Here is a 71,817-nt window from a genome sequence, read left to right as displayed (position 1 = left end):
GCAGAAAAGGTCCAGTTACCCTCTTTTTTAAATATAGTTACAATAGTTGCAAAACTGTAAACTCACCAAGACATTCAAACCTCTACATGTACAGAGAACAGCAGATGTGACTGCACTTCTAAAAATGTTTCCCAATCAGGTTGGAATACAAAGGGATTTTCCTTTCTGTTAAACAAATTGGATGTTATTATTTACCTTTCCCTAAAATTTTAATTAAACCTATACATTTTTGTGGTTTAACATGAAAATAATGTGGAAAAAGTTGAACACATGAATATTTTTGTAGGGTTTCTGCATCCACTGAAGGTTGGAATAGCCTTGTACTGTAGATACAACATTTGTGAATTACTTCCTTACTTTCTCTCTGACTTGTTCAACAGCTCAACCTTCTTGTCGATACAACTGTGGATACGACATGGGAAGCTGCTCCTGCTCCAGTTCCTGTCAGTGGAATGGAAACTGCTGCCATGACTACTACTGTGAGTTCAACCTCAACAGGTTGTTAGTTGATAGTGCTCATAAAAGCTCGTGTAAACATTGCTGCAAAAAGTTTGTGCATTTTTTTTCTTTTTCTTGCAGCATACTGTGGATACGACGACTCCACCGCTAATCCCGACACACGTAAGACAAAACGTCAGAGCTTTTAATAGAATTTAACAGATTTATTAAAAATTACGATGAATAGACATGACAAAAACAAGCAAAGCATAGTTCCTTTGAAAATAATTTATTCCTCTTAAACTTTCTTTACATTTTGTCACATTACTGCTGCAAACTTGGATACATTTCACTGCAATTGCATAGCATTGAAAAAAACAGAGTTGAGAATATCAAATTATTTTTCACAAAATAAAAATTAAATGCATCCTTTCTCTTTCCTGACCAACATGCAGAAAAGGTCCAGTTACCCTCTTTTTTAAATATAGTTACAATAGTTGCAAAACTGTAAACTCACCAAGACATTCAAACCTCTACATGTACAGAGAACTGCAGATGTGACTGCACTTCTAAAAGATGTTTCCCAATCAGGTTGGAATACAAATGGATTTTCCTTTCTGTTAAACAAATTGGATGTTATTATTTACCTTTCCCTAAAATTTTAATTAGACCTATACATTTTTGTGGGTTAAACATGAAAATAATGTGGAAAAAGTTGAACACATGAATATTTTTGTAGGGCTTCTGCATGCTGTGAACTTTTGAAGAGCCTTGCAGAAACAACATTTGTGAATTAGTTGCTTACTTTCTCTCTGACTTGTTCAACAGCTCAACCTTCTTGTCGATACAACTGTGGATACGACATGGGAAGCTGCTCCTGCTCCACTTCCTGTCAGTGGAATGGAAACTGCTGCCATGACTACTACTGTGAGTTCAACCTCAACAGGTTGTTAGTTGATAGTGCTCATAAAAGCTCGTCTACACATTGCTGCAAAAAGTTTGTGCATTTTTTTTTCTTTTTCTTGCAGCATACTGTGGATACGCCGACACCACCGTTTATCCCGCCACATGTAAGACAAAACGTCAGAGATTTTAATAGAATTTAACAGATTTATTAAAAATTACGATGAATAGACATGACAAAAACAAGCAAAGCATAGTTCCTTTGAAAAGTATTTATACTCCTTAAACTTTCTTTACATTTTGTCACATTAGAACCACGAACTTGAATGTATTTCATTTCGATTGCATAGCATAGAAAAAGACATTACTGTGGATCCTCCACCCCAACCACCTATCCTGATCCCACCACATGTAAGACATCATCATCAGAGCCTTTAACACACAGGTGTCAAACTCCAGTCCTCGAGGGCCGCTGTCCTGCAGTTTTGCCACAAGTACAAAACACTGGAATGAAATTGCTTAATTACCTCCTCCTTGTGTAGATCAGTTCTCCAGAGCCTTAATGACCTAATTATTCTATTCAGGTGTGGTGCAGCAGAGGCACATCTAAAAGTTGCAGGACACCGGCCCTTGAGGACTGGAGTTCGACACTCCTGCTTTAACAGAAGAAAATAAATACATTTGTTTCAATTTTTAAAGATTACAATAAATGAACATGGCAATGATTAGCAAAGCAGACACTTCTACTGTTTCTTTTAAAAGTATTTATACCGATTGAACGTTTTCACTATTTGTCACATAAAAACTGAAAACACGGATGCATTTTTTTCACATGGTTTACCAAAGATAAAGACAAAGTTGAGGATTACTCTCTACTTTTCCATTGATTATTGGAATATTTTAATCCTCCTGTGTATGGCAGCTCAACAGTCATGTGAAAACAACTGTGGCAGCTACCTGGGAAGCTGCTCCTGCCAATACTCATGTCAGTGGAATGGAAACTGCTGCCATGACTACTACTGTAAGCACAAATTTGCCAATATCAGCTGGATCTGCATTCATATTTAGACATGCTTTGATTACTGTAAGTCTGTTGTGAAATATATGAGAAAAAAATATATATATTCTTTTTCTGACTCATGCAGCTTACTGTGAATGGACCACTGAAGTTCCCACCACAGGTAAACTCTAGATCTATTTTAAAGGGACACGTTGAGCACAATAATAGAACTTTATCCATCCGTCCATCTGGAGGGGATGGATAAAGATAATAGAAAATTTTAAAGAAATGTGATTAAATATTAATTTAATACAGTCTATTTAAATCATGCTGATTCACAGCAAATGCAAAATTATCATAATAAATAAATAATTAAAAAAGAAACATCAATGAGATCTTATTCTCCTTTATCAGGGCCATGCGGAGGCTCCCTGTTTGGCTCTGGCACCATTTCAAGCCCCAACCACCCCGACTACTACAACGACAACTCCTACTGCGTGTGGCAGCTCAGAGCTGCATACGACCAAAGGATCTTCTTGGCATTTTCTTACCTGCAGTGAGTAGAAACAGTCAAATCCAGTCACATTACAAAAATGGAAAATATTGTAGGATTTGGTTTTACATTTCTACAAATCTTTTGCAAAAAGTGTTTACATTTTCTTGCCGCTTCCACAAACAGATTGGAGAACTGTTGCAGCTGCGACTACATTTCAATCTACGACGGACCGTACACTTCTTCACCATACTTGGGGAAAGTGTGCAACAACAGTCTGAGCACTTTCTACTCCACCTCCAACTACATGACAGTGATCTTCAGGTCGGACAGGTCTGTGGTCGGCCGGGGATTCAGAGCCGAGTTCATGAGCTCTCTGAAACCCGGCTCAGGTACGCCTGGGTTTTCCTGTTTATATCTTTCAGTTGTCAATTCTACGTGAGGCAATTGTTGAATTGGTTGAGTCAAGATTTACATCTTTACTCCGTGGGCCTTTCTTTTCAACATCAGTCACACCAAAAAAAGTTGCTTCACGAGGGGTTATGAATAAATGTACTAATATCCATTGCAAACTATCTGGTTGGTGGACTCAGAGTCAGCAGGCGTCTCTGAATGTTAGTTTCTGGTAATTCAAATGATCGCTACCAAACCACTGGTATCCATCCCCAGCAGATGTTGGAGTACATTAAAATACTTTAAATTTAACTTATTGCTAAGCAAGTTAGAGTGAATAAATTTTACACTAAAATAGTTTACATTTTCTTAATAAAAATTCTGTTTTTTTTTTTTACCCCTCCAGGGGGTCTTTTGTGGGCTCTAGTGTCCCTTATATGATAGTAGGCTGACAGGAAACAGGGAAGGAGAGGGGGGAAGACATGTGGCAAATGTCGTCGGGTCCGGGAGTCGAACCCGCGACGGCCGCATCGAGGACTCAAGGCCTCCAAATATGGGTCGCGCTAACCACTACGCCACCACGGCACAAAAATTCAGTTTTTGTGTTCTATGACTAAATTCAACTTGGTAGTTTTGGCTCCTGTCGCAAATGTTTGGACACCTTTGGTCTGCCACATAAGATTCCAAAAATATACATTTATGTTTTTGACAAACTGTGCAAAAAGAAGCATGGTTACTTTTCTATGGCATTTTAGGGCACAATTATCTATTTGTTTATTAAATATTGAACAAAATTCTCCTTCAGGTCGTGTTGACTGTTCTTCAGACAACATGAACATCGTTATCAACCTACCCTACCTGAACTCTCTGGGCTACAACGGCCACAGTTTGTACCTGGATGATCCGTACTGCAAACCAAACATATCCAGCTACGAGGTGGTCTTCAGTTTCCCCCTCAACTCTTGTGGAACCGTCAAACACGTAAGCAACTCACCACATTCTCAAAAAATATGAACACTATTTAAAAAATTTCCAGCATCATTCTGTGAAGTTCGCCAACTCTCGAGAACCGCATGCAGATTCTCATGTCCCAAAACCTTCCTCGATGAACAGTTCAACAACGGCAGAGTTGTGTACACCAACAATATCCGCGGGTTTCCCTCGTCGCAAGGAGAGATTGTGCGTCAGTCGTACCTGAAGATGAACGTCAACTGCACCATGGAGCCGGATTCTGTCTCCCAGATCATGTTTGTTGTGAGTAACGGGGGTAACAGCAGCATCGCTGGTTCGGGGCGATACAACACCAGCATGGCTTTCTACACGTCCAGCAGCTTCTCCTATAAGGTAATGTTTGGTCATGAAGATGGAACCGTGGAAGGTTTCTGTTGGAAATGGTACGATGCTGATATTTCGCTCTCTTCCGTTCAGGTAACTAATGTCCCGTATCAGGTTGCTCTCAACCAGGACTTGTATGTTCAAGTGGACATGAGTACGCATGACAGTGACCTTGTCCTCTTCCTGGACACCTGCGTGGCCGCCCCATCGCCCTTCGATTTCGAAACCAGACCTTATTACTTAGTGCGAAATGGGTAAAACGAGAAAATGCAGCTCACTATAGTTGCCTTTTTCTGCTTGTTTTTTCCTTTTTCTTTTGCTATAAAGAGATTTTTTTTTTCTGCTTTTACTTCCAGATGCAGTGTTGACAGCACGTATCGCCCCATCTCTTCTGGCAGCTGGTACAGAGCCCGTTTTACATTCAAGACCTTCATGTTCCTGCGAGGCACAGACTCTGTGTACCTCCAGTGCAAGGCCCTGATCTGTCCCGCCTCCGAGAGCAACTCCCGCTGCCGCCGCGGATGCAGCAGACGTAAGGCCAGGGAGCTGGAGCCCAAACATGAGAGCCAAACTCTGGTCATGGGTCCCATTCAGCTCAAAAGTAAGAATCTATCTCAATTTGTTCCATGCAGTGCCTTGAATACGAAAAACAGAAGCCCAAAGAAATGTTGTGACTTCATGAGAAAAATTAAGGTTGAGCATTTTTCTGTTTGGCAGAATCTGAAGAAGAGAAGAAAGAGCCAGAAGAGCAGAACGAGGCTTAAGTTGTTTCTGCGGAAACCTCATCCAATCAACTCTGAGTTCCTTTAAATGAAATGCTAGATTCTACTCAACCTTTCTTTCCTTTCTCTCTCATTATCTGATTAAATGCATTATTGAAAGACAAGCTGTGTGCCTTGCTGAGTCAAGCTCTTAACTAAAGTGAATTTTCTTCCAGTAAAAAAAAAAAAGCGACATCCATCATCTTTTCTTTATCCAAGTTTGATTTGCTGCGATAAAAGCTACAACAGGAACCCAGATATTCCCCTTCCTGCTCGTTCTGGCCAAATCCAAGATGTTTCTAGGTAAGAAATTATGGAGACTACTTGTGAGTTGTGGGCCTGCTGGAAGGTCTCCTCTCAGTGGAAAGTTCTCAAACTCCAAAAGAAGACACTCAGGAGGGATCCTGATAAGATGCTGGAACTTTGTTGACTTGTTTTGATGCGCAAATCTTAATTATGGGGTCATGATCCTTTTCTCAAGCCCATAGCTGACAGCAGAAATGTATAGTATATCTAGATCTTCACTTTTTAGCTTTGGGTCTTCTTCATCATGACATAAATACTTCAGATAAACATGAATAATTATTGTATTCATCTCCTATAGCTTAACATATAAGCAGAACACCACAACACACCAACTTCCTGTTAGATCAGGAGAATCAGTGGCTTCCTTTAAAGGCCAGCTAAAAACTAAGCTTTTTTAATTCAGTTTTTGCTCAAATTTGTATTGTGCATTTGCTATTTTGTTTCCTGAAGGACTTTGTGATTTTTATCTTGAAAAGTGCGATATGAATAAATTGGATCTGACGCACCGCTCCTCCTGAACCCAAGATTTCACCACCGGTCAGACCTTCACTTCCAACACCCTACAGTAAACATCCCTCATTTGTCCAAACAGATTTTCAGCCCCCCATTCTGGAAAAAGACAAAATAAAAAAAGGAAAACCCCCACCCACCAAAAAACGAGGCAAAGTTCAAGTCAGTTAGAAAACACTTTACTTATAAATTAGTAATCCATATCACAAGAAACTCTTCTGCCATCTCAGCTCAGGGAGATGGTCAGAAGTTTAACATTCATGAATCTACGACAGACAGAGAACATAAGGCAGCCTTTTACTGAATGTCTCCATTAAATTTAGGAACAATAACAAGGTGGTGCTTCTAAAAACAGCAGCTACACCCTCTACATGTGTTGGTAAGCAACAGACAACAGTACCCAAGACAAAGGACAACCTTGCTGAAGTCTTACAGCCAACACAGTTAAGCTTTTTTTTTTTTTGACATGGAACATCTATCCAACCATTCAGAATATAATACTCAATAAATATTCAAAGTAAAAAGCACTGGGATACTTATATTTAATGAACAATTTCATTGAGAACTACCAAAGGCTAGATCGTGCTACGTGGCAATCCTGAAACAGTGTTCATATGAGACACGAGTTTGATTTTGTATTTAAATACGGAGACACTTGTTACAAAATGACTTCATACACTGTCGAAAAAGTCAGACAATGACATGATGCTGTAAAAAAAAAAAAAAATTAAATTCTGACAAAACGACTTAAAAGAACCAAGTTAACCACGCCATCATGATGGAGGAACCTTAAAACACTTCCTGACCAAAAGCCTTCTTATACAAGCTTTGGCCAGGTTTCACTGCTGATGCCACTTTCTTGTTCCAGACAGAGCTGGCATAAACTCTTAGGTTAGTTAGCAGCATTCATGGAGATGAAATTTTGGCCAGTAAAATGTTGAGAAATACAATCACGGCAACCACAATCAAACCGCAACAACCGACTCTTCTGTTATCCATAAGGTTCTGGGTCTAGCTGCTATAATAAGAACAGGAAATAGTTATTTTAAAATGACAGTCGTCTCAAACTTTTGACACAAAAAAGGTGACAATGCCAGGCACTGCAAAGAAATCGTAGTAATGCACCAAGCACAGAAATAATTTCAACACGGCTTCAATAAGGCCAACTGCAAATATCTGAGAAATAAGTAGAAGTAACTTTGGGTGAGTGGAGAATTTATTTTTGCGGTGTTGTCAAAGACGTAAAAATATAAAACCGGATCGCCTGATTTGTTCGGTGCCAAGTCAGATGTTTACAAGCACTAAACACAGGCACACACCTCAAATAAGGCAGTTAATGGTTTAGCTGAACAGTTTTTTTTTCCCCAAGGTGGAATGATTACAAAACGACAGTGAATTTAAAAAAAAAAAAAACGTTTCAGTGTAGTGTTTTCTAATACAAATAATGTCAAAATTAGATGTATATGCTGCAGCAAGTTGATGCACTTTTTGCAGTCATGGCCATGCTTTCTTTAGGTCCAGTCCTGGCTGAAAAATGGACAGTTTTCTTTCTAAATTGCAAAAGTTCATTTATCTTTGAGCAAATTTCAAACTGGCGGAGCCATCGGTGATGCTGACTTAGCTCAGACGCTTAAAATTTTGCCAAAACTGTTTTTTGTTTTTTCAACATTATGATGATATTAAATATTCTATTAAAAAATGGTTTCAGAATCTTTAAAACTTATTTCTTCTGGATAGATGTTCAAAAGCAAGACCTCAACTCTAAATTTGTGGACAATCTTTTAAAGCAGCATTTAAACCAGAAAAGCAAAAAATTAAAACAAACAATCAATGCTGACTCGAACAGTAGCAAGAATTTCAGCCAGAACTGGGCCTGCAACGTCCTTTACTGCAAGCAGTATTGGACATTAAAATACATATTATTTGGAGTGTGTTTATATATGAGACTGTATATATAATTTGACCACAGTAAACATAACAGTGTAGACCCGATTTGTGTTTCTGAAGTTGACTAAAGTTTCGTGTTTTATAATAAATCCGTTTTGGAGAAGAGTTCAAATGAATCATTAAATCGTTGAAATGAAACACCCAAAATCAAAGACATGCATACAAAGCTGAGTGCATGTAAACCTCTGATGGGCACTGAGTTGTTCAAAAAAGGAAAAGGTGTTGAGTGCAAATTTAAAACTATAAGCTGGAAAACTCATGTTGCTCCATTAAGCACAGGTGACTTTCAACTTGATGTAATTTTCTGTTCACAAATTAATTAAAACGTTGTATGATTAAAATTCAACATAGAAAACTGACCGAATATTTAGAAAAATGTATCCATATATGTAAATTTGAGTCAAATCCAGTGCATTCCAAATAATTAAACCATAAAGGGAAATGGATCCAGAATAAATGTGACTTCTACCACCACCGCAAATAAATTCTTGAGATGTCAAAAACACTGATTATTCCGTTGTAATACAGTAGAACGGGCCACCTTTAGCTATACCTAAAAAATAATGTTCTGAATGCCAACGTTGCCCTGTGCAAGTGTAACTTTAAAAGCCTATGCTACATACAGGTCAAGTGAAAAGACCAATAAATAAAATTCCTAGTAAGTAAAAACAAGCGGTGTGCTAAAAGAGTTCTCAAGAGTTTTTTTCCCCGTTCTTCGATCACTTGTGCTGCCCCCGAGCGAAGTGGCAGGCAAAGTCATACTTGCTTTTGCACTTGTGGCCGCAGATGTTGCACTGGAATGGGTTCTCGTAGCCGTGGCACCCCATGTGGATGGTGTAGAGGATGTTGTCGGGGAAATAGATGTCACAGTGTTGGCAGTGATGCAGCACGTGGGGGTCCTGAACGGGGGCGGACTGGCCCGGGGCCGGGGTGCTGGGCTGGCTGTTGGATATGCTCGGGGTGCTGGTGCGCCCGCTGTGCTCGCTGCACGGTCCGCCCGTGGGACTGCAGTTACTGTGTGGAGGGGCGCGGGGCTCCGGCGTGATCGGGGAAGAGGAAGCGGCGCGAGTCATGCTGGCCGTGATGACAACAGGAGCGGTGGCGGGGTGCGGCTGCTGGATGAGGAAGGGCTTTTCGTCCACTACGGACTCTGCTCCTGGAGACATCGGAGCCTGGGTCTGAGCCTGGGCTTCTGAGGGAAGGCTGGCCAGCTGGCCTGCCAGGGTAGACAACTGGTTCAGGGGGTTATCCATCACCATCTCATGGTGGTGGTGGTTGTTTGGGTCAGAGGAGAGCCCATCCTCCGCTGCCCGGCTCTGGTTATCAAAGGTTTCTTGGCGCAAGTGGGGCAGCTCGTGGGAGAAGTCATTCGTCCCGTCAGCTTTGTGCACCACCATCGACGGGGGGCTGAAGTTGATGAGGAGACGTCGACCGTAGGCCAGAGAGCTGGCCTTCTTCTGCAGGACACTCAGCATCTTCTTATGGGACAGGGAGCGAGCACCTTTCATTGGCAGGAGTTTGTGCCGTCTGCGGCGGTGGTGCGACAGGTTGCTGCGGTCGCTGCAGCGGAATGAGCAGAGCTCACATTTGTAAGGCTTCTCGCCCGTGTGAGAGCGCATGTGAGCTTCCAGGTGGCGCTCATAGGCGGAGGCAAATGGGCACAGGTGGCAGCGGTGAGGCTTCTCTCCTGTTTGTCAGAAAGAAAATTTGACCAAACGAGATCTTGTTAGTGTGAAATACAATTGTACACAGAGCAGCAACAAAGGACCAACATTTATTTGCAAATATTTTCATGTCACATAAACCACTGTGATTTGTGGAATGAACTCTAAACACATACCTGTGTGAATGCGGATGTGTTCAATGAGTCGGGCTGTTCCTCTTGTGGCATAGTTGCAGTAGCGGCACTTGAGTTTGCCATCGTAGGTCCTCTCGAAACCATCAACCAGGATCCCTGAGCTGTCCTCCAGGGATATGTCCACTGAAGGATGTTCCAGGCCATTCTGGCTACATTCTGTGACCAAAATGTGTTGCACAAAAACCAAATGAAGCAACATACAAATCTTTTTGTTTGTTATGTATTCGTTGATACCATTGCAGCTTTTTTTTTACATTTAAAACATGGGTTTACCAATTGATTAAAACATGCAAATCTTAAAGGTAGTTGGGTGCACTGTATTTTGTTTAGTGGTTTCAAAGTAAAGGGGGCTGAATAAAAGCAGACACTCACATTTTATTTAACTTAAAAAGAAAAACTCCTTAACATCACAGCGATATTTAATTTCCCTGTGGGATTTAAAAAGTATCTCTGACATTAATTGAACTGAATTGCTCTTCACACTGTGTGAGAGTGCTTAGCATTAAATCACAGTAAAATGCATTGACGTTTCTGCCTGTAACATAGCGAGATTTGAAAATGTTAAAAGGATACAAATACTTTATTTGAGCCACTGTACTTACACGCAGAACTGCATTATAAAATCAAATTCAAAAATATTTTATTAATCCCAAAGGGAAATTAAATAACCACTTAAACTGAACCAAGACATACTCTCATGTTCAAAATAAATAAATAAAAATAAAAATAAAAAATACTCAGTATGTCTTGGGAGTAATATGTAAAAAAAAATACAGTTGTTTGTTAATACACTATGTTGACTAAATTGTATGGTGGCCTAGAAGGTTTCACAAAATGTAAAAGCCACAACGGGATTTATGTTAAGTTATGCTAGCATGTTTTTCGTATCTTCTGTTTTAGCATAAATTCCTTTGTAGCTTTTTGCTGTTGCTATGTTGCTTTGGCATTTTGTTGAACCTTCTGAGCCACCGTAAAACGGTGATCAACATTTAGACACATTAATACTGAAACTACCAAGCATATTCCTGCTGCTTGCTGGGGACATTCATAAAGCTACAAGATGGAACAACAGTAAACACATGAGAAATACGTCACCTGCTGGCAGCTCGTCCACCTCCTTGACCCCGCTCACAGAGCCTGATATCATGTTGACATGTTGAGTCTGCTGGCTGAGATACTCCTGGAAATCCTTCACAAAGTCCAGCGTGTCCGGCTTTTCCTCCCCCATTGGAAGAAAGTGACGGAGGTTCAACTCACTGTTTAACAACATCACATATTTGGACACTTATCAGTGAGGACAACGGGAACATTGAAGCGATTTAAAAAAAAAAAGCATCTGGGCAGGTACATGTAAAACGCTATGTTTTGTAATCTCCACATTTGTCAGTGTATTTAATGTTATCTAGTTGAACTGTACAGTATACCAACCTCCAAAGATAAAAACAGCCGGATGATTTCTTATAAATAAAAAAAAACTGGTGTTAAGTCCTGTTTACTGGCTAGCCAGACACAAAGACAGAAAAACCCTGGAGAACAATGATTGACAAGCAGGAAATCGGCGCGATCCAATGTCTGGTCGGTGTTTTCTACACGCAGCTCCTCCTCATCATCTTCAGCATCACCATCATCGTCATGTTTATTACCAAAACCGTGTTAGCCGGCCAGCTAACGTTAGCTCCGTTAGTGAAAAGCATCTTTTTTAAAAAAACCTCCACCGGAAATCAGACAAAGACTGAAGAGTTTAGATTAGGGAGAATGTTCCAGTACGCTAAAATCCCTTACATCGCTCACAATTATGTGAACAACAGCAAGTATTTCCCAGGGAAGCTAGCGGGCTAAATCAAAAACAATTAACCAGTTAAAGTCCATGTTGCGCCGTTAAAAACCGTCCCCTAAAACCACAACACCTAAACAAAGGTTCCCACCGGGAATGTAACGGCAGCAAATTTTATTTATTTTTATTTTGTCAGCAACTGTTTTCGTCTCTTATGCTTTTCTTGCACTCAGTAAAAAGGCCCAAAGGACAACATTAAGAAGCAAGAGGCGAAAAAGATCTTCAAACTACTGTATTAATACTATAACAACATTTTTTTAATTTGGTCAGAATTGTTTAAACTTAATTGCCAAACTAATTGACATTCTCATTTATTTATTAAGGAACTTTAAAGTCGTAGTCTTTAACACTTCATTAATAGTTTTAAATTAATGTTAGAATTAAAATAAATATCTTTAATTTTATTTCAAATTTTTAAAAATCTGCAAATTCAATCTACTCTAGTTCTTTTCGCAGACTGCTTTCATGTTTTTCTGAAATCGATGCAAGTTCTCTCACAAATGGTAGAAAATTTCGTATATAGAGAAAAAAATCTTTTCAAATAAAGTTGAAATAAAATACCGGTGCATTTCTCCTGTGAACTTTGATTCTTCTTTTTTATTTATCATTATCTACATATATATTTACATTTTATCATGTAACAATTAATAACTTTCTCTGGTAAGTAACCACAGATGTTTTTACATGTAAAATGTGTGGCATGCATGCACTCATTACCCTTAGTCTGAGACTCCTAAAATAAAATCCAGCACAACCAAATTACAGCAAAAGTTCCCTAATTAGGTAATCCGAGTTCATATGTATGTAATTTGTTCCCAGTATTAAAATAAGAGAAATTACAAAAGCTTTGTAATTTGTCTTACAAAGATAAAAATATAAATTGAACATGTCTTTGCTTCTTAGTTAGTCATGACTTCCTCCCTTAGAGTAAAAAGAGCACACTTACTTGTGTGTGATTTTAAGAGTCAATTTTTCAGTACATTTTTATTGAAGGAGACTGGGCTTAATGCTTGTGCTTAAAACATTCATGGTCTGATCGAATTTTCATTGAGGAAGATTTACACTTCCATTGACTAAATTTATTAAGAAATTTTAGGAAAATATATACAGAAACCATAACTGATTTGAAAACAGTGAACGGTTAAACTTGCTCATGGGAAATGGAAACCCTGTAAAGAGTTTGTCAGAGAGGAAACTGGCGAAGGATGTGTGAGTCACCCTTTTTGATTTAGTTGCTCTAGAGATGTTGAAAAAAAATGCAACATAAAATTTACTTGGGAATGTCAGACCCTTTCCCTGATAAAGTTATACTCTTCAAACCCATTGTGTCAAGAGTCATGTCACATATTTTTTTTTGTAGCATAGATCATTTTCGTCTTTGAAGGTAAGGTAGCATTGTTGCAGTTGCTCGGCACCAATCATTGTCTTCTGCTTGTCTAGAGGGACATACAGCCCTCTACTCAACAACACTCTCCAGCTCACTGTGAGATCAACGTGTTCCCTGGCCAGAAGAAATAGATCATCCCAAGAAAGTTGTGGTTCTACATTCACCTAGTTGACTCTTTTTGATGGGGTGGAGGGGCTCTACTCTTAACTCTCCTTGGATCACAGTGTTCCTCTGCTCAAGTCTAAGGCCAAGTCCACTTACCCTAAGACAAATGAAAATCATTTCTGCTGCTTCTGCCAGAGGCCTTGTAAATCAAGAGTGTTTTGGCTCAGATCTTTATTCACGGCAACAAATCAAAGCAGCATCCACATTACTGAGGGTCCAACCCATCTGTTTATTTCCTGCTCTGCCCCACCTTCACTTGTGAGCAGGACACCAAGAAACTTGAAACCTCCACTTGAGGCAGAGATTGACCTCGATTTAAGAAGCAAGGCCTTAGACTTAGAGGAGACAATTCTTATCCCTGCCTGCCAACTGCTCCAGATGCACCCTAAAGTCATGGTCAAAAGACACCAACAGAACCCATGAACCGCAAAAGGCAAAGATACGACCCCTTCATTGCTCTGAAGGAGGAGAGGAGTTGAAAATGGAACAAGCTATTTCTTCTTACCGTGGTGTCACAAAAGAGGCATGAAACAATCTGTTAACAGGTGCAGTGCTGCTGGGTCAACAGCAGCACTGCTGCTGTTGACCCAGCTTAGAAAAAAATTAAAATATCAATTACAATAGTAGATAAAATGGCAGCATCTACAATTTTGGTTATTTTTAACTTGTTTAAGGCACCAGTATTACCGTCCAGTGCAGTGTTTGACATCTTTTCTAGCTATCACTGCTCAGTAAAGCCTATTCTTAAATACTGTTGCTAAAACACTCCCCTTTAGTGTTATTCCGCCAGTTATCATTGGGCCTGTGTCTTACTCACTATGCTGTCCCCCTTTGGCAACCTTAGGTCCATGTTTACACATCTCTTTCCCTTTTAACCTGTGATTTTGCTTTTATTGAGAGAGGAATGTGCTTGGTTACACATTTTAAATTGTTTTTACATCATCCAAACATTGGGCTGTTCAAACTGATGAGAAAATAGCGTTATAGTGTTCTATAAGGTGAAAGACAACCAAGAAAGAGTTTTGCATTCAGTGATGGTTTGCACTTGACATTCACTAATATTCTGTAAAAGGCATCAGAGAACTTCGCAGAACAACCAAGATTAAATTACTCCCAGGTGAAGTAGTTACAGATTAGGGTTATGTCTAAAAGCATTTGTTTCCACTGGACAGTACTAATAGGTGTTTAATTAAATAGGGCATGGCACACGTTTTCAGATTTTGACTTGGATAAAAAGAGTAAAACATTTAGCTTTTAAAATCTTTAATCTAGTTTTTTTGTGCTCTGTCACCCAAAGTCTCACCATGTCTCACTAAAATACATCAAAGATTGTAGTTGTGATAGGACAAACTGTGTAAAAGATCAACTAATATGCAAAATTATGCACGGTCCTGCTTAATTCTGTCAGTTAAGTGCTCTCTTTATATTGAAATATATACACAGGTAATTATTTCCTGATCCGTATCCTCTGTTCATTACCTTCGGTGTCATTTTTCACAGATAAGTGGAAGCACCCATCTCTTGTCACTAGCTGATGAAATGAACCGATAGCCTGTCATCCACATACTATAAGACATGACACACTTTCAGATGTGCAGTTTGTAATTATACTCAAGTGTCAAATGAGGCACGGCAATAGCAATACGTCCAGAGGCCTCTGACAGATTCATTCAAATTTGATCACAATCAATAATTAACAAGTTAAGTGCACAGTGAAGATCATGTTGCCCCATTTGTGTCAAACTTGTAGGAAAACCACAGAGGAGAAGATGATAAACGGCCAATTAGATGGAGACTACTGTATCCTTTTACTCCTTAACAACTGCTACCGACAGAGCATGCATGTCACAGCAGTAATGTAAACCTGCCGGCATCTTTTCTTTGCAATATGAGCTGTTCATTTAGAGTTCATTTTTAGGTTCATCTACCTGTCTACCACCTGATCTTTACAGTAGGTCATTCTTATGTAAAATGAGAAGGATTTTTTTTTACCATTTGAGCAATTCTTTGGTAAGTTCAAGTAGTTCTCCACACTTTCTGGTACAATAAAGAATTTGGACACCAGATGGCGCACACGCACCAGTAGTGAAAATGGCTTCGCCCACTCTGCTTGAATGAACACTTTGAGAAGCCAAAACATGAGGGATGTTATGGCGCATAAGGTGAGACTACACTAATTTAAGCTATGTCTTGAACGTCTCATCACTGCCAAGATTCTGGAAGGTTCTTGCACCTGCGGAACCAAAGGACAGTCGACCTTTTCCGTTGAGCCTCGGCCACGAGAAGAGCCAGTTACATCACCCTCTAACAGCCTGTCCTCGCTAATGTTATTTTATTGCATTTTAATTATGCTCAGGTTTCTACCGAGGCCTGAACCTCCTGAATAATTTACAGGCAGCCATGGTGATTTGTGGGCACGAGAAGACAAAAGAGCACACTTCCCACTGCAGTGGTCTAATTTGTTTCAATAGTTTTGTTTTTTAAAAAATCCTGCCGCAGAAATTATTGAGCCACTAATCTTCGGTCGCATTTAAAACTGCGAATCTCCAGAGATTTCAAATCATTGTGGCCTCTTGACTAAAGGAATGATTTATTGCGCCTAAAAATACTAAAGGGGAGCACTGGGTCAAACTTAATTTTGCATTCATGACTTGTTCAATTCCAGATACATTAAGCTGTTCCGCTAAAGGGCAGCTGCTCTGCTAATGAGACTGGTAGCAGGTTATGCTCTTATTGCGTCCAGTATGTGACTCTTTGCAGTACACGTATGTTTCTTTTCCCCCACATAAAATATGCCTTTGGAGTTACTGAAAAGTTTTCAAAAGGTTTTAAATTGAAAACAGTTTCATAAATCACATCTCATTACACAGTAATGTGGAATTCTTTAAAGGAATATGCTTGATTTGGGTCCTTGGTGTCATGCCCTTACAAAGTTGAACTGTGCAAAAAGTGGAGGTTTTTGAACGCTATGGCTCCAATCCCAGGGCGTCTTCCACTTGGGGGTGCTAGATGCTCTTTCACAAAAAAGAGAGGTCAAAAAATCATATCTCATTTGTGCCCTGAAAGAGTTTTGTATGTTGTGTAAATACATGTAAATTCACCCCCCCACACACACCCTCTATTTGGTTAAAACATATCACAGCAACATGGGCTTGTAGATTTTGTTGGAAAACCCATAGACAGCATAAAACACATATGGATATATGTGGACTTAGGCATGTCACCTATGCCTAAGGGTGACATGTCACCTATGTCACCCTTAGGCTCATGCCTAAGGGTGACATAACTTTCACTTAACCTGAAAGTTATGTTTATAGTTTGTAGGAGGATGGATCCTCAGGAGAACCATGGCCGGGATTCAAACCCAGGACCTTCTTGCCTGCAAGGTAATAGTGCTACAACGGCTTCACTGTACACTCCTGCTTGCAAAACATTAATTAATTTATTTTTTTAAAATCTATTTTGGGTCCCCAAAATGTGTTGTCGCAGATTACTTCACAGGGAACTCCTCCTAAAACCTGCTCCCAGCTGTAAAACTTTGGTACACCGACATGATTTAAGCAAATTAATATATGTATTATTATTCTAACAATATACGATGTAGAACCATCCCAGGGACAACACCTGTCTTTGAGAGGCTGGCAGTGTTATCCACTTGCTCCGATTCACATTTAAAAGTCCTTTCTGGCAAGATTCCCTTCTCCCCTTAATCACTTGATTTAAAGGCCTCTTGTTGTTTAACACTACACTGGACAATTAATTTACTCCTCCTTTCCCTGAAAGAAATTAGAATTTAATTTAAAGAAGGTCTTTAGCAGTTTTGTGAGACTCCGTGCCATTTGTTATGCTTGCGTAGAAAGCTGTCTCGGAGATCACCCTTCTGGAAAAGCTTTTTAATCCCAGATAAGTGCAGCCATAGTAACAGCAGACAGGAGCCTCTTGGAAGGAGACGGGTGAAGGGGAGGCTTGGAGATTTATTCTCCTTTGACTGAGACTGTTTCTTTTCTTGAGGTCTCCTGCTCCACGTGGAGAATTTGTAAAAGAACTGAGAGGTGGGGTGGGTAGGATAAAGGAGGTATATATTAAGCTTTTCTTTCCTCTCACCACTTAATTTCCTTGCAGGCGCGCCTTGCTCCGGTGTAATGAATGTAATTGCCGCCTTTGATGAGAATGCTATTATCTGGATCACACTTTACATGGGCCAACAAGACTTGGCCCTCCCTCCTCCTCCGCCTCCCATTTAACTCAGCAGTCAGACCCCCCAATTATGCAGAGAACAAGTGGCTTTTCATAAAACCAGCGTGTCGCTCTCGATTGGTGAGGCTTGGAGGCGGCTACATGTGGACAAAGGATAGATTAGATGTGATATAGGTGCACCAAAACCCCATTTCCTTGATTAATTTCCTGCATGGCTCATATAAAGGTTCTACTATTTGCCAGCTGAACTTAATCTTTCCTGTAAAGATGAAGGTTTTATCATTTGATAGATGTGTCAACTCGGTGGATGGAAAGACATCTTATTGGCCTACGGTGGATTGTATTTATAGACTTTATATGCTTCATTTTCTCGTTTCAGTGTATTTTATTGGGATTCTATCGCCCTGCTGGGAGTTGAACTACAGTCTGAAGTCTTTTGTATCCTCGTACAGGTTTTGTCCCAGGATCAGCGTTTAGGGGTTAGTGTGGTCAAAGCCAAAAAGGCCAAAACGTTAAGTTTTGATCCACATGTCTGCATGTTCCTTTCAAGGTTTCTTAGAATCACCAAACAGGACTACCTGTGGCTTTCTTTCAACAATGGCTCTTTCCAGGTCACTCTTTCATACAGGCCAGATTTATTAAATCTTCCACTAATAGCTGATGGTTTCTCTGCAGCTCCTCCAGAGATACCATAGGCCTTTTGGCTGCTTCTCTGATCCCCATGTATTGTTAGGTTTACAGGTGTACCATACCTTTTGCAATCTGAGATGATAAATGGGATATTATTTTATGACCTAAGCCTGTCTTAAACTTAACCAACTTTTACTTTACCAATTTTTAAAGTAATTTCCTATGTCATCACCATGTTAGTCTTCTGAAAGGAGTTGGTTGCACTGGATTTTATTTGGGGGTTATTTGAGTAAAGGGGATTGAATCTAAATACACACTACACTAAGTTCTATAGGTTTAAGTTGTTTGATTGCGATCCTTCACAACATTTTTTTTCTGACCTCAACCTAGTTTCCCTTGCTAATCTTGTTCTGCCCTACTGTCATTGCTTCACTCGCGCACAAAACAAATGAGGTTATTCACACATCATCTTTGTCTCTGTGTCACACATTCACAGACAGCGGTGCGCTAAATGCTCATTTAATAACAGGGGTGAACAGATATGGTGGGATTTTATGAAGCGACGCGCAGTAAAGCTGCTGTCACATTAGGAAGTCTAAGCAGGGTATCACTGCCCCACATTCATATTGAAGTACCACTCGGCTACACACACACATACACACACACACACCAGGCTGGCTGCAACAAACCAGCGAGATTCTTTCCAATATTCCCAACAGGCAGAAATATCAGGAACAATCAAAGCGACTGTCACAAGTGACAAATTATACTATTACTCCTCAAAGATTGTCATTCTTGAAATCTATTCGCAGCCATTTCATCTTCATCAATGAGTGATTATTCCTCTAAGCAAGCAATTCCCCCGTGATTTATTGGTAATCGATTCATTTGACTATTAAGCTCTTAGCATCGCTCCAAGCAACCAGCGGCAGCCGCATTCACTTGCATATGTATCCAAACGGTGGCTCATGGCAGTTTCATGGCGTGATGAATGCCGGCTGCTCGACCACCTGACTCTCGGAGGTTTATGCCATCAGAAACAGGTCGCTATCCAGGCCCAGTCACGGCCAAGAAAGAATTGGCCAATATTTTTGAGTGAAGTGGCATTTTAGCAGTATTTATTTGATGGCTCCCACTACCAAAACCACGGCCCACAAATAAAGAAGATGGTATAATAGCTTGTGACTGGCCGGCTGGCTCCCAACTTGAAATGAAGTGTCCGGTCGTGAGTTATCGTGGCCAAACGTCATTTGTACAGCCGGAAAAGTGGGGACATTTTTCTGCCTTGTCACTTTCTGGCCATAGCTCATTGTCCCGAATGATACCTCTGAACGCACAGTTGCCCTAATACGAGCATTACACTTGTGCCGTGAGAAGGCTGGTAATGGATCAGCCTGTCTATTGGAAGATAATATATAGCACATCCACTAGCACATCCTTAAACACCATGGAGTAATATGTGATAATATGTGTGTCAAACTGCATTGCAGTCAGAATAGCATTTCAAAATAGTTGAATTTAAACGTAAATAGATTTAGTTTAGGAGGTGAGCAAAAAAAATTTGTTCTTTACATTATTTTGAAAATTATCAAGTATTTTGTTGTCACGTATATTTATCTGTTGTGTAATGCAGTTAAATTTTTAACAACTTAGTGTGGTTCTTCTAAGAGGACAGAAAAACACTTAACACACTTTTCGTTATGTTTATGTTAATTTTTTTTTTGGGAAAGCAGGGATAGAACATTGGTTTTCTTAAAATAATGTAATATATTTTCTTAAGGACTAGCACAGCGAAGGTGCTTTAACTTGACAAGGAAGAGAATTTCTGGTAAAGTACGTCAAACATCAGATCTATTGAGCAATGGGGTTTTGTCTGTCACAAAGTTCCACAATATCTCTAAGTAAGCAAATAAAATAAAACTTTTATTTGCTTTCTATTTTTCTATCCAGGACTAAAAAAGGGTGTCGACTATTCACTTTTTGTCTTTATTGTCTAACAAACTAAATGTGCTATAATTTAACACTGAAGTGAATTAGAAATTTTGTGAAGCTAAATAGGTGACACAAATAGGCTTAGAAAAGGTGAGCATCCAATCGGATGTTCAATTATGAAATGATTACTTATTTTAAAGATGTACATTTACCCTTATATAAGGATTAGCCTCTAGATATTCACCTACACCATTTAATTGTAACAGCATGTTCATTTTAGGTTTTCTTCCCATACAATTTTTTTATGTAGCATGTAAAATTCGTATCAATAATTGATGTGCTTTCTATCTTTATTTTGAGTCATTATTATTTTACAGAATGTTTTGGATATTACGTTGTCATTTAAAGCAATCTACAATTCTTTTGAAACAATTACAATGTTTAACATTTTTTGGTATAATATGAAAAGTTCATAGTTGTGAGGGAAACAAGGATCCTAGAAAAAAAACTGAGGTTTGATTTGTTGTGGTGGCAGTTAGGTCTGACTGAAGAGTTAGTGGTCTGCGTTGCTAAATGTAGCTAATGTGAAGGAAGTTTTAGATTAATGGGCTCTTTGCTCTTTGAGAATATTGATCTAATGCAATCTGGCCAGGAACGATTTTCCATGTTCCTCTGCTGTAATTTTAATAATGAACAAAACTGTATCCAGTGGAAGACCTGCAAATAAAAAATAAATAAATTAAAAAAAGTCAGGGTTCTTAGGAATTTGAGGGTTTTTTAAGTTAAATTAAATTAAATTAAGAAGTTAATTAAGATAAATTATTTTCAAGTGAACTGGTAAAAAGCTTTGACACATAATCCACATGAACTTCCTACAAAGACTTGTCTCTGTTTGGGAATGATTGCTGGCAATGATGATGATTGCTGTTTTTTTTCTTTTTACAAAATAAATCACCTTAACTGAAAAAAACAAACAAAAAAACAAGAAACTATGTAGAACAAGCCCATGGACGTTTCGTTTGTTAAAAAGAGACACAAAAAGTGTTATGCAGTTTAACAATGTGGCATATTTGATCATTTTCATTCAAAATTGTTTTTCAGAATAAAGATAGAAAACATCCCTTCAGAAGTTAAACATCTTCAGAGTCAATGCAGATTTTGTGCCTAAGCCTCTAAATCTGAGTCCTCTCCCTGCAGTTCCTTCTTTTTTCCGGCTCTCCTGCGGGCATCGTTAGCCAGATGATGATGGGAGCTACCTCGGCCATAATAGGAGGGTTGACTGACCCCTGACCCCGCATCGATCTGCTGGCTCTGTCCAGCTGGGCCTCCCCAAACCCAGTCAGCTGGAGAGGTGTTTAAAAGCAAAACACTCCAGCTCCCATCCTCTCCGCTATACCCTCATTAATTACATCATTTACCTGTGACAGTGACAAACCTGTGCGGCCACGCCACACTTTATTAAGGTCACTGTATAAAACCTGAGCCAAGCCTCAACCAGAAGCATGTGTGTGCGTGCTTCACGTTGAATCCGTCTTGCATATTATGAGATTATGAGATTATTAGTGCAGGTGGGTCATTCCAGAATCAGAGGACAAGATAAGCATGAAATAAACCACCCGATAATTTGATTAGCTTTGCTCAAGAATCAAAAATACTGTGTGTTCTGTGCTATGTGAAATTCCTAGTACTGTGAAAACGGAAAAAAAAAATATTCTCAAAAAATGATTAATAGATATTATGTCCTTAAACAGGAAAGTCGCGCTCACATTGAAAAAAAAAATTTACTTTCACATAAGACTTCACTTTAGGGATCTAGCTCACTCAACCACTGAATAGTCGCATGCTGTTTGTTTTTATAAATGTCTTTATTGATAATTTCAAATATTTACTTAAATCCCGTTTGCATCAAGTCATTCAAACTATCAAACGGTCAAATACTTAATATTTAGAAACTCATTTAATTTAATTTAATTTTTTTAAATGATTTGGTAGCTGAGTTGAATAGATAAATCACTTCTAATTGCAGATCATAATGTGTTGAAAACTTATGCTAATTTTATCTTTAATTAGGAATAGATGCAAAATATAATGTTTTTGATTATTTCAATGACAGACTGATTTTACATATCAATAATTATCAAAAGTTTGAATAAATGTGTCCTATTGTGCTGATCTGGGAAGCATGGTTGCATTTGTTTGAGTGACTCATTAGGCCAAAGAGGTCTGATTTGCAGCCTGTATATGATGTTAGCATATGACTTAATGATATTTTCTAATGTTATGTGAATAGCTGCATTTCCTCTTCATATAATGCTAAATTAGAGGCACAAATGTTACTATTATTCAAGTATTATAGTATATTTCTAACTAAGATAATTGTACATGAGTTCAAGAAACACGTGCCATCAAAGTCAAATCATACAAGAAAGTTTTTTAAAATATAATTCTGAATTACTTAAAAAGGGGGTTAGGAAAAAACAAATATTAACTATTATTTATTCACCATACATGTGTCAGTTTTTTGTGCTTGGATTACTTGAGATTTTCTAACTGGGACAGAAAATGTCTTTCACATTTGGAATGTTTCAAGGAGATTTTGACTTTATTTTGATGAACATCATATCTTAAAATAATAATAATAAAAAAAGGATTTCCATCAGTTTTGAACAGACATGAATGTAAGTCCAAGTGCTTTTAACACTGAGGGGAAAACCTAGCAGCTAATTTTATCATTGTTGTCCTTGTGAAACACCGAGCATGAGAAGGGTTTTGACATGTTTTTGGATGAAATATAAAAGCTTGCAGATTTAAGACCACTTTTGGTTTATGTTCTCTCTGTTTTCACTTTCAAAGCCAACTCGCTGACTCAGTTTTTTTATTTTATTATTTTTTTCTCTAATCCTTGTTACCGTTGCCGCTCAGGAGCAGCCGGATGTTTGTGTGCCATTCATTCTTCCACTTTTGCCGCTACATTTGCATTGCCTCGTATTTCTGCAGCTGCCTCGTCTCCCATTCCATACCCACCTGAAATCACCTTCTTTCACCCCTCTGTTGTTTCACCTCTTTCACTATTCCCCCTTTCCCTTTCTTCCTTTTTCTACAGCCCCCTCTACACACTAAAAGACTATTGGTTTCCTCTTGCCATACTTTTCCCACTACACACTAGTATTTCAATCTTGACTCAATTGAGAAGGCTGACCTGCAGACATAAAGAATTGGCTTTAAGGCTTTCAAAATGGAACTAAATCTCCTGCAGGTCACACTGGGGGAAAATAAGCAGCAAATGTAAGTAAGCATGAAATAGTTTTTCATAAATAATCCAAATGACAGGTGGCTTTCTAATGGTACCAGGGGGCTGTAAAAGAATATGTTGGCAATTTCTCCCCTATTAAAGTGAAATAGAAAGCCGAATACATAACGCCGCTGACGGAACAGTTGCATACTAGGGCCCATTGGAGTGGAGATTGAGGACACAGTTGGGCATTAGAGGCAGTTGTAGTTGGAGGTAAGATGGTGGAGTGATTGCCAGACTTACAGTCAAGGTCTTTTCCGCTGTGGGGAAAACGAATGCCCCCTCCTTCAGATCGAATCAATTGGTCAGTAACTGTCCCCTATCCATGAGCGCGTACAGGCAGCTCTATCCTGTTGCAGGGTACCGGGTATTGATGTGATTTGTGCTTGGGATTTTCAAGTAATCAATGCTACATCTGGACTAATATAAAATCCAGCGCCGAATGTACAATGTCAAACAGAAATACAAGTAAAGACCTTTTATTGCAACTGGTGTTTTACTGGCAGAAAATATATTAATCTGGATATCTGATGAGTGAAAAAAAGCTGTATTATAAAACACAAAATCCTGGTTCAGCTCTAGTTTCAGTGATCGTAGATTAGTAGAAGTTTTAATCCTGAAATGTGGAAGTTTGAACCCCATATCCCATGAAGAAACCTTCACTATTTTCTTGTGATGTTCCCATCAGTGTGAAATGGACTTCGACATTACAGCTACAAACATCAAATTGTTTTACAGTCTTTACCAGCACAAAGTAGTGGATAAAAAGTACTTTGGAAAGTGAAGGACATACATGTGTAAGAATGCGTAGTTTGTAACATTTTTACATACATTAGTGAAAATAGATATGATCCTTGAAGGCCTCAGAGTTTTGTTAAAAGTAGAAGATCGAAGAAGGCTAGAAAATGAAGTTCACCTCTGAAAAAAAGACAATTTGATCTGAACATTCATTCTCAATTCCTTTCAGAATTTCCCTGACCTTACATTTAATCTTTGTGTCAATTTGTCTTGTATCTTTACTTAACCAATAAATCAAGACTATGACATGGTTAGAGGAGGAGTTAATCACTGATAGTTTTTGTGATTACATACAAATGTATTCACTCAATTTACAGAAGTGTGACAATCATGAGATTTAGGATATATTTTCATAATATATTCCTGTCATTACTTTCATAAAGTGTGTCACTTAGGCCCTCCGCTAAACAGAAATTACCCTTCAGAAACGTGATTTTTTTTTTTAACACAAATACAAGTAATTTATAGATAATTTTTTAATTAGAAACAAGGTTCTTGGTTGAATACAAATATTCTATGATCTAAATTTTGGACTTAAGTGTAATTAAATATGCCTTTTTTTTAAAAGCAACTACTACTACTCTTGCAGTGAATTTGTTCCTGATTCTCAAGTGACATGTAAGTCAGCTCATTCATAAAGATTGCAGCATCTCGGATTATATGAAACAAAACAATGTCTTTTACGTTTAACTGGAACATGACTAAGAAAGCAACCTCAGTCACAGATGGCGTGCCTTCTCTATCACACTGATTTGACTGGACTGTTTGCTGGTAAGCCGACATATGTGGCTGCTCCTTATTTTGTGTGCAAGTGTCTGAGGGAAAGAGTGATTTGAGGTCCCCTTGAGTCAGACTCTGTTATTTATTGCTATTAAATGGTTAATTTTCCTGGGTGCCCTGAGGACTGTAGGGCTGCGTTAAGATGTGAGGAAGATAGAGTTGTCGAGGGGTTACTGTGGATACTTGATGTATTAAGAGTCCAATTTTAAGAGGCCCATTAGGGATTGATGCTGGCCAGCGATCTATCACATTTTTGTTCAGTGTGAGAGAAAAAGATGGAATGTCTACAACGAGTTTTGTTTGACTTTATGATTTGGATGTATTTGATACACTGAAGCTCTGCGTATGTGAAGTATGGCATTGTATATTCATAGACGTCTTTGCATAAGCAGATCTGTGTGGACACTTATTTGTTATTAGGTGTGTAAGAGAGTGCATCCAAATCATGACATGAGGTGATGTGCAATATTCGGTTCACAAGAATGAGACGAGACAAGATTTTAGCTCTGTGGGAAAATGAGGATTTCCTACTTTTGTGCTCAAAAACAAATGAAATCTTTCATACATTACAAATTGTGCTTTAAAAAACCTCGATCAGTACAGAACTACGTAACGCTGCTCTGACAAATCTCAGTAAATCTTTGAACATGAGATTATCAAATGCAGTGACTTGTTTAAGAAACGATAAGAAGCTCTGATGTGGCTTTAGCATTGTTAGCTGCTAACAATCAGCCAATTGCCACAGTATTTTAGGGCTACAAATTGTCAACAGATTGTCTTCAAATCTGTCTCCTATAATTCTCTATATAAAGAACGCAAGATGGTGCCAAATAAATGATTTAAAAGTGGTGGAAGCTTTGGTGCTTCTGTAACCCAATGGTGTAAAACAGTTTAACAAGCCATGTGTATTAGTTTAAAAAAAAACATTGTTTTGTCAACATAACAGGGTAAGTCAAGAACTGCTTCCTTTGTCAAAAAACATAGACACAATAGCAGATAAATACAAAAACTCTACAGCATTTTATAAAACAGACAAAAAATGTTCTTGTGTTGTAATAAAATGTGAGATCACAAACTCTCATAACTGCTCCCGTCATTCTTCTAGAATCAAATCGAGGACTCATGTATGTGACGTTTTGAAAACAAATTTCAAAGTCACTGTTTGCAGATGTTGCTGCAGAACAAATTTTGCGCTACACAGAATTGAGGTGATGAATCCATCCATAATCACATAAAAACCCAATAAAAAAAAAGCACTGAAGTTTGTTTTCGTGACAAACGATATAAAACTTCAGCAAGTTTAAATACTCTCCCAAGGCACTGTGTGAATCTAAATCTCAGACTCACTTTCTTACTTCTGTTTGGCAGCTTTCACAACTTCTACAAGAGGGAGATGAGCTATGCTAAGCAGCTCCCAATGATGGCGCTCTTTTACCGCCCCATGGCACAAAGAGGGAGCGGAGAGACAAAATAAACACTCATTACTGTCCATCACGACGACTGAGAGAGGAAGGGGCAATTATGTCTGAACGTACTTTGCTGTCATGTGCCCCTTTCTCTCGTCACAAAACAAACACAAGGGTCAGGAAAATTGTGTCAACAGGCAGGATATTAGTGTCAAGTAGGAAATTGCACTTGTTGGTCTTAAACCCGCGAAGAACGTAATTGTGGAGTTTGACAGCCGTGTTCCTGTTTTGTGTTTGCATGTTCTCACAGTTGATCTTTTCCGTTTTGGAGGGTTGATCCCGCTGTGTGTCAGATGGCAGACGCTTTTCTGAGTGAAAAGCAGGAAGAAAGAGGCAATCAAAGTGCTATTAGTTTTAAATGGTTAGTAATGGGCTCCCATTCACTGTCCAATTTATTGATCTATTGGTAATCAATTGTGGCTCATTTCCAACCTGTGAGCTGAATCTCAATACATTTTCTGTGTCGTGTGAGTGGGAATGGGTCACAGCAGGGGAAGAACGGGTTCTAGGGTTTTACATATCAGGATATAAAATAAGGATCAGGTCTTAACAAGTTTCTAAAACATTCAAATTTAGCCTCAGGTCAATTTGATCAAGTCATTATTTACAAAACAAAAGGCAAAGCCAAAATGGAAACCCTGTTCAAGTGCAATGTTGATGATTATTTGATTTAAAAAAGAACAGACTAATTTATTTTCAGCTTAGTGGGACTATTTCTATAAAAGTCCTTTGAACATAATGCTAGGTATGGAAGACATCAACAATGAGAGTAAATTATTGCTGCTCATCAATCTGAGACTTTGGGTCAAAAGTAAATTTTCAAACCATCTGACATCTGTCATTCTGCAGAGAAAAAGATTGTTCATAAGTTGAAAACCACTGAGACATGGGCATCCTGGCAAATTCAAACCAGAGTCCTGTCATCCAGTGGTCGGAGAAATTGCAAAAAGCCCAGTAGCTCAATTTCACACTCTACAAACCTGAGTTTGTGGAGTGTAAAGTTAAAGTTCATGACAGTTAAATTAGAAAAATACTGAAGAAGAGTGGATCATTTGGAAGAATTTCCAGTACAAACCCACATTTCTCTAGAAATATGGCAGCCAAACCTCTGGAGAAACAAATAATTCTTTGGAAAAATGAGACAAGAGAAGGGATTTCAACTCTCTCAAGCACGGTGGTGGTGAGTGATTATGTGGGCTTGATGTGTTGTCGCAGATCCTCAGCACATCTTTCACTGATTGAATCCACCATAACCTAGTGTGCTTGATACATGTATGTACCATGTACCATCTGTTCCACAACTCAAGATTGGCTGAAATCAAATCTTCATCAGGACAATGATCCCTAACTATACAGTTCTGTCAACTGCGAAATTGTTGAAAAGCAGAGAGGACTGAAGAGATTTCAAAAATTTTGTTTGCAATACCTTCAGTTTAAATAATTTTAGTAAAGCCCAATTTCTTTTCTATTGTATTTAGAACCTTGAGATGAAAACAGTTACATTATTTCCCCCCCTCAACTATTCACATCACTTACAACAAGTAGAAATGACTCTTGTTTGTGGAGCACAACTTAGTTAATTTCAGATTTATTAAACAGCAGACTCAAAGGCTTTCTGACAGATTATAGCTCTGTCCTGTGGATGGACTTTGTCTGTTGGCTCATTTGAGTCTGATCAGTTTCTGATGGGTCTAAGGTAACACTTTCCCATCTCTCTCAGGATCTCATCCTTGAGACCAAAAGCTCCTCAATTATGCAACAACACAGAAAGATCAGCTGTCTGTATGGATGAGGACAAGATGATGCACCGAGTGTACGTTACATAAGATTTCTGGGTCAAGGTTCTGGGTTAGTGGGGCCTTTAAAAAGACAGGACCCTCCTAAATGGTTATATTTAATTCTGATTGGGGTGAACTTTAGGCTGTCTTCAGTGGAGTATTTGGGGAACATCTTGCTATATCTTAACACTACTACTACTCTCTGGTCCCTTAATTCAGTCAAGGCACAGTGATTCTTCTTCACTGGTTTTTGCTGGGGGTATTTTTTTCCTGTTGAAAGGCAAATCTCCTTTGCTCTGCCACATCCAGTGAAGTGCACACTCACAGCGAGAGATTGGACCAAAGTACAAAAAATGTTGCAATCGGCATTTTAAATGTAATCGTATTCTGAATCTGTCAGCACTAAATTGAACTGGATTATAATTTCTTTGAATAAGACTGTTCAGCTGCAGTGAATTAGATGAAATTGGACTTCAACTGGATTTCAATAGGACATTTTGTGCACTCGTAGATGATGTTTGTTGCAAATCTGTGCTTCACAAAGAAAAAGCAATGGATTTTTGATAACATCGGATTTTTTTGCTAGCTGTGATCATTACTGGGTTGAAACACAGAACCAAGTTGCAAATTCATTTCAAAGATTTGACTTCTCTTAGGTTAGTGGTCACTTTTTTTTAGAATTCTTGGTGTTCAGGCAAATTTAATAAGCTAAAATAATGATGTTGGAGATTATAAATTGAAAATCAGCCACTGTGTACATTATAAACGACTGTGGCTGATGAAACAACAAATGACCTCCCATAGACCTCTGTTTTAATTGAAGGCTGCTAAAGAAACATGCAAGAATTTATCTTCAATTTTGAAGTTGTTTTTTTTTTTTTTAACCCAGCAGTCTCACATTAAAGTGTACATTTTTGTGGTATTTAAAATAAACATCCCGGCATCCAACCACTGTGTAGTAAGATTGAAGTCCTTGGTCATCATTCAGCTTTGTTTGTCACAGTTTACATTGTTTTATTGTTTTTGGGGACTCAAGAACATCAACAGACATCTGCCTAGCTTGAATGGAAATCTCTCTCTTGCCGTTCCCATTTTAAATAATGGCTAAAAGACATGTGCATATGTCACAAGTCATTTATACCCCAAGGAAAAAGGAATTATTGTTGATGTTGCTCACTCTGAGATGACGTTTGTTGCAAATCTGTGCAAAATATTGCCCAACAATATTGCCCTACTTCTTTATTAGCTTAAAGAAGTAGGTATTATAGAAGTATATTTAAAAGTATAAATTACAAAAGTACAAATAAAAACAAAACAGCAACTTATCTGCAAACAGTAGCTTGAGTTATTACAGTGTAATATTAACTCATTTAGGGTAAACAACAAAATGTAAAAAAAAAATGTTTTAGAGAACTTTTCATGTATGTTTATGTTTAGTTATGCTTAGTTATTACCTCTTTATAAACATTTACTTGCCTACATCCAACAAGGTTATATATATATAATTTAATATGTGTGAATTTGCATCAGTTAATTCTGTGATTAATACCATATAAAACAAACAAGCGCCGTTTTTTTTTTTTTCACATTCTCAGTTGAACGGATAACCTGGGTCACATTTAGATATTGTTAAGTGGCTTTGAATAGGCGCCCTGAATTCACAGCTCCAAATGACCCGCGATAATCAGGTAATTAAAATCAGCCCATTCTCCACATCTGACACACTTTACACTCACGCTTCATCTGAATACCAAATAAGTCCCGGCCTGGTTTCTCTAACAGAAAGGGTAGAAATAATAAATAAAGTAGGAGAAATTGGCTTCCTCTTCATTTCAATGTTAACGTTGTCTTCGTCTTCTAAAGAAAAGACAGAAAGTGAGTTGGAAAAAAGGGGCAAAGGTCCTGTCAAAAGTGCCAGTGCCTGTATGGAAGTACCCGGTTTTCTTAATTCATCCCTTAGGACCGGATAAGTCTATCAATCTGTTAAATTGGAAAGCCATTAGGTGCCCTGGTTTATGTGTTTCAAGCTGTTAACTAGAGGCTGATTGATTGTTGTTCCTTTGATGGGATATGCTGATCTAATCTCACTGTGTGCACGTTTGCAATAAATTACACAATTCATTTCCCCCATTTAGAGAGAGGGTGGGGTGGGGGGGGGGTCACACCTCCAGGCATGCCTACGCTATGCAGGCAAAAGAGCAGGGAACCTATTTTATGGTGCCATTTAGACGGCAAGCTTTCAGCAATCCCAGCGTTCTTTCAAGCCCCCCTCTTCCTCCCCTCAGCCTCAACCCTTTCCAAAAAATCGAAGCATAATCAAGGTGTATGTTTAGAAAATTTATTGTTATAATTTTCCGCCATAATCTCTTCCATTTTCCCGCAGCCGCGCCGACATATATCATCATCTAAGAGGAGAAAATGGATAGCAGTTTAAAATTTATCGGTCTTTGATTCTCAATTATACATGTTTATGACTTCATCTGTCTTCAGTGACTTCAACCTTTTCCATTATAGCAGAATATTATTTGTACGGAATCCATTAAATTCACAAGGCAGGGCTGTAATGGTGGGGCTGCAGCGATTTGCAGGGGGAAAAGTTTTGAAAGGTTGGCTTTAGGAAAAGCGCAGCTGTTATGACACAAGAAATTGCTTTATTGATGGTGTGCTCTACTGCCTGTGCATTTGGCCATTTGTTACCGGGCCCATATCTATATCTCAGGCTGACGCTGATGAGAACCTTTCTGCTACCTTCTCCAGATTACTGACTTGTAATGACACATGCAGGCAGGCTGGGTGAAAGGCGACAATCCTGCAGAGAGCTTCGAGAGCTACAGAGGATGGACATTTGGGGCTGGTGGCTGGAGGGCTCAGATTAAACTCTGGATGAAAAGATAAAAAAAAGGCTACATCAGCCCAGTGACTGTTTCCATATGCACCATCCGGAGGTCAACATCTCTGCAGGGGAATAAGAAAGAGAAAATAATAATATAGTTAAGCCGAAAATATTCACACCCCTTGAATCTTTTCTCACGTAGTCGAGTTGCAGCTGCAAATCTCTCTTCTACTACAGTTTTATCTGTTAGACCAACATAAAGCAGTGCAAAATTGTGAAAAAGTAAAGCTTGTAAAGTATGCGGCGCATTTGTTTGACTATGGTTTTCTGTGCACAAATCAGGCCTTTATGGAACAATAGCACAATGAAATCATTTGTTGAAAACGAGCCATAAAAATGTATAGTTTGCAACAAGATGGCTCGACAAACGTGAGACCAAAATGGAAAACACACATACCCTGAAAACAGCACTCCTTAGCGGAAAAGTGGGGGTGTTAGCATCGTGATGTGGGATAAGATGTTGTTCAGCGTCGACAGAGAAGCTCGTCAGAGTTCATGGGAAGATAAGAGGAGCTCCATTTAGGGCAATTCTAGAGGAAAGTCTGTTAAAGTCTTTAAAATATTTGAAACTAGAATACGGGGACATTTCTACATGCAGCCAGAGCTACAATGAAGTGGTTTAGATCATTAGATAAAGTGGTCCAGTCAAAGTCCAGGTTTGAATTCAAGTGAGCATGTGTGAAAGAAATTGAAGATTTAAGTACACAGATGTTCTCCATCCAATCAGAGCTTAAGCTACAGTATCTTGCAAGGATAAAGCTAAAAAAAATGTCAGTTTCAAGTGCAAAGCTGCACTGTAAAAAAAAAAAACCTAAAACAAAACAAAACAAAAAAACTCTCTGTAATACCGACAGCTGCAGTTGCCAGAATTTTACCATATAAATGCAGTAAAATCCATATTTATTCCGATTTTATCATATAAACAAGGTAGAATCTGTATTAATACATTAAAATTCTGTGGTTCCGTGGATTTGACAGTAAATTAGAGACAATTATTTTTTTTATTTTACAGTGTGGTAGAGACACACCCAAAAGCTTTACAGCTGAAATTGCTTCTCTTTCTACAAAATATTGATCACAAATAACTGAGTACAAGCGCACACCAAGTCTTTCACATGTTGACTTTGGAAAAGGTTTCATGCCTTGCATTGTTTTTCTTCCACCACATGACAAAATGTGCAAAGGATCACGGAGCAACAGCTTTTTATACAACATCTATGAAATAAAACCAGACAACCGAAAGATCTAAATATGTATAACCATGACAATGTAAAAGAATATACTAGAATTTGCACTTTTATCCCAGTTTTTGCCTGTTTTACACACAAAGCAACAAGATTATCTTCTGTTGGGCTCGGCTGAATGACATTGAGCTTGTTTCGACTGCCTGGTGCAAAGGGGCCGAGTAAAAGTTAATCAGGCTGTAACTCAAGAGCCATATGGCCACTTACAATCAATGCCTGCACAATCCCAATTAAAGCTTGCCGGGTCAGTGGACAGCCACTAATTCCTTTAAATGCAATGCTTAAATCTAAGCAATCTCCGTGTGGCCTTCGTTGGTTCAATGGCTTGTTTCAACCTGAAATCGAGAGTTAAGAGTCCAAGAAGGACACAGAGTGGACCCAGTTTTGGTGATAAATGCCAAACGCTGCTTGGGTGGAGGGTGACTGACGCAAAGACTGGCAAGCTCTGTTTTAATTTGTTAAACTAAATGAACTCAAACGGTTTAGAAAACCTATAGTAATCATAGCATGATGACAGTTCATCATTGTGCATTGTGTTTGTTTTTGTAGAAGTCAAAAAAAGAAGAATTTTGCATATTTATATTAATAATCCAATCATTTTCATTCCTACAGCGATTTTTTTTTTTTTTTTTTTTGCAGCTTATTTTTATTTGTTTTAAATCCCCAAATCTTAAAGAAAAACATTGTCCATCCTCTATGTGGATACTCAAATGAATATTTTATTATTTTTTTCTCCTCTTTTGACAATTATTAGATCTAATTTAGAAATCACATTTACATTTAATGCTGGATATTCATTCTTCTTCTCTTTATAGTAATTCTAGATTGTATTATTTTTTACAGCTAAACAGAATAAAAGTAAAATGAATCTATCCACTTTCTTGTTAACTAATCAGTGACTATTTAGGAATTGCTTGTTAATTTCTAGCCTATTTTTTTATTATTGTATTATTACTGTTATTATTATTGTTGCCATTATTACAACACCTAAATCATAAAACAAACCATGAAAAAGAATACTGTCTAGCAAGAGCTAAATATCGCCTAACCATGAATCACAAAAAAAGTTTGTTTTCTTGCAAAAATCAACTCTATTGCCCTCATCTGTCTGTAGTTTAATTGATGAATATCTGTTTAAAAAAGCATTAATGGCATCATGGGACTTTGACAAAAAATAAATAATTCATACTTATAAAGAAATGATTTTTTTGATTTTTTTTTATATATTCAGATTTTTTTATTATTTTTTTTAAATCTTGGAGACAGAAGGTTTTTATCAGTGATGTTATTTTACAAGAGAGCCGAACCCTGAGACATTTTAAAAATAATTCTCCATTTGTAGAGCTGGATTTTTATTTCTACGGTGTATTCTCTCTATCACCACTGCTGTTTTCACTCAAGTTAAGGGTCTAAATCTTTCCTCCTGAAACTCACAACAAACTCCCGGTTTCACTGTCAACGCCTCTTAGTCGCTTGTTTACCACGGCCCTCTCTCCTCCTGCCTCCTCTCCCTCTGAGCTTTTGCCATCGTCTTTTATCACAATTCTGACCCACAGAAAGGAATTCTCACAAGATATCAAAACAAAAATCTATATTTAATATGGGAGCAATTACAAAGCAAAGTTGGCTGCACAGGGCTGTTGTCACCAGAGCGCGTGTTTTTCATCAAATAGGTCATTAGACGATGATGGATGTAAACCTATAAAGTATCTAAACTGGACCTTTTAACAAACCACGAGCAACACTATCATTTCTCTAATAGAACCTGCTGACCGTGTCATTCCCTGCTGCCATTTGTCATTTTTCCTTGTGAAATAATCAATATCTGGGCGCTTTGAAATAAATAATATAAAGGCCATAGTAACCTACCCAAGGAGCAACAAAAATAGACTTATGGAGCATTCAGAGGCCCTAAATGGTGCGTGGGCACGGGCTACTACATGTTGGTAATCAATGCATAATAAAAGCTCAAACTGATTGCGTGATACCATTTTTTTTTTTTACGTTCTTTTCAATGATGAAGTCTCGAGTATCAGTTTCTTCTAGCCACATGGAGTGCAATAAGAGCAGAAATCCTGCCGTGGTGTATGTTTCCACAGAGTTTTCATTTTTACATTCCTTGCTTTTACGCACTCTACATGTAAGAAACTTACATGTAGAGTGCGTATTATTTTTGTAATATTTCCAATACCTTACAAAAATAAACATTGAGTGAACATTTACTGTTGGGAGCCCAGTCCCAACAGTAAAGTTTATTCTCGCTATCCAAAAACTAACCCCTGCAACCAGCATTTAATGATGAATTACAGTTACGGATTCGTTTGTGAAACTAAACCAAAAACACACAAATATATAAAGTGAATGGTTTCAATGAATCTATGAAAATCACTTTTGTTTTGTTTTTTTCCAAACATGACAAAGGTTTAAATATCAAGCTTTAAGATATCTGCTCAGTGTTGGATAGTCCTGTTCATTCAAAGAGTTTCAGTTAATCAAAGACGGCAAACTCCTCATCAAAAGGTGAAACACGACTTATATGAGAATTAATTTGACAGCTGCAAATCAAATACTAAAATCAGTGTCGCAACTCACCCATGGTCTATTCACAACTATTTCTGGTTGTCGTGATATTTACACTGTGCACAACACAGAGTTTGTAGTGAAAAACTACAACTGACAAATGCCTTTTCACCCAGTCTCCGGCAACTTTGATGGTTGTTCACCTGTTTCTTGAGTTGAAAACCCTTTGTCTCACTCCTAACTTGAGTGTGCTGTGTTTATTTTATTTATTTATTTTAATTTGGAGAGCAGACTTTCCCTGGTAGATTTTTATACAGTTTTCTCGTTCAGCACCAATTCACAATAAATATTATTTTCAGGGACTGTAAAAAAAAATAAAAATAAAAAAAATTAATTAAATTACATTTTAACCACTGAATTTATCTAAATCAGTCTGTTAAAATTCATTCATGTAGATTCAAATTCACTTACATAAATTTAGATTACATCTTAATGATGATACTCTGAAGTCAAGTTCACTTTATTTTACCATCTGGAGAAGATTGATTCAAAAAACTGGTTTAGCAGAATCCCTCAACCTGAGCAAGTAAGCATATGGTGACTTCAGACTGTTAATCATATCAAAGTAAGTACATATTAACTAGTTATTCATAAAAAACTTGTATAATTTAACAAAACAAAATAACAAAAATGCTGTAGAGCGAAGCTTATTACATGTTGCTTTGATAAAGTTCTTTTTATCAAAGTACAAATGTGTTTATTTGCACCTCAGTTGATAGCAAACAACTGCTGCCATTGTAGCCTGAGGATGTCTCCATCTGAGCAGTTCATTATGAAACACCAGTTACTCTATGCTCGGATTTGACATTACATGTTTAAACTCTAATTTATCCTCTAAAAAACAAGATCAAAAATCAGAATATCCCACTGTATACCGTCAGACTGAAGGAATGAAAATACATGTGTAACTCAGTCTTTGGCAAATCTGCAATTTTTGTCCTCCCTGATGTCGCCTTGTGTTTATCATCTGGAGAATTTATTATGTGCATGACTCTTCCAATTTTTTTTTTTTTCTTAAACCCACTTTTTTTCTCTCTCTCTCTAATGGGGGTTTGTGTGACTTCCCACAATCCTGGACAACAGAGTTGCCCTCATAAGGCGGTCGAATCAGGCACATGCTCCCTGCTCCCCACAGAGGGCGCTGTCCCTCCGCCGTTCCTCCTCCGCATCAGACCCAGCAGTTCCCCAACCAGCGCGGCTGCTGCTTTTTAACAAGTCAATTAATATCAATGAGTGAATATACATGGCGCATTTTACAAAGAGCGCAATCTGAGGGATGAATTAACAAAATCGATTAGGAATTTAAAAAAAGAATAAAAAATAAATGACTGCACGACCCGCAGACATTGTGGAAGTGGCCCTCGCTGGAAATCAATGAATTAGAAATATGAATCTAATCGCCCATTGATGACGCGCCGTGCAGCTACAGACCTTTTTTTTCTTCTTCTTCTTCTCCCCCCAGATTACAGGAACAGAAACTGACAATAAATGAACGCACAGAGGAACAGACATTGCTAAACACATAGAGTGTGTTTAGGCTTGCACGAAGTAAAAGTGAACCAAGTTAGCAACTATCCACAAAGAAACAGAATGTAAATTGATTTATTCAATTGTTGTCTATTTAATATTGCTGCACAGTCGTTATTTATTAGGTGAGATAACAGTGTGGCTAACAGGCCCGTGCTGTTGGTAGCTCTAAGATGATTGTTGACATGAGACCTCACACCCACTCGCGATGGGTTTTGCTTTTAGAAATAAATTTGTATCTAATAGAAAATGTTTTATTGAAGCAATTACCAAAAATTCCGGACAACTGTTGCGGAAAATGGGCCTAGATGCAGGGGATTCTTGAAATGCATTTTCAATTAAATTGACTTTTTAAAACAACAACCTCACGTCGCCCAATTATGATTTTTTTTAATGCTCGTTCAAAAAGCAATTTAATTACATTAAAATTTAGAAAGACGAAGAAGAAAGAATTTTTTTTTTTTTTTGAAGAGAGTTAAAGCACACGCGCCTTTATATTAGATGAAATAGAGGTAGATTTCTGTGAGTGATGCAGTCTTTGTTCCTTGTGAGACGGGTCCAAATCCTTCCTTTTGGTGCTGTTCAATTGTCGCTAATTGTACTGTATGAGACCAATAACAGGGGAGCGCGCACAGCCTGCAGCCACAGGGCGCACGGAGTGGGGAGAGGAGGGGAGGATGGTCTCTTCCTCTTTTTTTCCTCCCTCCCCTCGCCGTCTCTCCCTTAATCCCATTTGCCATTGTACATGCCCAATCGCCTATACTTTCCGCATTTAACTTGGATGACATTTTTATTTCATCATTAGCATCAGACACCGACTGACTGACACGCTGGGACACGAAGAGGTTTTTTTTTTTCTTTTTCTTCTTCTTCCTCTTCTTCTTCTTCTTCTTCTTCTTCTCACCCCCGCTTTTTAGACGGAAACACTCCGGGATGAGACATCCCCATGATTGTCTTTTTGTGACACGTATCAGCGCTTTATTTTATTATTTCACCCGCGGAGAAGGAAGTGTGTTTTGACGACGCTCTCCGTGTGTGAAGTCGAGTTAGAAAAACAGGAACTCCACGTACCTGGGATTTCCACAGCCTGTAAGTCAGCAATTTTTTTTTGTTTTGTTTTTGTTTTTTTCCTTTCACCCACTCCTCTGCTTTTGATAAGATTTAAAAAAAAAAAATAAAAATTAAACCCTGGACCTCTGCGTTTAGACCGCAGCTGCAGCGATGCCAGAGACAACACAAGAGACGTGCGCTCCGGCCAAGGATTCCCCTTTCTTCATCAAGAACCTGCTGAACTGTGACAGCAAGCCGTCTAAACCCAAACCACCGCTCGTCGCCTCCGCTAAGGCGGCCTTCGAGGGAGGATTTTCCCTTTCCCAGGTCGGGGAATTCAACTTTCCACGCTTCGACGTGCCCGCGCAGCGGTTCACTCTGCCGGCGCACTACCTGGAGCGCACCTCTGCGTGGTGGTACCCCTACACCCTCGGCTCGGCGGCTCATCTGCACAGAACTGAAGGTAAGATGAGTGATACCTATGTAGTCTGATTTTGAACAATAAACGCGACAGAATAAACCAATTCGGTTTTTGCACGTACCTAAAACGTCTCCGCAGAAGACAGATTTCCCATAAAATCGCGCATTTCGTGCGTTTTCCTGAAAGGTTTTGTAGGCGTGTGGAGATTTAACACCTTGTCTCCTACGTAACCTACTTTGTTATGCCACGACACGGAATAATAGATCAATAAACCGACACGCGGTGCATAAAATGAAGCAGACATGATGAAACCATTGGATGAGGGCGACGATGCGCAGCTTGCTTTTGATTTGTCTCCTCGCGCTTGTGGTGCGCGTCTCACCCCGAGGCTTCGTCACTGACAGCCTTTTTTACACATCCCCGGTTTTTAAAAAAAATATGATTTATACACGTATGATCATAACGAGCTGACCCGAACAGGTCCGTTTTAAAATAAAGAACTAACGTAACTTTGAAAATCAAATTTTTTATTATTATTAATCTTTCACAATGTGTTTATTTGTGGGTAGAAAAACTGTTTGACAGACAACTGTTTCCCCAAACTCTACTGAATGGATCATATCAACAGGCGGTGATAAATGCCCCAAAACGCATAAAAAGCAAATGTTTTTTTGTTTTTTTTTTATTATAATTATTTTTCTGACATTCCCCCCTTGCTCGTGTTTCCATTCCAGCAATCGAGAAACCAGGAGCCAGAGATTCCTCCCCGACCTCTGGCACGGACAGAGACTCCCCGGACCTTGTGCTCAAATCCGAGCCGGACGCGAAAGACGACGACGACGAGGACGAGGACGAGCACAGCAACAACAAAAGCAGCGACGAGATCATCCTGGAGGAGAGCGACGCGGAGGAGGCCAAGAAGGACGAGCTGGAGGAGTGGAAGAAGCGCGACGAGGACAAGAAGCCCTGCCGCAAGAAGAAGACGCGCACGGTGTTCTCCCGGAGCCAGGTGTTCCAGCTGGAGTCCACCTTCGACATGAAGCGCTACCTGAGCAGCTCGGAGCGCGCCGGTCTGGCCGCCTCGCTGCACCTGACGGAGACCCAGGTGAAGATCTGGTTTCAGAACCGGCGGAACAAGTGGAAGCGGCAGCTGGCCGCCGAGCTGGAGGCCGCCAACCTGAGCCACGCCGCGGCGCAGAGGATAGTCCGGGTGCCCATCCTCTACCACGAGAACTCTGCCTCGGAGGGCGCGGGGGGCGCGGCGGCCAGCGTGCCCGTCAGCCAGCCGCTGCTCACCTTCCCGCACCCGGGAGTCTACTATTCCCATCCCATCGTCACGTCTGTGCCGCTGCTCAGACCGGTTTGAGAACCGCCGAAAAGAGTTTTGATGTTTCATCTTATCACAAAATAATTAAAAAAGAAAGACAATATTTTTTTATACAAAGTCCGGCACTGCGAAAAAACAAAACAAAAAAAATAATAAACTAAGAAGAGACTGTCACTGTCAGGCAAACGTGGACTTATTTTGTCAGATAGGTGATTGTGTCATTTCCCATAAGGGTACCGATGATTATTATTATTATCATTATTATTATTATTATTATTATTATTATTATTATTGACATCTCAGGAGTCTGCCCACTGTATGAGTGTATCTTTTTTTTAATTTTCCTGATTGTTACTGGAAAGGCCAGATCTGTGCGATGCAAAAAAAAAAAAGAGGGGGGCGGGGGGGACTTGTTTACATAAAAGTGGCGACCTACTTCTCACCTAACACCCTCATTTGAATTTTATTTCCTTTTCAAGAGCTGGTGACAGTGCTGTCAGATGAGTGAATTCACTAAACGTGAAATACTTGTTTTCTCTTTTTTTTTTTTTTTTTTTTTAAGCGCTTGAAGGGGGACAATCAAGACACTCCAGCTGTATAAAAAATATCCACGTAGCTTTCTGTTTTTAGTGATTCTTTTAAAAGCTCCTTCCACACAGACAGTTCTCTTAAGCACAAGTCTCCAATGACAATTTGTGTTTTTGAAACGGAAGGATTATAAATAATGAGACAAAAAAAAATCACTGGTGTAAAAAAATAAAATAAAATAAATGTATATATTTAATGAGACGCGGAAAAAAGAAAATTCCTTACACGCTTCTCATTTGTAAAGTAAAAAAAAAAAACACGTTTTGATATTGTATTGCTGGATCATGTTGTGAAATAAATCGAAAATATTCCTTACGTTTCGTTTTTTGCCTTATTACACTTTTTTTTGTTATCTGGCTACCATTTAATATATGTAAATATGTATATTTTATTAAAAGTTAAAGCAGGACTTACTCTTTGAGAAACAGCAGGTGGCTCCTCTGCCGTCGCCCAAGTGTTGCGCATTTTAAAACGTTATTTTACATCAAGAGGGGCTCGGTCAATTACGTGCGTAATTGGCACCGTCTTTCCAAAATTACGGGTAATGTATTCGAGGACATTATTCTCTAAGTACGAGCCGGTGTCCTTAGCGTTTGTGTCCTGACAAGCTGAAAATATCGATTTATAATTGTTATTGCATTTGTTTTATTTTCAGTGTATTGTTGCACCATAAACCTTTTTTTTTTTTTTTTTTTTTTTTGCTGCATGGCTTTTTTAACACTAGAATTTAAATAAGATAAAGCAATTTAGCAACATTAAAAATAGCCTATAAAATTGGCTGGTAACGGCTTTTCTTTATTATTTATTTATTTTATTTTTTTTATCTGTGATTACATATAAATAATAACATAATAGTAATAGTGCACAATGAAAGCTTGCAGTATTGTACCGTAGCCCAAATTACAGCCCCATCCATATTAAAATGTGAAAAAAAGAAAGAAGATGTAAATCTTCAAATTGGAGATACATTATTTAACAGGTACTTTGTCTCAGAAGGTACTACAGGTGTCACTGCATTCAGAACGTTTAGCTCATGCCAGGAACATATGATGGCAAGGACATCAGATGTTATAACCAAAACACCTAAAAAAGTTGATTAAGTTGTCAAGCGCGCCCTTTATAACCACGAACACCTTATTCAGCTCGGTTCGTAATTATTTAAGGCGCATTTTTGAAGTTTGAATAAAGATGCAAAACACAACAAAATTTTTAAGGCCTTCTTCTGCATGAATCAGATCAGACGTAGAGACACATGGTGTGTTTATATCTCTTTTTAAAATGCTCATATTATGTCCAAAGTTTATGAGGGAGAAAAACACGGAACTCAGACCAGGAAGGTGAAGAGAGGATCTCGCTTGTGCAGAAACGATAATCTGATGGTGATATTTAAATATTGTTGTGGAGAATTTAAAAAAAAAAAAGTTTTTCTATTTTAGCAGAATTGCCCTCTAGATTTTATTTAGGAGTCCGGGGTTAGTAACTGTCGTTTAATTAAATCTGGTATATATATATATATATATATATATATATATATATATATATATATATATATATATATATATATATATATATGTATATATATATATATATGGGTGTGTGTGTGTGGAATGATTTTCATTATTGGAAACTAATCAGTCAGTATGAACTCTGTTGTGATGACCTCATCAAGAGACAAAGGGTTCATTCAAATATCATCACATCATCCGGGTATATTGACGCGCACCTTACCATGAACACTCAACACGGCCCCATTACTGCAAATTAATAGATTAGTAGAGCATTATTCCTCTGGCACATATCGATCTGTGAACGTCTGCAGCACGCTGCGTCAAGTAAAGCTAGCAGCTTTCACGCGCTGCTTCGGCCAAGCTCATGACCTTGATTTGCGCGCATAAATTGAAAAAAAAAATAAAAAATCACCACTCGATAATATCCATTTGTGCGACATCTTTATGTAAAGGAGTGGAGAGGGGGGCGCAAACGGGGAAAAAATCAGATTAAACGCATTTGCACAAACAGGGACAACTGACGTGACCGGGTGTACTGTATTAAAATGGAGAGCTGAATGGATAATATTCAGCAGTCTCCGTCACAGGACTCAGGGGCCAGTTGGGAAACACACAAGTAGAGTGAACTTCTTGCATAATGCCAACCTGTCCTTTTTATTATCGAGTGTCATGCGCAGAGGTTAAAGCATCCATATCAAAAATTTTGTCGCAAAAACGGACTGTGTGAGGCAAAAAAAAAAAAACAAAAAACAAAAAAAAACAGGGAATTTTTCCAGGAATTTTTCAAAGTGGCCAGATAAGTGTCACTTGTGATTGGTGTGGCACACTGAAAGCAAACACAAGAAAGAATTTCAAAAGTTTTGTTAATTCCATGTTATGTTTCTGTTGATCATTTTTTTGGATCTTGTGAGAAGAAGGAGTGCTGCTATGAAATAAAGGGCATCACACAAAATGTATGTGTTGATATGGGTATCCCATTATGTTTTACATGAGCCTTATATGTAAATCATTGGTGTCAAATGGACACCACATGAATTTTAAAGGCTTCATGCGGGAATCATATAAAATTTATGGCTTTCACTTGTGCATCAGACATAATTTTGAAGATTTACTTTTACATCACTTTAGTTTTCTTGGTTCCGCATGATCTTTACATAAAACCCATGAAGTTTATCATTCCAGATGGGCATCACATAAAGTTTAGAGGTTTCACATAGATGCCTTATGTGATTTACAAGTTTCACGGTGGCATCGCAGGTATTATGTTTATGGGTATCTGTTGGGTGCTTCTTGTACATCACAAAGGTTTCACATGTCAACATGTCTTTCACATATACACCATCAACATGTTCCAAATCATTTTTTCCTTGTGCAAAGCGTTTTACATTATCCAAGATACAATTTTAATGTAATGCTTCACATGGCCATCGCGTTCATGTGACCTTACGTTTTCTAATGTGATTTAGGAAATTATGTCTTTCTGTCAGGGTTGAACTGTAAATGCCCAATGTAATAATGGCCATGCTTCATATGAATGTGCTTTGAAGCTTTATTGTCTCAATGTTGCTGTTTTTTCATTATATCCAAGGACAGACAAACAAAAAACACTAGCTACTTTGTTTATCTTATGGACCATAAAATGACTTAAGCAAAGTCATTTTTGGATGTGTTTTCTATATCTATGTTTTTTAAGATACCGCCCCTAACAGTGCATGCATTGAAGTGAACTTTGGTAAAGCATTGGACTAAATGTCAAAGAAATCTTAACAAACATAACATGTGAGGATAAATTTGATCATTTTATGATCAAATATACTAATGAATTATCCACAAATATGCAAACTCACATTTAAATGGAGCATGTCCCCTAGACAGTAAAGACCCAGGAGACTGGTTTGTGTTTCCAACAGACATGCTATGTAGTCAATTGATTTAGTTTATTTCAATGAAGCCGGTTCACAGCAAATGCCATCTTAATTAAAACACTTGACAAAAGTTCCGTTTATTTAGTTTATAATGCCAAATGATGCAAGGTTGTCCATTTAAGGCAGGTCATTCAGTTGCTCAGGTCTCGCAGCAATCCCTCCTTCTGAGAAAGCATGTGGCGACAGTGGACGTTTGATTTCAACAAATTGTAGAATATGTTGTTGACCTTCTTTGGAGTTATAATTTGACTGAATGAATAAATGTTGCTACCTCTTGAAGCTTATTCTCTCCAATCTTAAAGGAAATATTCTTATTTTTTATATGAATTAGAAAGCTGATGCTGCTAATCTTCTGAGTTTCTGTGACTTTATCATTAAACATGCTTGGGGAAAACGGTCAAACTTGAACGTGAAAGAAAACAAAACCCTCAGCCTCCACAATTAAATGTAGAGTATCAAGCAACAGATAAATGCCAATCAATAATCAGAGACCATGCCAAGGTGATGCCCTCACCGCGCGCTCCCGCGTCACCTATCACTCGTCTGAAGAGGAAATCTTGTTTTTCTACCGACGCCATTTGCTTTCCTGATTGAACGCGGGCATCAGATTTTCATCAAAGTTCTATTAAGTGAAACATAGGTTGCAGAGCAGCGTCTGATTGGAACAGTTTAAATTTTAATTGTGTTTTTAATTTGACATATAGTTGCTGTGAAGAATGACACCAAAACGCCGAGGGGGCGGTCGATTTTCTTAATTTCTCCCCGAGGAATTGATGAGTCTATCAGGGCAGTAGATTGGAAAGCCATTAAAACTCAATGGTTGGGTTGTTAATTGGAACTTGATGGATAGGAGCCCTTGGATAGGCTGTGGCTGATCCAATCTTCCTGACTTTGTGTTTTCCAATAAATTACCCAGTTCATTTCCACACTCAGATTACATAAATTGTACACCTTCAGGGCTCGGCTGCTCTGCTTGCATTTACAACTCTCTCCTTTCTCTCTTTCTTTCATTCACACGCACGCAAGAAAGGCGCGCACAGAGGAGGGGGGGAAAAGGAGCAGCCACCGCTTTCTTGAATGAAAATCGAAACATAATCAACGTTTATACTTAGAAAATTTATTGATATCATTTTCTCTGGTAATTTCCTTATTCTAGACTTGGACACGCCATACATCATAATACACACGTGTAAAGGCTCTTTGTTTAATATTTATCGGAGCTTGATTCCCAGATCAAAGCGCCTCATAACTTCATCTGTCTTTCTCAGAGCTTTCTCTCCTGCTAAAGATCTTGTTCAGTTATTGTGGTAGGCCGGCCGTACGCCACCTATCATTGTGATAGAGCGCGAACTTCAGGCGCGCTCCTCTGCTGCTCGGGCCTTAAGACACACAGGGAGGGGATTATTGTTGACACAATACCAGAAAACAACCACAGCGCGCCTTTTGCCACCACTGACCTGTAAACGTCAGCTTCCCCGTCAAGGTGGTATGCGTTATTTATTCTTTTTGTTTCAACACTACAGCAACGCGTCGTGTCCACTATCGCCGATATTTTGTTAAAGTCGTCTGAAAGTGACGGAGGAGGCGCGGCGACGCGCTGACACGGGTCTTTGTATGAAAAAAGCGGCATATAAAAAATAAACCCATTTAAGTGTCATTGCAGATTTCACGCCTTATGTGTTACCACCATAAATCCAGCATCCGCCTCGACTGCCCTCGTATAATTCCGCCCTCCCTCCCTCCCTCCCACCCACCTCCCCAACCCCCTCCCTGAGTTTCAGCGGGACCGTTTAGCAGCTGCTGGCATTGCTGCCACTTCAGAATATTTACGCACGGCTCCAGATGCCTCTGACGACGGCAGGATCTGATGTCAGCATCAGCAGCGTCACCTCACCTGCATAATTAACCCAGCTTCTTTTCTCTTTTTCTGTTTTTTTTGTTTGCTTTCTTTTCACAGGCTGTCCAAACAACATACCGGTTGTGTTGGTACCAAGAAGGTTGTTACTGCACCAGGCAGCCACCGTAGCGCCATTAATTGTGTTCTGCTGGGAATTTAACACTTCTGGTTTCGCGGATTTTTGCCAGCAATCAAATTGACCACATCGCTTGGTTATTTTTGATACGGGCAACATGGGCCCACTGCCCAGGGCTCCATTCTACCAGAGGGAGATCAGGACAGTATTTGTCATATTCGACCAAACCTATCTCTTACTTATTTGTGTGTCTAATCAACGAGAGCGTCCCTCTGTGTTGTGTGCAGGGTAACCAGGGCCAGAATTGTTTGATCACTACTTGGTGCCAAAATTTCTTTTTGAAGTTTTTCTTTTGTTTTTGCTCATCTGGACTGCTTTTGATAATCTCTAACGTCTGAAGTGTCATCAGACGTCCAGTCTACAATTGATTGTATTCAACCTGAATGCCAAAGTTTTTTTTAAAGACATACAAAGTGACATTTCTAATATTAGCAGTAAGTTCCTTCCCAGGGTGACTTTTTTTTTTTTGCTAGGGCGGGACAAGCATCTAAGTGAGGCTGTCGTTGATTTCTAATGGTCAGATTCATATTGAGTGCTAAAGTAAATAGTTATTTTACTGTTTTTTTAATGCTTTGATCAGCTTGAAATAGAAAACACCCAGTTTGATCAAACTTGAAGTGCATAATCTGTAGAGCACAGATTGCTCATAAAAACAGTTTGAGATTTCTAAAAAATGTACAGTAAAACATAAAATAGCATTTCTATTGTTCTTTGTTTTTTGTTGGGCATTCTGACCAACTTAAATATTGTCAAAACTGGAAGGACAATGAAGGACTGACCACAGGTAGTTTTCATATAATAGCTACTGAACAGAAATAGTCTTTTTTTCCCATGCTTTGATTATAGAACCACAGCATTACATGACTGAGATTAGGTAGGTTTTGGCCTGAAGTTTATGGTACTTATGAATTGTTAATTAATTTTATGGATTCTACTTTGTTAATGAGCTTATGAAACCACATATGTAAGTTCAAAGCATAGACGAAAAAACAAAAACATTTGCAACAGATGATGACTTTGACAAAACTCTAAAAATTGAGAAGATTTTTCTCTGCATGAGAACAACTAGCACATTTGCAAGGTTTTTAAAACCTCAATAAATCTCGATTTTACATAGTAAATATTTGAAAAACAATTTTGCACTTCAAATTTACAGCAAAATTAAAGTCAGGCTCATTCTTGATCAATCTAAGTACGAATGATAAGTCTGGAGATCTCTACATCCTGTATGAGAAGTAGAGCGCTCTTCTGGGCCCCCTGCTGGCCTGGGGGCCTGAAGCAGCAGCTTAGTTTGCAAATGCCTCGGTTCGGCTGCGTATCTGTTTGCATGGTCCTAATGTTAGAGTGTGTCCGCAGGCAGACACAGTCTAATAGAGACGCACTCATACACACCTGTGTGTACCTGTGTGTACGCGCGCGCAGCCCCCCACCTTTTCAGAAGGTGGTGATGCGCGCTCAGTATGCTCCCTGCACCGCCGCGTGCGCGCCCACAGCCTCCCACCACCTCCAATCAATTAGTCAATCAATTAGCCGGCCTCCACTCCACGCGCGGTCATCACGAGGCAGATTAGCTCAGTAATGATCAAATTAATTCTTAATCGTAGATAATGGACGGGGAATGAGTTTATTATTTTCAGGGGGGAGAAATGAGTTGGGTCTTTGTCTTAGTTCCAAAGGCTTTGTGCGTGTTACTGTCACGGCAGCCAATTTGGCATGCATACAAAAAAAAAAAAAAAAAGGTTTTAATTCAGGTCATCCACAAATGACTGTCATCGTTTTGAAACATACACTAGGATAAAAGAAAAAATATGGAACATTTTTACTAAAAACATGTATTTTGTTAACATACAACCACTCTAAATATATGGACAATATTTACTTACATTTTACTATTTATTCTAATTTAAAAAATGACTTTATATATTACGCATTGCATGCAATAAATAAATAGAAATTTGGCCACATCGATATTGCATTTTACAGTTCCACGTAAGTTCTGAAATATGCAATTTTGGGCATATGAGCGCTCTCTCCCTCTCCACTTCCCATCTCAAAACCCTGACAGGAGTTTGAAATTTCCGGGCTCATACTGGGTGCTGCGATTGGCCCAGTAGGAGCTTACCTACATGCAAATGAAGCAACGCAACTTTGTTGCCTCGGATCCAGAGCGTGAGGAGGAGGACCGGGAATACACTCATGTTCCCCGAGCTCTAGAAAAAACACCTCCACCTCCTTCAGTGTTAAAACGCTACAATTAAACCGGCTGGGGGGGGTTTAAGAAGAAGAAGAAGAAGAAGAAGAAGGGGGAAAAAAAGCGGACAAAAGAAGCTTTGGTAATTTTTACGCGCCAGTCGTGTAGAAAGCAATCACGGAATCCAACGGGACTAACCGATTCAGTCAATACTTCGCTACTGTTATGAAGCGAGAATGAGTAGCGCAGACGAGAGCGGGAGCAAGTGCTCGTCGGGCCCAGTCTCCAGCTTCACCATCCAGTCCATTTTGGGCACGGCGTCCGATGAGCCGCGCTCCGGAGCCAAGGAGCTGTCCAAGGGGCCGTCGCCGCCGAGGAGGCGCTCGCTGTCGGTGTCCTCCGAGGAGGAGTGCAGCGGAGGGGAGGACTCAGCGGACTGCTTCTGCTCCGACACGGGTCAAAGCGAGCCATGCATGCAGCACCAAGCCCACAACTTCTCCTGCTTAGGTCAGAAATCTATTATTATTATTATTATTATTATTATTATTATTATTATTATTATTATTATTATTATTATTATTATTATTATTATTATTGCTAATAAATTATTTGGTGTTGGTTGGCTTGATTCTAGCTGCTATGTTCAAACCACACTCCATTAGTTTACATTCTAACACTGCAACACTCGCGTGCAGTGCATTCACTTCCACTCGTGTGTGTGCGCGCACGAGCTCAGAGGCAGCGGCGAGAGTGGAAGGTCGCATGTCCTAACAGCCCCATGTCTAATCCTCTCATTTCAAATTTAATTGAGCCCCACTAATTGATGAAGCATGTTTCCAAAATGGCTGCACCAGGCCCTGCACACACACACACCGTCAATTGAGCGTTAAATATAGCGGAATTTAATTAATAGCTTACTGTAGCTGTACTAAGCACACTCGACATTGATGTGTTTATTCAGGAAAGTCACCATGTTTGCCACTCATTTAGTTTAAGTCAAACTCACTCAGTTTGACTGTCTAAAAAAAAAAAAGTAATTCGCATTCTCTCAGTGACTGTTAAACAGTTCAGGAACGGTTCTGATCATGCGCTTTTCTTGACGCGATCAGGTGCCGCTAAAGGTCTTCTCTCCGGGACTGACGGACTCGCACGGCGGCCGCACCTGTCCCAGCCTCTGCTGCAGGATTACAAGAAGGAGCAGGACAGACCGTGCCATCAGATGTCTCCTCTGTCGGAGGAGAGACAGGCGGACGGCGCGGACAAGCACGGCAACTCGGCCAAGAAGAAGACGCGCACCGTTTTCTCCCGGAGCCAGGTGTACCAGCTGGAGTCCACCTTCGACATGAAGCGCTACCTGAGCAGCTCGGAGCGGGCCTGCTTAGCGTCCAGCCTGCAGCTGACGGAGACTCAGGTCAAGACGTGGTTTCAGAACAGGAGGAACAAGTGGAAACGGCAGCTCTCCGCCGAGCTGGAGGCGGCTAACATGGCCCACGCCTCCGCACAGACATTAGTGGGGATGCCGCTGGTTTTCAGAGATAACAACCTCCTGCGCGTCCCCGTCCCTCGGTCCATCGCCTTCCCGACGCCCCTGTATTATCCGGGGAGCAACTTGCCAGCATTACCTTTATACAACCTGTACAACAAAATAGAGTACTGATAGACTGTTCTCCTTGTTTACCACCGCAGTCCAGGTGAAAAAAGAGACGCATTTCAAACAATACAAACTTTATATAAGTGTCTCCGTAATTCCATGTATATTAATTGTATCACTTTATTTGTTGGGGGAAAAAAAAATCTGTACTTTACAAGAGAAAGCAACCAAGCTTCCCCCATACATAGAAAATACACCATGTGTATTGCTTATAACGATAGCAAGAAATTTGTACCGTTTTTATTTTTTATTATCTTTCACTGTTACAATATTGGATTTGGGACGTCAAACAAAAGCTTTATGAGTGGATTTGAAAGAAGCTGCTTTTACACTTTTATTTATAACTGATGATGTTATTCACCTAAGGACAAGAAAAGACACAATTCTTCCATATGAGGAAATATATCATTGTTTTTTTTTTTTTAATTGTAATTTAGATCTCCAGTTATAAACACATTCAATAAATTTTTCTATTTCAGTGACAAGTGGGATTGCTTGGTTTTATTATACGGAATTTTAATTTTACTCCTTTTTGAGATTTTTAGATTTAGAAGGCAACAAAATCAACTTTTCTGGTGACCACAAAGTACATCATAAAAAAAAAAACCCAAGGGAAGTTAGGGGGATTATTTGGGGGAAGACATTTTTAATTTAGTTGTTATTGCTATATTTAATGTGGTTTATTTTCTGTCTTCTTGGAACCAAAAATAGTAAATTATTACGATTCTGTGTGAGAATCTCTGGCATGTATGTAGTTGTTGGTTTTAGAGCATCAGCAATCATTTGGTGAAATGTCATAAAAAGAATTTTAAAATGAAAACATGCATATGAGGGCTGAAAACTACAGCATGTTAAGTAAATTAAGTAAAATAACATCCAAAGATAATTTTCTAGTGAAAAACATTCAGAGAGCTTCACCTTATGAGGAATAAATAATAAGCTGAGATACATTGGAGATATTTGTCTAAGGGAAATAATATTGCCTCCCGCTCCAAAACCAAAATTGCGACACAAAATTACCAACTTCCACTTTTTAAGCCTTTTTTATGTTATTTGTCTCATATTACTATAGATTACAAGTGACCAGGGAACTCTGTCACAGATTAAAATATGCATACTGGGAGATAAAGTCATTTTCAGGCTAGAAATGGGATGCTCACTACCATTAGCCAATCATGCCTCTGGGCGGGATCTTCTCTCATTTGAAGTCTTACCTCCAATGGCTCTTAGAAGCACCAGCTCTTGTATAGGGAGGGAAACCTAAGAAGGAGGCACGTTGTAAAAGTTCAAGACTCTTGTCATTGAGCTGCATCTCGTATTCTCCATTTGTGTAATGGATTACAGGACAGGCCGCGCGTTGCATCCTGGACGGCGCGTCCTCGTCCTTTAGAGGCCTGTTAGTATTTTCAAGAACTTTCTCAAAAGACAAAAGAGGGGAAAGAGGGATCTCAGATTTTATAACAATTCAATTCATGCAAATATGAAACACACACCCGGACTTTGTCACACACACTGAGCCTCTGCCAAACCCATGTTTAGGCTCTCGGGTGTCTGGTGGTTGATGGAAGGGTGATAAAATTGTGCCACTTGCCAGCTTTTTCTTGGGTGTCACATCCTGTGGGCCACAAAGGGAAGCGACCCATCCACCCATCTGCTCCCTCGCTCTCCATCCCTCCAACCTCTCTCTCTCTCTCTCTTTCTGTGTGTGTGCTAATGGCTACATTACCTGGCAGGAATCATGACTAGCCGGGCTCTGCTGCCTCGCAGATTATGCCTGACCCAATTTCTGCAACAGCCGCCCTGTGTTTCAGGGAAAATGGATAGCGTTGAACAACAGATGTGATTTATGGGTAACTGTGGCTACATGGCAAGGAGGAGGTGAGGTACAGGAGGATGAATTTGTGACAGATAGGAAAAGGGAAGGGTGTGTGTGGTGAGGGGGGGGAGGATGGTAACGCTTACGAAAAGGAGCAATAGCTTTGCTTGAATGAAGCTGTTTATTAGTTTCCAAGTGGTCATTATGTCATCGCGCGTGACGGCAATGCGCCACGCTTTTGGATGGATGTTTGCACCCCACTGACTTGTGGGAAATCTGCATGACCTGTCACCCTTAGGTGTTTGATTTACAAGACAAGGGAGGGGGGGGGGGAGAGAAAGAGACGTGCAGCACACAGAAGCCAGGGAAGAGCGCTCTGTGTAACTATGTATCACGGCAATGGCAGGTGTGAATTACAAATTTTAATAGCAAGGCAATGAAAATGATTTGAAGTGGCTTAAACTGCAAAGAGACAGAGACTGGCACAGTGATGAAGATTTGTTGAGATGATATGTTTTGCCTTAGGATTCATCAAACGGTCCTGGTAAGGTGAAAAGCAAGTGTAATTCACTCTGGGAGATAATTTATGAGAGGAGTAATGGGAACTGTGGGCTCTATGCGGAGGGGAGGGAGAGTGCACAGAGTAAATTGATTCCCAGGCTAATTTTTTTTAAAACATATTTACAGGATCATTATGAATTATAGGAAAACTTCCAGATATCACCTCCCTTTACATCCACAGATAAGATCCAATCTAACTTAATCAGGATTATTGAGTTTAAACAGACTAGCAACAATATTATCCAACCCGCCTCAAGATCTTCTTTTATACAAATCCCGTCCTTTCATCATTTGCTGGACTCAGGGCCTTTCAGCTCACTCGCAACTTGTTTACAGACATTTGATTTATAAATGAAAGGGAACGGCGTGGCTTAATATTAGAATAAAGGGACATAACACCAGAAATAGATGCAGACACGAGTTTTAAAAGCGATCGCAATGCATTAAGCCAGGCAACTCTCAAGACCTGTTTTGCTCCCTAAATGAATTTGAGAGGAGCGTAACGAGGTTTTTGAAGGCAGGCCCTGTCATCCGCCCGGCTTTAACCAGCCACTGTATTTATGGGTTAATGGTTAAAAAGGAGAGCTCGAAGCAGGAGCGATTTTTTATGATTCTGTTTTATATCAACTGGAAACGAAGGAGCTGAAGGGAAATTGTGTTTGCCCATCAGCCCCCTCCCCGGCAGAAAGCCCCTTTTTTCTTGACAGAAAGGGACTGTGCTACCTGGCAGGCAGAATGGTAAATGAAACATATAGACATATTTAGTAGAAGTCATTTAAGAACGTGAAAAATATTAATAATAATGGAAGGGAAATAGTCACAGTGCAATTGAAAAAGTATTTGCCCCTTGCATATTTTGTTAGCTTTTGTATTTTTATCATCCTGACATTATTACAAATGAACATTTTATTGTCAGAGATAACATATAGTAAATACAAAATGCAGTTTTCAGAAGATAAATTTATTAATCAAGAGTCAGCCAGACTCTTGATTAATAAGAGTCTGGCTGACTCTTATTATCACCAATTTTCACTCTGAACATAATGAACTTTAATTGTTGTTCTAACAATTAAAGTTTGCCGTGACTGACAATGAGTCTTTTACGTCTCTGAGGAAGAATTTTGCAAAATTCAACCACATGGAGGGTTTTACCACCATGGACCCTCTGGTTGGCACAGCCACTCAATTAGATTTCTGTCCAGACTTTGACTAGGCCACTCCAACACAATTTATTATTGAGCCAGTAACAGTTGGCTCACGAACTGTTTTGGAGCACTGTCCTCCTGCAAAACCCCACTTTGCTTTAACTTAAAGTCCTGAACTGAGGGGTGAACAGTCACTGTTAAGATTTCCAGTTAGAGTAGAAATTTTGCTTACATCAAGAGCAGGAAGCTGTCCAGGTAATTAAGCAAAGCAACCCCAGACAGTCGTAATACCAACACTTTGTTTAGCTATCAGTGTGCCTTTTTCATAAAATGCTGTTTGAACTTCACACCAGGTATACTGGAACCAAAAAAGTTCCACCTTTGTGTTTTCAGTCTGCAGAATTTTTTCCAAAGTCTCTCAGATCAAGTTATTAGTTGGCAAAACAGCAAGTGAGGCATCCAGATGTGTGCTTTAAAAAATGGCAGGTTTTACTTACCTGGGAAGATTTCCCATTGTTCCCTCCAGACAATGGATGGATGGATAAATAGTTCCTCACTTTTCAATGTTTTCTCTCTTTGTGTATAATGGGTTTTACTCTGGTTCTCTGAAGTCCCAAATCCTTATGACGATGACTTTGTTTTTCACTTGTTTTGGATTTCTTTAAGTTAATGTGCTAATTTTGGCCTACTTCCCATTCACAGACAGGTGGTGCCTCACTGATGTGTTGAAGATTATTTTTTCACAATATATTTACCATACATAGCCCCCCCTGCCATATATCAGGTAATTATTTTAATGCTGCCTATTGTATTTACTCAAGTTGTCCTCATCATACATTAAAATACGTATAATGACTTTTAATGATAACACACAAAAAACAACAAAATAAATCTGTGAGAGGGAAAATGCTTTTTACAGCATTGACCATATATCCATTTTCTTTTTCAATTTGGTATCTGGAGCAAAATCTAACTTGCTTATGCTCTTCCTAATGTGACTGACAACTCAGATGTAGATGCATTTGCAGCTAGCAGTCGCATAAGAACATAAAATTGGTCCTCTTTTAGACTGAATGAAAAAAAAAAAGCCCAACAACTTCCAGTCTCCAAGTTAAAATCTTCAAGAACAATGTTTAACCAAAGACATGGATCAGACCTTCATTGGCAAACTGAATCACACTTCATTGTTAAATTACAGACCATTTCTTGAACTGTCTATTTGAAGTGCTCCTCTCCCAGCACAATATGCATCAGACTATTACATTTTCTACAGTATGTGTAGAAAATGCAGCCATTACTCTGGAGATAAGTCCATTAGCATTACCTTTGACACAATAATGGCTGTGACATACAATTTTCTGCTCTCCATTTTTGTATTTGTAGGGATAATGGGGGGGCTGGCAGAGAGTGGGGGTGGGGTGGGGGGGTTATCTTGAAGGCCTCGCACTACACACTCAAGCGTGAGACCACCGAGACAGAGAGCTCTGCAACAGTTGTTTTACCAACCCCCTAGACCCCCCTCGGTCCGTCCCCTCTGCCTCTAAACCCCTCAGAGGGAATCAGGGAAGATAAAGCATGTCATTATTCTATTAAAGACCTACAATTTTTGTAATGGGACTTGCAGTGGTCGGCAGAAGTGCAGGCAGCTTCTTCAATATCCTGGACATTATTTGCTCGTTTAGTTAAATGATGTTTCTAATTCCCTCATAATTACTTGTAATGAGGCTGTCTCCCTCGTTTTGATGCGGCCACATCTTAATACGGCTTGGCATTCTTTTTTAGGGATAATTACCTCTCATGAGGCCAGGGAGCGAGCCTGCGGTTCGCTGTGCGCTGCACACGTGGCAAATTGGCTTGTTTCCTGCCATCTTGTCTTCCTGCAAATTGGTAAATTAGGTTTCTCGGCTGGAGCATTACAATTGTTAAGTTTGCTGTCTTGGCTCCTTCAAACGCTCTGCTTCCCTGATAACAAGAAAAGCTGTTGTGTATTTTGTGTTTTTTCTCTCGATGCAGATTTTATATTTGCAGAGTTCACAGAAAAGGGGTTGCTGAATGTTGGGGCCATTAAGAGCAATCTGCTAAAGGAGCAGCTTGGATATTATCTGGACATGTGTTGCACATTACTGAGCAGCAAAATAAATGTAAATGATTAAAAGTAAATCTTGTGATTCTAAAGTGACACCTAAATAGCAGTTTTGCATTTTTCAGCAACGAGCTGAAAGCATGAATCATGGTATAAAAATACGGTTCTGTTTCTGATATCCAGCTTTTAAGAAGTCACAGTTACAGATAAAGATAAAAATGTGATTTCTGTGATTTATAGTCATGTTAAAGAGATGCCATAAATAAAAAAAAAAAGTGCTGGAGTTTTCTCGGCGGTGTGATGCATAGAGAAATACAGTGCTGCGCCTCCCACATCTGTTGCTGTCCATTTCTGTCTGTTTCTTCTGATTAAATAAAGGAAAAATAAAACTTTTTGTGGAAATATTGAGGGTCCTAGAAGGAAGAGTGTTTGAATGTCTTAGCAACAATGAGATTGGATAAGTGTTGCTGTTCTGTTGTAAATAAAATCTTATACATTACTGTAATAAGTTGTTTTTTTTTAAACATACCATAATATCTTGGAACAGTAAAATTTTTCCTCAATGTACTTTTGTCTTCATAGATTTTTGATGTATATTGCTGCTCTAATCAGCCCCAATATTAAAAACATAAACATGCCAATTATGTCTAAATCAGCTTTGTTACGGTAAGTTATATAAGAACTTTGATAATATCGATAAGGGATGTTCATCATGGCTAATAAGCAATAAATATTGCTAATAAAAAATTGATATTCCAACATGTAAACTGTCATATTCGAGTCCGAAGCCTTAGAGTAGAATATTTTCTTTCCTGTCTCTCCTCAGTCAGCGGACCCGTCCGTGTTGTCCCCCTGAAATGATCCAGCTGCCGTACTCAAACCACAGCCGTTTGCAGGGTTGGCAAAGGGGGTTTTATTTCTAAGTGCTGATGTGTCGCAGACAGTTTGGCTCTACAAGGGCCTGTTACACGCCGATTAAAGAGAGGGAAGGAGTGCTCCCGCAGGGCGGGCTTGTACATTTACCCTGACCACAAAAAGCTCTAACGTTTACACCCCGGTGCTGACATGACCTTCAAACAAGGTCCCTGCCTGCTGCCCGGGTCTATACTGGAAGTGTCTGAGAGCAGACCTCCAGTGGACCTAACAGAGAGACAGGAAAGAAGTCATATCTTTGTATCAGAAATGACCTGCGATATCCTGAAAAGTAAGAAGATATGGCTTTTATTGGAAAATCCAGTTATTTTCTGCACTTATGATGAAAATATCCTCATGTGTGTTCCAATGGGGTTTTTTTGTAGAGTTTACTCCCTGTAAACTGACCGTTGCAGTACAAATAATTGTCAGAATTTTTGATTTAAAAGAAATTGAACTATTTTGTGGAAGTTTTACACAAAGTAATACCTTTATTTTTTTACACATTTCTTGACATTATCTTAATCTTTTGTGTCTGTATACGTTTAGCAACTCATTTACTCATTGCAGCAGGTTTTTAAGGTGAAGTAATGGAAGATTCTAAAATGTTTGTATCAAAAATGATACATTTGGCTAAATTAAGTCGAATAAAATTAATCGAAGCAACATACTGATAAAACGATTGTTTTGATTTTTTGTGCTATGATTACATTCCTTATAACCACGGTCCTATGAGAATTGAATTGCATATTTCTTTTAGCACGAGAAAAAAAAAAACGTCACTGGTTATTGTTTATACTTGCAGGAACACAAACAGATTCTCAAGTGATTCTTTTTTCTTTGTTTGGAGAGTGGTTTGTTTGTTATGAGATTTGATATTAAGGCTTTCTTAATGCAGAGAGTGGGGATCTCTTTGTAAGGACCAAGTGGTCTTTTTCAGGCTGCAGGGGTCTAGTGTGTAGAGAGATGATCTGTCACTTCAGTCCGAGACTGACTTCTGACCACGTTGCCTGGAGCGCAGCGGCGGGGAACACAATGAGAGCAGCACGCTATCACCTGACAGCTAATTAGGGATCACTCCGCTGGAAGGGAATACATTGTCTTTGTCGGAATGAGAGGAAGAAAGCAAGAGGTCAGTGAAATCCGTGTGAAGTGTCAGTCAAAGCCACAAGCCACCTGCAGTTTCTAAACACAGCTTCTTGAACGGGACGCGCTTGGTTAACACTTTTCCAACTTGCTAAGTACGTAAATGTTAATAAAAATGGTAGTAAAAATAAATACTTCACGTTTTATTCTGGTTTGGCCTCACAGCATTGAAATAAAAATATAAACCTGAGCATAACTAATCTTTTTCAAGTCCCTTGCTTTCAAATAGCCTCTGCTTTTCTATGCTGCTGTGTTCATGTTTGTAGTACCCCAGTGTGTACGCATATGCACATTTATGGGGGTGTGAGTGTAGTTTATTCTAGAGACCAGGGATTTCTTTGAAAACACATTTGTAACCATTAGTTGCGTGTAAGGTTTCATGTGCAGAGTGCATCCTCTGGACTGGTGTCAGAGTTTCTGCGAGGCTCTGTGGCAGTCTCTTTCGAAGGGACACTGCCGAGCGAGAGGAGGAGGAGGATGGACGTGGTGATTGGGGAGGCAGAGGAGGTGGAGGAGGAGGAGGGAGTAGTGGAGCCTGGGAGTCCCACCAACAATGCATCACGGCAGGCAGGGTGTAACCTGAGCCCCCCCACTGGCTCTGGTGTGGCCTGCCACAGCACACTCCCTCTAAGCCCTGTTTGCACCCCCAAGATGCTTTTAAAGAGATTTGGGCAGTGAGAAAACAGCTCTTCAAAAGAACAGTTGTCACATTAGAAAGGAATTAGGCATGCCCAAGGCCACGGATCCCCTTCCTTGACTAATGCTGTGCCCCTTAACAATCCGTCTCGGCAGTAGGCGGCTGGTGAGGCACGCTTTCTGCCAGAGAGATTCCCATGGTCCTGCAAGGGAACAAACCTTGCACAGGTAACAGAGAAACATTACGGTGGAATCCACCTGGAAATAAATTTGGAGATAAATCCAAAAGACCTTAATAAGAAATCTCGAGTTATGAAATACAGTAATTTTCTTCAAGCAGAACTTTCTTTTTCCTATGCAGAAACTGCATATCAGCTCTAAGCCACCTGTTCTTTGAGGCCTGCAGGGCCCAGTGACAACAACCACAATTAGACAAAGTAATCTGATTGAGAAAAAGATGGAAGCAGGGAGGGGCTCAAGCTTGCAAACCACATGCTGCAGGGTGGGACATGAAACCTCTTCTTTTCCATTGCCTCTGATGGCTGAAGAGCTTTCATAGCCTATAGGATGGTCAGCGTATCACAGAGAGGGAGAAAAATTGAAAAGTCCAAAACACGGGATTCTAGACAGACATTCCGGTATGCATTGTAAAAGTTAGACTTTATTTTACACATCTTAAAACCAAATGGACTTTGAGACAATGCTTATAGTTTTTATGTCTTTTTTGCATGCCATATCTAAAGTATGTATAATATCCTCTGACTGATTTGGTGATAATAGAGGGTGTTAGGGAAAACCCTTGCACGTTACACTAGTAGGACCATCAATGACACTGAGCAATTTACCAATTAGGAAGTGGCCCATCATGCCAAACTAATTTGCAAAGGTTATCCCCCAGGGTTCGAAGGTCAGGATCAAAGAGTGGTCCCCCTTGGGACGACACAGGGATCCTTGAAGAAAAGCTGATCTCAAGCTTTTGTAAAGGAATCTTCTAATTTCAATAAATCTCCACTGCAAGCTAAAAGCAGGAGTGCTCGGTACAGTGGCTATTTGATAGCTGTGTAGTGATGAGGCCCTGCAGGTAGAGACTATAGCTGTCTGGGTTGAAGACTGATAGAAGGTGGTGACTGCCGGTAGGGTTGTGGCCTCTCATTTGCCCAGGTCAGAGCCTCGGAGTGTGATCACAGGTTTGAGGGCTAAGACTGACCAGCACCTCTGAGCCTTTGTAGCCTCTGGCTAATAACTGGGTCTTTGACCTTGCACACAGATTAGTATCAGTATCAGCGAAGAGAGTGGATTAAACTTGTGTTCTTCAAATTGTTTCTTTTTTTTGTCTTGTTTTCTAGTAAGGGTACGTTAGACTTTTGTGCTCATTTGTTAATATTTGTGAGAAGTTATGTAAATTCTTTCTATCTATTGAAATGTAAGACTGTGGTTATTTATTGGGATGCAGAGATCTTGTGGATCTTGCCATGATATAACATGGGGCACCATCCAGTTGTTGTCAGAATGTCCCTTGGTCTTGAGGAAGCTACGAGTGCAGAAGATGAAGTAGATAAGTAAGAAAGTAAGTGTTTTTTGAGTTGCCTTGTTGACAATGCTCAGTTACATAAGTATAGAAGATGCAGCATTTCACTTAAATTAATTTTGTGGTAAGATATTGGGTAGGGAAAAGAAATTATATTTAGTTTAATTGTGAGCTGGAATATTCTATATTGACAACCAATCCTTAAGGATAACACCGGATTTGTTCACTCTTTACTCCATTTGTGAAAACAAAAAATGTATTCTAAGTTTTTTGAAAACTGTTGGAAAAATCTAATCTTATTTCATCTAATTTTTGAAACCCTGATCAAAGACAAGACATCTACCCACTTTGTATCAAACCTTTTCTATGTTATGGAATATAATTTAAGCTTGTTTGCTCAGACGAAAAACTGGAAAAGGGGAACATTTGTGATTGTATAATACTCAGTTTAACTGTTAAAACTTTAGGACATTGCTTTAGCAAAGAAAAAAAAAACAATGTTGTTTATTGCAATATGGAAATAAAGCACCCTCCTTAACAGTCATGCAACAATCAAACATGATACATACTTCTGATTTGCACTCATATGCCCAAATTGATTTGCATTTCATAATGTCTATTTTACACTTATTTACCAAGTGTACACTTGGTAAATAAGTGTATTTGGTAACTTTTGTCTTGTACAGATAAGAAACATTTTATAATTTCCTGACTGAGTGTAACACAAACAATTATAAAAGGACCACATATCACATTGCCAAATGTGATCAGATGCAGAGAAACCACTTTTCTTAAAACAAAGTTTTAAGCAAAGGGGAGTGGTGGTGGGGGGGTGGAGAGGAAAAGGAGGGAAAAGCAGCATTTTGTACTTCCTGCAATTAGCATTCACGGTTAGCTAAGCAGAACTAATGCAGCGAATCTTTGAGTCTCGCATTACCTGCTCACCACTGCCGGGACACCTGCAGGCCAGATTAAACTGTAACAAGACAACAACTAGCTGCTGTATCGGTTACAAGTCTTTTACTATGAACAGTGTTATTGCTAATTCCTTTTGAATGGCCACGACAAAAACTAAGCGTTAGCCAAAGCAGCAGGCAGATGAACAGGATACGGAGTGGGTGGGGATGATGTCTCAGTTATACTGTAATTTTGAAAACAAACACAGCGAAGGGAAGGTGTAACTCCCAGGGGCGACATTTTGATCTGTCCTGTTTAAAGGAATAAACCAGCAGTCACAACAGTTGGTGTTCTGATCACATGCCTGGGGAAGAAAATCTTATCATCATCCTCATATTTTCATGATCTTATCTTTAATATCTTTTATATTTCACCCATTCAGGTGCATCCTTAACTGTTCTCTGCTTTATTTTTTAATTAATAGTCTGTTTTCCCTGGCAGGTACTTCTCCCCTTAGTCTTCTAGTATGTGGCTAAGATTTAATGAGGTCATCATTAAGAAGGCCGGTGTAGATGTAGATTCTCTCTCTCTTTCTCTCTCTGCAGGAAGGATAACAAGCAAATGCAAGGATGTGAGATGAAAAAATGTCACAATACATTATTTCTGCAGTGTTGAAATATTTTTCAGAAATCTCTGTAACTTTTTAGGAATATGTTTCCCTTCATTTTCTTCCTGGTTCCCAACCGGTCTGAGGAACCTCCAGACACCCAACAACCTGTGCCAGAAGTAACAACCAGTCAGGTAGTCTGTGAAATCCCAGCTCATTTGGTCAGCCGTTTCCACCAACACTGATTTCTTTAGACTGAGAAACTCTTGGACAATGTTAGATGATTAGATTAGTTTAGATTGTGATATTTTCATTCTTTAACTCCCCAGTTAAAATGTACCTTTTACCATTAGTTTGCATAATCCTTAGCACTGATTGCTTTTGTTAGATGTTTGCTGATGCGTTTAGTAAGTGAGTTTAGATGGAATTTTTAATAAATGTAATTCTTCATTATACTAGTATCTATATCTCATTTTATTTTCATCAATGTTTTTAATCTTTGTGTTTACTCTAGTTAAATCCAAAATCCTGAGAAATAGTTTACGATTCTTGTTTTATGTAAACGATGATAAGTCATCCTTCAGGCTGATTCTGATTTATATTTTAAACTTTTATATAGTTTAATGCAGATTACTATTAAAAACTTAGCTTTATTTATAAGCTATTAACTGTGTCATGAGAAGAGAGAGCAAAACAGAAAAGCAAAAAAAAATAAAATAAAATAAAAAAAAAAAATAAAAATCTATGTATGTTGTACAGCTCATCTAGAATACAGCTTTCCCCATGTTCAGCCGAGTGTTTTTTTTCCAATTAGTATTTTGATTGGCTATGCTTATGTTTAGTTAATCATTACCGGTCGTCTGAAGTGTTGTCTTATCAGTTACAAACAGGTACAAGCGGCACAAGTGTTCCCAATTGATCCGCTACAGACTCCCACCGTCAGGAGACTACTGTCTCGTCGCACCGACCCCAAGAAGAGACACTGCTCCAAATCAATACGTCGTCCTGTGTCACCGGCTCTGCAAAAGTCCACACTTCCAATACCATTTCATTGAGAGTGTGTGAGAGAGTGTAGGAAATCATCTAAATACAAGTGATACTCAAGGCTGCATTGATGATATTAATTGCAATAATTGTTTGCAAGCAATTTGACCCATCTATGTAACAAATAGGTACAATCTCACTCAAAAACATGTCCCCAGATATGAAAAATACTATAATTCTTACAACATGACACTCTTTCTGTAAAAAAAAAAAAAAAGTGGCAATGATTACAAAAAAGTTAGGCTTATTAATAACTTATTCTGTGTTTGAAAGCATTTAATTAGTGGGAAGTTGGTTGATAGGTTTATTTTAATTCCTATCTAGCAAGGATTCAGACCAGTCGTGATTGTCTTTTCTGCAGAATAGGAGGGAAGATCCGAGACGCGACGAATCGCTGTAAAACACTGTCTGGGATCAACTCTCCTATTCTGCAGAAAAGACAATCACGACTGGTCTGAATCCTTGCTAGATAGGAATTAAAATAAACCTATCATTTGGGGGCTCGTCCGGGATTCCCGATATACCCGCCGCTGACGGAAGGAGTAAGACGCGCTGAAAACTGCCGGCAGTCAGGTTCTTTAACCTGAAAGTCCCGGGGGGTAATTTCCTCGCTGGGCCAGTGTTTTAGGTCAACCTCCTTCTGCCAACGGTGGATTGACGGGACTCAGAACCGAGACAGAGCAGGAATCAGCCAAGTAAGTAAATAATGTGGTATCCGGGTGGTTTTCAGTCCCCCGTTTGATGTAAAGTAAAAATAAAGAAGGGAAAGTATAAAACACACACACGAAGGGAAAGAAAACTGTGATACCTTAAAAAAAACAGTGGGAAAGCAAGTGGTGGACTTGTTGGGGATGTGTAGCAAGAATTCTCCACTCAAATCATTTATTGAGTTGAGTTGAAGTGAGGATTACCACGACAAGAATTTAACCACCACCCCACTTCCCAATTCCCCGTTCTATAGCGTCCACCCTAGGTGTCATAAAGAACGGGACGAAAACACTGTAAAATATGGGTTTTTCACACAGGAAGGAGAAAAGTCTTAAAGGGGATGAGAAGTTAATGTGTCAGATGGAGCCAGGAAACTTAATGTACCTGACTAAATGGAAAAAGAAGTACGGTGCAGATGGCATGTTGAAAGTAAAGAAAAAACGTGGTGTTTTGGTTTTAAAAATAAGGGTTAAGTAAAAAACTGGTACCAGAAAACGGGAAGTTATTGGTTGTTGTTAGATTCTAACATAAGTTTGAGATGTCTCTTTTTAAATGTGCACGGGTTTTTAAAACAGGTTCCTGAAGACGAGAGTTTAAAAATTGATTAAATTAAAACATGAAAAATGTTAATAAAACATTGGAAAATTCCTGAAGCTTCAGTAAAATTTGATAAAATAATGAGGACAGACTGAAAATTGGTGACTGAAACTTTGACCTGGCCAGATGTTTTGTGCTTTGTGTTTTGTATTGTGTTGCAATTCATGTTGGTGTGAAAGATTGTGTGATTGGAGATAAAATACCACTTTGTATTTTATGTCATATAAATACAACGAGAATGTAAACAGCACCTCTGTAAGTGGATGCAATAGGCAAGAATTTCTCACTTGGGACACCAAGTTGAAGTAGAAATTACCCTACAGAGTATTTTTTTTAGTGCTGTCTCGTCGTGCAAAATTTCCAGTTTTTAGAACACCCTATGTGTTAAACTGGACTAAATTATTAAAATTAGGCAATAACAGCAGTAAGTGTGACCTGCAGTGTAAAGATTGGAAGGTTATTGAAAGATAGAATCCTGATAAAATAAACCTATCATTGGTAATAATGTCTCGGAAAACTACAGTAATACAGAAAAGGATTAGAAATAATTTTGTTGCTATTTGTTTCAATAACTTAGATAATGATTGAGAGTTTACTCAGAGTTTATTTTTACTTTGTCAATTCAAACATAAAGCTCAGTTAATATACAGATTAATTATTCAAAGTAATATAGTGTTAATAATTTAGATTATTAGCCCTTACCTCTAATAAAATCCAAAAAATTTGCTTCTCAGAAAGTTAGATTATTACGTAAGACTAATAAAAAAAAATTAAAATCTTGATTCATTTTATGATCTGCATCCTCGCCAATTAGTGTAAGTCATAAAAGATAATTGATGTAAAAGCTGGCTTTTACATCAATTTTACATCTGGCTTTTTTTTTTTTTTTTTTTTACGTAAACACTAGCTTTCAAAGAAAAAAAAAACAAACTCTGTTTGATTAAAGATTAAGACATATTTTGTGTAAGTGCTTTAGTGCACATTTTAGTAATGACTGTTTTTTTATTTTAACTATGACTGAATATGTCAGAGATTTGAAGCACAGCTCGAAGGATTGCCGTCACTTCCTCTAACATATCTATTTGTGATGCTTCCTTGTTGAACCAGGCTTTTCTCTACTTGATGCCCAATCTAAATATAAAAGATCGTAGGATAATGAGGACTTGCTGTGCCCGCTTATTTGGCACTTATTGAGTTTTTTTTTTTTTTTTTTTACATCTCCTCTCAATGGGAGAGAAAAGGAGAAAGAAAGGAAAACAGTATTTTTCCATGATTATGAAAGGAGGTTTAAGGTTACCAATTAATTTCCAAGTTGTTACCTGTTGACAGGACTACATCCGGACTCCTCTACGGTTTTCAACGAGGAACAGTACAATCTGTTATGCTGTAGGGATCATCAGCTCTTCCTCAGACAATGATTACAAGTAATTACCTGTTTTTTTGCTCCCCCCCCGCCCCTCCATCCATGCCTCCACTCCTCCTCCTCTCCCTCTCTCTTCCCCTTTCTCCCTTGAGCTATTACCCTAACTGGCTGTTGTGGAGCAAAGAGGAGGTGTGTGCAGAACAAGGCAGGCTTTTATGGACTCCCCACCAGTGCCACTCCACACCGCTCCATTTTGAAATTATCGGGTCCCCTTGCTTTTGAAGTCTCTGTAAGCGCACCCTCCTATTTTCGTGATGGCTACGTACTTAAAGGTCACAGATTGATCAAGAGGTCCTAAAGATGGCCTTTTCACTGAAAGCACCGCAATACCGCGGCTTCCACAAGCCACATCGGTGCCGGGAAAAAGGGAAAATAAAATGCATCACTCCTCCAAAGTCAGGCATATTCAGACTTTAATGCACAATCCCATTTAGCCCAGAAAATGCTACAATTGAATATGGAATTCACAATGAGCAAAGCAATTTATCCAGGCTTTTTTATTTATTTTTTTGCCCATTTCTGTTGGTTCAGGCACAAGAATATTTTGCTCGTAGATTACATGCAGGTCATTTTGTGCATGTGCCAGCCTTTGAGTTTAACTGAACAGAAGAACGTTGTCTTGTGCACTGTCTTCCTGAAAAACCACAGCATTTACAAAAGTGTCGCTACCAGAAATAATGATTCTGTAATACTGAACCCCCTCTGCGGTTTGTGAATTATTTTAATGGGATTCGGTCCAGTTCCTTCATGACACATTGCAGCGAGTGACAACAAGAAAGATGACATTTCTTTGTCGATTTATGTTGAAGGTTCAATATTAAAACCTGTGTTTGTCTTGCCCTAAGGACAAGGATTCCATCCGTCCGTCCATTCATCCGTCCATGCAGGGTAGGTATCGTTGGCTATCCCCAGCATTCCTTGGGTGAGAAGCATGGTAGACTCTGAAACAGTCACCAGTCCATTCAGGCAGAGGCAGTCCTAGCCTGTTTGGCATCCTGGGCGAACCACCCCAACAGCGCCACCAATATTGAAATTGTCTCGTCTTTCCAAATGCAAGCAACCCAAACACAGTTATGTCTAGTCTGGGATGGGATATCCTTGCTGACCTGCTGCAGTCGTGTTGCTTGGTCCCGTCTCTTCACTGACGCTGGCCATCCACCTTGAAAAATATCTGTTAATTTGGCACCTTTGGCATCTTACAGTAGCATCCAGTTCCTTTTCACCTTAGCCCAAGTAAGATGCCACTGATGTTGTTTCTGACTCAGGACTAGCTTGACGTGGGGAATGCGACATTTGTAGCCCATGTCGAGTATTCGTCTTTGTTTTTTGGCTCTTGATGCCCCCACTTCAGCCTCAATCCAGTCCTTGTGCAGCTTCCCCAGATTCTGGAATGGATTTTGCTTGACAGTCCTCTCAAGACTGTAGTTCTCCCTGTTGGTGATGCACCTTCCCCTACCGCACTTCTTCTGTCCACTCAACTTTCTGTTAATATGCTTGGGTACAGAACTCAGTTAACAACCAGTTTCTTCAGCAGTGACCTTCTGTGGCTTACCCTCCTTGTGAAGCGTATCTTTGACTGGTCATCTGTCAAGTCAGCAGTCTTCCACAAGACCTAAATTGAGATTGATTGAATTTAAAGGAAACCTTTGCAGGTGTTTTGTGAAAATATGCTGATTAGGATGTGACAACTTAAGTTTCCATTTATGACCTTTTTCACAATATTGTACTCTCTGAGGCTCTACATTTTGGGTTTTCATTATCTGTAAGCCATAAGTATCAAAATTAGAAGAAACAAAGGCCTTGGATCATATCACCCTACGCAAGATAATATGTAAATTTCACTTCCTGAGATGACTGGCAAAAAATATTGCACGTTGACGCAACATTCAATTTTTTTTATTTGTTCATGTAAATCCTGCTTCTCTTTATTTCTTCCTTTTTTTTTCTTTTTCAAACTTGCCCCCGAGTCCATCACAGCACTGCATTCACGCTACGTTTGACTATTTTTGCCAAGATAATATTAAAAATTAAAATATGATCTGTTGAAGTTGGGTAATGTCATTGGTAGTCATTCATCAGTTTTTGGCTCATCTGACTCACCTGGTTGTCTTAGATTTCCTCATTCACTCAATGTGACAGCAGCAAATAAAGCTGTGTAAAAACCCATTAAATTTGTTAATGAAATTGTCTTAAACTTAACCCATTATATTACTATTAGTATTGATATATGGTGCCTGTGGAGCATCTTATTTATCACCTTACTGGGGAGAGGGTAAAGGGTATGAAGGAATACAAGAATACAAGATCACTTTTACCCAGTGTGTTAAAATACACACACCGGTCAAACAACTTTGTGGCTGCGCCAACTGTATACCTTTATTGATTGCGTCACTCACTAATAACATGATTCATGTCATATAAGAACAACATGGAGATGAGGAGCCACAGCACACGGACTAATGAAAGTGTTTTGAGAGGTGGGAATGTAGAGATGGATGTTGTTTTCTACAACATTAACCTTGCAAATGGCTGCCAGAGAGAAGCAATGTGTCATGCCACACACACACACACACCCACACACACCCCCACACACCCGCACGCCTTCACACTGTCAGTGCTGGCAACTTCCTGATGGTTGACATTAACACCAAGCCAAAAAATCTCTTTAACCATTAAAAACACCTGTACACATGCAGAGAGGTAAACAGGAGTAATCGATTTCTGAGTACATGAAAATCTTATTAGCATTGCAGCGGCGCTCATAGCAAAAACAACGAGCGATTTGAAAAGTGTCTGGTGCTGTCTGCAAGCCGGGATGACAGATGAGGTGAGGATGATGTGAAGCGAATGGCTCGGAGCCCGGGGTGGGGTTGGGCTGTTTAAAGCGGGCGCACAGGAACAGACCCTGAGTTAAATCCCTTCAGAATGAGTAATCTTACATAATAATGCGCTCATGTGTCTTGATAAGAGCAAACCTTGAACAAGCCGACAGCGTCTGTCTGAGAGGTCTATGAAAACTCACTAACATTGTTATGGATCCTGAAGGCGGCTATATCTATGGTGAATATGCTCTGCGAACCTCTAATTTGGAAGCTATATCTTCTTTAACGACACTATTACCGCTGGCTATCACCATAACTGCATCCACGGCAACAATCCCTACAAAAATCCCTGATGTGAATCCACATTGAGTGGCAAAAAGGAAAGCAGGCTGCAAAACCAGGGTAACAGAAAACATTAAATGGTCTCTTAAGACTGAATTAGTTATCTGGTTTTGTTTTAACTGGGAAGTAATTAACTGAGTTCGTCGATAGGCGGAATGGAAAGCAGGACTGCGAGGTGTTTAGGGGTCCCGAGAGTGAGATGAGGTGAAAGGGTATGGGAGAGCTGATCTACTTGAAGTAAATGACCTGACACATGCTCAAATTGATGATATACAGGGTTGTGAAATTTGCCTTCTGACTGATTTCTTCTGTTTAATTTTTTTTTTATTAATGTTTCAGATCATTGAAGAAATCTTAACATCTGACTGAAACCCTTTGCAAAGAAGAAAATAAATTTCTAAATGATTATTTTCTTTATAAGGGAAACATACGTCCAAATCTGTCAGAATTACACCCTCACCCTCGGTAAATCATGAATTATAAGATTAACATTTCTTGCTTAACTACTGCCGGACCCATGCGATCAAGAAATGCCTCAAAAAGGTCCATAAACATGAACACATCATACCCTGATCAAACAGTCGTTGATATGGCTCAGTCTGGAAAGGATTACTGAACCGACTGAGCGAGAGCCATCATCCACAAATAAAGAAAACATAAAACAGAGATAAACTTCATTTATAATCATCACACTACCACCATGGTGTTTGGAGGGTAGGGATCTCGAACTGCATTGGTTATTCAGCACCTTTACAACTTGATGCCATTGACTGGACCATTTATTTAACTCTCTTTGCTTGTTGATCGGAAACACTTTAGTATGCCAAGGTAAGCAAAAACAAGAGAAATCTGTATTCAGCTTAGCTACTTTTTTCACAGCAGAGTTAGAGGGAGCTTATTAAAAAAAAAAAAAAATGTCATCCACAGACCACACCACACAGTTTCACTGTCTAAGTTGTGTCCGTCTGTGAGATTGACTGCGACCGTTTCATTCATTTGACAGCGTGCGCGTTTGAGTGGGAGTGTTAATCAAATGCACCAAATGTGCTTTATGGAAAGCTGCTGCCGATCAGCAAATGTCTCTTTTGCTAATCATCTCTGCTGTAGCGAAGGGGAGGAAAAAAAAAAGGGAGAGATAAATGTTTGAGTGGAGAGGTTGAGGGCGTCTCTTTCAGAGCTGCCCCTGCTGTCTGCGAATAAAAGCCTGAAAAGGAGCCACGGCGACAGGCTAGAAGTGAGTCCAACTGGGCTTTGAAAAACCCTGCCTCTCCTCCCAGGCCTTGGTGCTAATGCATCCGACTCAAAGGCTGGAAAGCCTGGGAGAGAGAGAGACGGAAAGAAAGAGAGAAAGGGTTGCGAGACAGGGAACTGGTGCAACAAAGGACAAAGAGCTCCAAGGTGTGTACTCGGTATTCAGTAATTGGTAAAAGAAGCTTCATTTCTTACAGTGATTTCCTGTCTTTTTACTGTCTCTGACAACCCTGATGCTTTTAATAGGGGTATGAGTAGGGGCTATTCTGTGCGCTCACACCCTCCCTCTGTCCCTCCGCTGAGCCCCCTCGAACACCAACCTGTCTGGCTGCTCGGTGCTCAGCCTCTCCGTCAACCCCCCACCCTCCTCCTCCACCACCGCATCTCCTTCTCTTCTCACAAAATGGGAAAAAGAAAAGAAAAAAAAAAAGCATTAACCATATTCTTTCTGTCATTCTCTCTCTTTGAATACCCCAAACCCCTTTAGCTTTAATCATTTCTGGATCAGGCTCAGTCCAAATAAGCCAAGCCATTTTCTGCACTCAATTACTCCCTTAACAGCATCAAAAAGAAAAAGGATTCAGGTGTAGTGAGGAGAGAAAAAGGGTGAGAGGGAGAAAATTGTGAAGCATCTTCATCCGCCGAAATGCTTTGAATGCCTCGAAAGGCTTTCTTTTTTAATGAAAAACCAGTAATAAGAGATGGTTCTGACTATAACAAAATGTTTACTGTCTGCTCGCGAGCTGTGAGCTCTTCACTCTCCCCCAGATAAATTGTTAAAGATGGAGCAGCGGGAATAAAAGGTTGGGCTTTCGAATTATTAGATTTTCCATTGAGCCCTACTTTCATTACCAAGGAAAATATATCAGGAGGTACTTCATTCCGAAAGGTATTTTAATAATACATTACTTTTCTCATAACTACTCTTAACCTTTAGATACAATGCATTTTGGATGAATGTAGCTGTCAGAGCTTGGTATTCAGGTAATGAGACATCCAGCCCTTATTTACTGTTGTCTGTCTGAAGAAGAGATGTCACACATTGTGCTGTCTGTCTGGAACCAATGCAGGCACATCTACACACCATCTATCTATCTGGACCCCCCTAGGTATTTCATGAAATGTATGCAGGAAGTACATCTCAGTAGTCCCCCCCCTTTTTTTGTATGAAGCAGCACTCAATCTATAAGCAGGGGCTCCAGGCTTAAAAACGCTGCCCTGTTTTTCCTCATCGCCCAAATTGCCCACATTGTTCTAAATGCCCGCCAGTAGATACAAATCAAGTATGAAATGTGTGAACACCAACAGAGGTCAATAAAGCATGTCCACAGTAATATAATGTGATTGATTTTCCTCTGCAGCCCATTCCATACAGAATTCTGCAGCCAGCACATTGACGATGATTACACAAAAACTGCTGATGGTTAATCATAATGGCCCAGGGTGAGCACTTTACTTTGGCGCTCCCCTCTTTCCCGCACCCCGCGCTCATTTCTGCTCTTAGCCGGCTCGCGGCCCCGTGAGGTCAACATGACACACGCGTGTCTGGGAGCGGAGGCTGCCGTGTGGACGCCTCGGCCGAGATCCTCTATCGATGCCGGCGGTTTTTCCTCCACGCTCTCTCATTATACCAGCAGCGCTACAGTGGGTGCTGGGGTCGAACACTGGATGCTTTTCTAGGGTCCTTGGCGGAAAAAATAATATCTTTGCCTGCCAGTTCAATACAAACAGTAAACAGAGAAAGTAAACAGGTAGGTGTGAACCTCTTGTGCTGCTATCAATACTCGCTACGGTCTGTGGGCAACAATTACAAGTGTCAACATGTTCAAAACTAGTTTCAGGCCCCATCTGCACTATTGCAGATGTTTTATTTAACATACATTTTTATCTCTGTTTTTGAGAACATTCACATCTTCATAGTCTGTGGGATTCCAATCAACACTGTAATACCGATGCCGTGCCAGCAGGAGGCAATAAGAACATTTACTACATCAACATCTCGAAGAAGAAGTTCCTGAGCAATGCTAAAGCAATTCCGGCCAACCAAGCCACTACAAAGGCAAGACAGATGTGGAGGAAAAGAATTGAAATGATTTCACTGTTTTTGTGGATTTTGAGAGGACAGAAAGTTATTGTGGGCATGTGCAAAAGCGGGGATCTACACCGTTGTTTGTAAGATTCTAGATGTCCAGTCTACACACTTCCACCATAAACTGAGCTTTTAAAAATGATTTATTTAGAATCTCTCTTTTTTTTCCTCCCAAAAACTACTTTTTGCTTGTTTGCAGGAGGTGCACACACATACACAATATTTATGAAATACTTGTTGGGTGTTTCCCAGCACAACTTCTTCAGTATGATAACCTACTTTGTTAGCACACTATGCTAAGAAGCACACAAATGACCAAATCCAAACTGAAATAACCCCGTAGTTATTGTCATAAAAAGCACAAATGTGTTTAATCATGTGCTTCAGAATGTGACAACAAAGGTAACATATAAAGATAGTAGATCTATGTACAATCTTTTTTGTCAGGTGTCACAAAGCAAACCAAATAAACATGTTTCGTTGAAGCTATTTACCCTTTCTTGTTACATTTGGATGGAAAAAGAGTTGTGAGAAACTGGCACAGAAACTGGAACAAAACCTTAAAAAAAAAACTTCACTTATTGTGGTTTTTCAACACAGAGATAATGAGTGGGCATGTGCAAAGTGGGTCTATATAAACACCACATATACACCGCAAACAGTTTTGAAACTTTTTTTATTTCAACCAAAAACACAATTTGCATGCGAACAGGAAGTTAAAACACACAAAACAGTATGGTTGTAACTGTAGATTAGACGTTATTATACTACAGTTTCTCCGAACATCATCTTTGTGACTGTCAGAGTGACAACTGGCTATATTGGTTTTATATAGTTTTGCATGATTTTAGGAAATCATTTGCCTTGATATGAAAGACATGACTATTGCTAACAAGCAACTGACGCCTGACACCTCTTTCTTACCAAATGAAGGCGCATTACAAACACAGGAACTGAGTGGAGCCTTGCTGTGCAGATTACGTTTGGCATTAAGGCTGACAAAGAGAAGTTATAAATTTTGGGCAGCGAAAGAAAGGACTAAACAGTGATTTCACAAACCACCTTTTGA

The 71,817-nt window shown here is 39.3% G+C and overlaps 4 protein-coding genes across 8 annotated transcripts in view; 3 read left to right on the top strand and 1 right to left on the bottom strand.

Annotated features, from left to right (window-relative positions):
- LOC116713656 (deleted in malignant brain tumors 1 protein-like) overlaps positions 1 to 5,448 on the top strand; it is a 15,171-nt gene extending 9,723 nt beyond the window's left edge. For 4 of the 5 annotated variants that reach the window (XM_032553868.1, XM_032553869.1, XM_032553870.1 and 1 more), the window contains 13 exons: positions 381 to 479; positions 580 to 621; positions 1,267 to 1,365; positions 1,467 to 1,508; positions 2,264 to 2,362; positions 2,487 to 2,522; positions 2,756 to 2,897; positions 3,021 to 3,226; positions 4,033 to 4,208; positions 4,341 to 4,571; positions 4,656 to 4,816; positions 4,919 to 5,163; positions 5,280 to 5,448. In XM_032553868.1, coding sequence (XP_032409759.1) covers positions 381 to 479; positions 580 to 621; positions 1,267 to 1,365; positions 1,467 to 1,508; positions 2,264 to 2,362; positions 2,487 to 2,522; positions 2,756 to 2,897; positions 3,021 to 3,226; positions 4,033 to 4,208; positions 4,341 to 4,571; positions 4,656 to 4,816; positions 4,919 to 5,163; positions 5,280 to 5,326 — 1,625 coding nt within the window. In that variant the 3' untranslated portion in view covers positions 5,327 to 5,448. The remainder of the gene's footprint in view (positions 1 to 380; positions 480 to 579; positions 622 to 1,266; positions 1,366 to 1,466; positions 1,509 to 2,263; positions 2,363 to 2,486; positions 2,523 to 2,755; positions 2,898 to 3,020; positions 3,227 to 4,032; positions 4,209 to 4,340; positions 4,572 to 4,655; positions 4,817 to 4,918; positions 5,164 to 5,279) is intronic. The other variant, XM_032553871.1, reaches the window with a different exon arrangement.
- An 848-nt stretch (positions 5,449 to 6,296) lies between these two features.
- On the bottom strand, positions 6,297 to 11,193 carry ikzf5 (IKAROS family zinc finger 5). The gene is made up of 3 exons (XM_032553872.1): positions 11,040 to 11,193; positions 9,927 to 10,100; positions 6,297 to 9,773 (listed from the first exon to the last, which is right to left on the bottom strand). The coding sequence occupies exons 1-3, from the start codon at positions 11,170 to 11,172 to the stop codon at positions 8,806 to 8,808; spliced, it is 1,275 nt and encodes a 424-aa protein (XP_032409763.1). The 5' UTR covers positions 11,173 to 11,193; the 3' UTR covers positions 6,297 to 8,805.
- A 25,745-nt stretch (positions 11,194 to 36,938) lies between these two features.
- Positions 36,939 to 40,148, top strand: hmx3a (H6 family homeobox 3a). The gene is made up of 3 exons (XM_032554140.1): positions 36,939 to 37,536; positions 37,654 to 37,960; positions 38,653 to 40,148. The coding sequence occupies exons 2-3, from the start codon at positions 37,669 to 37,671 to the stop codon at positions 39,282 to 39,284; spliced, it is 924 nt and encodes a 307-aa protein (XP_032410031.1). The 5' UTR covers positions 36,939 to 37,536; positions 37,654 to 37,668; the 3' UTR covers positions 39,285 to 40,148.
- Positions 40,149 to 47,387: 7,239 nt separating this feature from the next.
- Positions 47,388 to 49,626, top strand: hmx2 (H6 family homeobox 2). Its single transcript, XM_032552437.1, has 2 exons — positions 47,388 to 47,997; positions 48,600 to 49,626. Exons 1-2 carry the CDS (start codon positions 47,727 to 47,729, stop codon positions 49,145 to 49,147), a joined length of 819 nt encoding a protein of 272 aa, XP_032408328.1. The 5' UTR covers positions 47,388 to 47,726; the 3' UTR covers positions 49,148 to 49,626.
- The last annotated feature ends 22,191 nt before the right edge of the window (positions 49,627 to 71,817 follow it).

This window comes from Xiphophorus hellerii, chromosome 22 (assembly GCF_003331165.1).
Source record: "Xiphophorus hellerii strain 12219 chromosome 22, Xiphophorus_hellerii-4.1, whole genome shotgun sequence".
In the NCBI taxonomy this organism is placed as follows: domain Eukaryota; kingdom Metazoa; phylum Chordata; class Actinopteri; order Cyprinodontiformes; family Poeciliidae; genus Xiphophorus; species Xiphophorus hellerii.
This window is presented reverse-complemented; position numbering and strand designations above follow the sequence as displayed.

What these genes read in the sequence shown, in the direction of transcription:
- ikzf5 (XM_032553872.1), bottom strand. Translation starts at nt 11,172, where the DNA reads ATGGGGGAGGAAAAGCCGGACACGCTGGACTTTGTGAAGGATTTCCAG. An exon ending in GGTGGACGAGCTGCCAGCAG is followed by an intron (nt 10,101 to 11,039) that starts GTGACGTATTTC and finishes TTTTGGTCACAG; the next exon opens with AATGTAGCCAGAATGGCCTG. An exon ending in ACACATCCGCATTCACACAG is followed by an intron (nt 9,774 to 9,926) that starts GTATGTGTTTAG and finishes TCTGACAAACAG; the next exon opens with GAGAGAAGCCTCACCGCTGC.
- hmx3a (XM_032554140.1), top strand. Translation starts at nt 37,669, where the DNA reads ATGCCAGAGACAACACAAGAGACGTGCGCTCCGGCCAAGGATTCCCCT. An exon ending in TCATCTGCACAGAACTGAAG is followed by an intron (nt 37,961 to 38,652) that starts GTAAGATGAGTG and finishes TTTCCATTCCAG; the next exon opens with CAATCGAGAAACCAGGAGCC.
- hmx2 (XM_032552437.1), top strand. Translation starts at nt 47,727, where the DNA reads ATGAGTAGCGCAGACGAGAGCGGGAGCAAGTGCTCGTCGGGCCCAGTC. An exon ending in CCACAACTTCTCCTGCTTAG is followed by an intron (nt 47,998 to 48,599) that starts GTCAGAAATCTA and finishes TGACGCGATCAG; the next exon opens with GTGCCGCTAAAGGTCTTCTC.